General features: G+C 37.9%; 2 protein-coding genes across 5 annotated transcripts; one reads left to right on the top strand and one right to left on the bottom strand.

Moving 5' to 3' along the window:
• Positions 1-32695: 32695 nt before the first annotated feature.
• LOC135639649 (dihydrolipoyllysine-residue succinyltransferase component of 2-oxoglutarate dehydrogenase complex 2, mitochondrial-like) lies at positions 32696-36727 on the top strand. 2 transcript variants are annotated; one of them, XM_065153500.1, is made up of 13 exons: positions 32696-32893; positions 33375-33435; positions 33510-33537; positions 33629-33699; positions 33813-33887; positions 34171-34226; positions 34298-34342; positions 34445-34741; positions 34872-34966; positions 35687-35777; positions 35858-35968; positions 36045-36239; positions 36321-36727. In XM_065153500.1, exons 1-13 carry the CDS (start codon positions 32852-32854, stop codon positions 36510-36512), a joined length of 1359 nt encoding a protein of 452 aa, XP_065009572.1. In that variant the 5' UTR covers positions 32696-32851; the 3' UTR covers positions 36513-36727. The 2 variants fall into 2 exon arrangements, with proteins under 2 accessions (XP_065009572.1, XP_065009573.1); XM_065153501.1 differs by lacking the exon at positions 32696-32893 and adding an exon at positions 33089-33162.
• Positions 36728-38289: 1562 nt separating this feature from the next.
• LOC135586970 (uncharacterized) lies at positions 38290-48506 on the bottom strand. Of its 3 annotated transcripts, none has more exons than XR_010497343.1 (5): positions 48163-48506; positions 47895-47957; positions 39182-39415; positions 38856-39031; positions 38290-38780 (listed from the first exon to the last, which is right to left on the bottom strand). XR_010497343.1 is itself a non-coding variant. In XM_065154932.1 (4 exons), the coding sequence occupies exons 1-3, from the start codon at positions 47982-47984 to the stop codon at positions 38944-38946; spliced, it is 459 nt and encodes a 152-aa protein (XP_065011004.1). In that variant the 5' UTR covers positions 47985-48156; the 3' UTR covers positions 38290-38780; positions 38856-38943. The 3 variants fall into 3 exon arrangements, 1 of the variants encoding a protein (XP_065011004.1); XR_010497342.1 differs by having other exon boundaries at positions 39182-39462; XM_065154932.1 differs by lacking the exon at positions 48163-48506 and having other exon boundaries at positions 39182-39462; positions 47895-48156.
• Positions 48507-72089: the final 23583 nt, after the last annotated feature.

Here is a 72089-nt window from a genome sequence, read left to right on the forward strand (position 1 = left end):
ATTGCCGAGAGATCGTCGAAAGTTCGTCGGAAGCTTACCAGAAGAACAATTGACACACTGGACCAAGATTGGTTAATTAATATCTTAAATTATCATAGTTAGATCTTAAGTTGAGTTAGGATTGAAAGATAATCTTACTAACTCAGTTAGGGGCCAACTAGGCCCTTAATATGGCTAAATTGGGTTAGTTGAACAACCCATTCAGCACCTGAAGTCATGGCCAGCGGTGGCACCGCTAGGGCCAGTGGTGGCACCGCTTGGGACTCAGTCTCCCAGGTGGTCTAGGCGGTGGTATCGCCCAGACTGAGCGATGGTACCACCAGCAGTTATTACCTGCCAACGGTGGTACTGCTTGTTAGGCAGTGGTACCGTCTAGTGTCAAAAAGTACGGCAATGGTACCACCCAATAATGGTGGTGGTACCACCAATACCCCGAAATCCGAAGATGTGATACTTTTTTACTCCAATTCTGAAGCCATTGGGGCCTATAAATACCCCACCCTTTTATGCATGAAAGGGCATGAAAAGTGTGAACAAAATATTGAAGTCTTGGGGTGTGAAAGTGTTGTAAAAGTGAAAAGAGTCCCCCTCCTCCCTTTCTAAGTATTGTGATCATTCAAGAGAGGTGTAAGACTTGTAAGAGTTATCTCCTAAACCCGTGAAAAGGAGAAAGCGCCGTAAAGAGGTAGTTGGTCTTCACCTATTGAAGGAAGACTATTAGTGGACACTAATGACCTCAACGAAGGAGAAATCAGAAGTGGATGTAGGTCACAACGACCAAACCACTATAAATTCTAGTGTGCTCATTTCCATTCTATTTTTCATTGCCGCCATTATTTTCTAAGTTAATTGCTAGTTCATTTACTCTAAAGTCAAGCACTTTCTGAGATTGGTTTTCAATGAATGAAAAATTTACAAAACCAATGATTTTTCGATTTCCCTAGGTATCACACATCCCTTAACATGCATGACTTTTTGATTTCATAGGTTTTTGCACACCAATCTTCGCACGACGATGAAACCTTCTTTTCTGTGAAAAATTATGGGATTTTTGTTTTATGTTCTTTTGCTATACATGTGATGTCACCCTAGATTTCCCAACAGTGGTATCAGAGCCAAGTTGTTCGTGCAAAAGATTGGCTTATAAATTACGTCTATTGTGTTCAATCGTGTAGAATTATTTTTCCGTGATTGCTCAATTTTTGTCATAGTTTGCAGATCTATACTACACTCTTTTTCTCTGTTAAAAGGTGTTTTAGAGAGGGCTTTTGATATCAAAATTGTTGATGCAAAAGTGATAGAAAGGGCAATAACTATTGATGCCCTAAAGGATGGCCAAAGGCTACTTGCAGCCTTGGCCGAGATCTCTCAATAGAGCTCTTGGCTTGGCCACCTGCAGTAGACTGAGAGCAGCCATGCTGCTCTTAGCCTGAGTAGATCAAAACCCCTGCAGCCAGGTTTCCTGACTGTAAGGGGCACCCCTAGCGACTAGGGTTTTCTAGTTGCCAAGGAGACCTTAGCGGCCAGGATTCCTTACCGTATAGGGCAAGCAAGCAGCTAGGTTTCTTGGTTGCAGAGGACTCCTTGGTGGCTAGGGTTTCCTAGCCACACAAGGTAACCCTATGGCCTAGGATTCCTAGTCACAAGAGAGTCCCTAGTGGTTAAGATTTCCTTGCCATATAAGGGATGACCTACCATGTGGGGGCACCCCATGGTAGGGTTCCCAAAATACTACAGAATAATTAATTAAATAGTTTAATTAATTATTATTATCTAGTAGTCCTACATGATGATGTGTACATATGATGTATGATGTGGATGAATGATCATAGACCGTGTGATGCTATGTATATGTTTATTGTGGTTATTATTATTATTATTGGGGCCTGCGAACTTCTATTTTTTTTTCTCATTTATTGTTGGGCATGTGTGCCTATGATTGATTATGTATAATTATATGAGGAGGCATAGCGGGAACATAAAGGTGATAGCAGGACCCCACAAGATTGAGACGGACGATCGCAATACATAGAGATACGTCGAGATGCCGATGGAACCAATGAGGACAAGATGGATAATTACAGGGCATGGAGATGTGTCGTTGCATACATAGATCGTGATGTGAGTCATTGGGCCCATTGGCTCGAGCTTGATCATATTAGGTTGTGGTCTATGATTATCTGGTATGATTGCTCATGTGATGTGTAATTACTTATACACCTACTATATAAATATACATATACATATATATATACATATACATATATATATACATATACATATATATATACATATACATATATATATACATATACATATATATATATATATATACATATATATACATGTATATATATATACATATATATATATATACATATATATATATATACATATATATATATACATATATATATATATATGTATATATATATATATATATATATGTATATATATATATATATGTATATATATATACATATATATATGTGTATATATATATATATATATATATTTATTTATTTATTTACATGCGATGTAGATATATATTAAATATGTATATATGTGATATGTCATAGGAAACTGAATCAAAATTCCCTCTCGATAATATTAAGTAGATAAACGTGAAGCAATTAGATTGACCCACGTGGCCTTCCATCGTTATAAGGAGAAATCGATTTCCGACGTAGGTTGAGTTGGTCGAGTCCCTCGAAGCTCATCTATATCATGATTCGATATCTTGCCTATGACATAGACATGTCACCAATGACCTGAGGACGTGGTATGATTGGTCGAGTCCTTCGAGAGCATTTCATCGAATCAAACTCATCTTATAACAATGGTGATGACTTAACCAAACATCATGGTTGGTCGAATCCCTCGTAACCATGGTGGTTCGGAGGTCGAATAGGACAGAAATCATAATGAGTTATGATCGATAAGAGTTGCCTACCTTTTTGGGCTTAGCGTGATTGGTCGAGTCCCTCGAGATTACGTTAAGATGTCGATTGGATCCTGATCCCCACTAGAGATCCACCGGGGGTCTTCGATTCACATACCAGAGGGAGTTGTGTGTTTCATAGAAAATAGTGGGAGTAGATTAAGATAGAAGAGCATATCTTAATTGTTTATTTTTATAAAATCTGCATGCTATTTATTTCTACTACATATTTATTTTCAGAAAAATATCGCTTTCAAATCCCTTACGTGGTATACTTGATGTCAACTACCTCACTAGTCCAAATTACATGGATTGGCTCCGCAACTTGAGAATCGTTCTCATAACGAAGAAGATCGCATACGTCTTTGATATAGTGATGTCTACGCCCAAGGAAGGGGAAGTGAGGATGAGATCACTCGCTATTTGAAGTACATAGATGACTCCACTCTTGCTCAATGTTACATGTTAGGCTCCAAGACTCCCGAGTTACAAAGACAGTTGAAAAGATGGATGTTAAATCCATTCTCCTATATCTTCATAAATTGTTTGAGGAATAGAGAAGAACTCAGCGATATTAGATATCCAAGAGTCTCTTCTGTGCTAAGATGATTGAGGGAACATCGGTTCAGGACTATATCCTTAAGATGATTGAGTAAGAAAAACTCATAGGTCTATGAATGGTTCTAGAGGATAACTTGTGTATAGATCTTGTGCTTCAATCCCTACCAGATTTATTTTCATAGTTTATCATGAACTTTAATATGAATAAGCTTGAGGTTATTGAATCTCAGATTTTAATGACGAAATCAATTGATAATGTTATGATCTAATCTGTGTTTTGAGTAACGCAGGACTAACTTCGATCAAGAAAGATAATTAAAGCAGGAAGAATCAATGTTGGGCCATAGTAGAACATGTCAAAAGATTGGACATCGAGCCAGAAGATCGATCGACGTGTCGGCAGAAGGTTTCGTGCTATGAGTTCGGGCATCAGGCCTAGAAGAGCAGACATTACGGCAAGGAGATTGGAGTTGCGAAGGTTAACCCCGAATCGGAGTTACGGAGATTAGGGAATGCATTATTGAAAATTTCTTTATCACTATCTTATCGATTTTTCAAAAGGAGATTAATGAATTTATTTATATATTTTTTATGAATCTCTTAAAAATAATTTTGATGATTTGATAAATTGAATGAGTTGAAAATAATGATAAATGCTTTGAAAATAAATGTTCATATCATGCTTGATGGTTTTACATTTTAGAATTATGCATGATGAGTTGAAATAATGATAGTTTAAAAAATTATATTTATTCAAATGCATGAATCGATAATCTTTTTGACACATGAATTATGATTTTTTCACTTGATGACTCGTTATTTCTTATGCATGAACCAAGTTCTCCTCTCTTCTTATCGTTTACTAAAGAGGAGAATTTTTCAAATAAATCATGATTTTTCAAAATTATATTTTTTTATGATTCTTAATGAATTGAGATATATTATACATGAATCGAGATCCTTTATATTTTCTCTTGTGACTCTTTTTGTTATAAGAATGTCTTTATCTATATCATTATCTTGAATTTTCGATATTCAATGCTTGAGATTTTTTATGAATCAAGATCTTTGATCTCCTAAGGTTTCTTTTTGTTATTTACTAGAAGAGAGATTTGTCAAAATAAATCATGTATTTTTGTATTCATGACTTAATCCTTCATGATCTTTGATATTATATTTTTCATGACATGATTTCTTTGTATTTATGGCTTGTATACCTTGTAATGATTGAAATATTTTATACTATTATATCATTCCCTTCCTTTTGATAATAACAAAAGGGGAGAGAAAATTGCTATCTTGCTATCTCAAGAAAAGCAAATTACTAACTTATAAAGAAAGGAAAACTTGCAAGCTTGCACATCTCAAAGGAGAAAGTCTTACAAGCTTGCACATCATAAAAATTATCAAAAAAGATACTAGCTTGCACATTGTAAAGAGAAGCAAGAAGTGCTATCTTGCAAATCACAAGAGAAGCAATGTTTGCTAACTTACACATTTCAAGAAGATGCAAAACTTACAAACTTTCACATTGCAAAAGGAAATAAAAATTGCTAGCTTGCATGTTCTAAAATATTATAAAATTTACTAGCTTGCATAGTGCAAAAGAAAGTAAAACTTGCTAGCTTGTACATCGCAAAGAAAAGCAAACTTGCTAGCTTGCTCATCTCAAAAGAGAAGCAAAGTTTGCTAGCTTGCATATTTCAAGAAAATACAAAAATATGCTATCTTGCACCTCTCAAAAGAGAAGAAAGAAGTCACTAGCTTGTATATTCTAAAGTGATGAAAATTTTACTAAATAGCTAACCTTTCATATCTCTAAAATTTAATAGTTGCACTTCTCCTTTTTGTTAATGACAAAAGGGTGGAGATATGATGATATGTTGATCATACATGGTATGATGTAATATACTTTGATATTTTGATACCATAATGATTTGAAATATTTATGATGATGTATGCAAAACTTATGATAATTATGCATGCAATGCAATGATATGCATATAATGTGTTGCATATGATCATGATTATAATTGCTTTGATTTGAATTCAAGGTTCTATCAATATGATGTATTGATAGGGGGAGTTTAGTTTAAACTCTGTCATCAATTGGATGTCATCATCAAAAAGGGAGAGATTGTTGAATCTCGGATTTTGATGATGAAACCAATTGATAATGTTATTATCTAATCTGCATTTTGAGTTACGTAGGACTAGCTTTGATCAGGAAAGACAATTAAAACAGGAAAAATCAATGTTGGGTCAGAGTGAAATATGTCAGAAGATTGGACGTCGAGCCGAGGATCGATTGACGTATCGATAGAAGGCTTCATGGTCTAAGTTCAGGCATCAGGCCTGAAGAGTGGACATTGCACCAAGGAGATTGGAGTTGTGGAGGTCAACATGCCGATTGAGCAAAAGGCCGCAAAAGAGGATGATGTGCCGAAGGATTGGACGAAGCGCCGATGAACTAATGATATGCCAGATAACATGTGGTTAATACTTTATAATAATTATTTAGATCAAAGTAGTTTTAGCTCTAATTGAGTTGGTTTAGAATGTAATAAGGCCAACTCAATTAGGGGCCAATTGGGCCCGAATTGGGGCTATTTTGGGTCAAGAGAAATGCCCATTCAGTGACCCAAAAGTTGGGTCAAGCAGTAGTACCGTCGGTCTAGGTGGTGGCACCGCTAGTGGCTTAGTCTACGAGACACAGCCTCCAAGATTGTGTCAGGTAATAGTATCGCCAGATTGGATGGTAGTACTACCTAATGTTAGGCGGTGGTACTGCTAGTCTGGGCGGTGGTACTACTAGTACCCCGAAAATCGGGGATGAGACTTTTTTGGCTCCAAGTTTGAATCCACTTGGGGCCTCTAAATACCCCTCTCATCCCTACTCAAATTACACAACGACTAAGAGCAAAAAGAAAAGAAAATGCTATTGTAATCTTGTGAGAACTCCTCTCAAACTCTAAGTATTAGTAAAGTTTAAGAGAGGAGGTAGTGGGGGTGTAAGGTTTTCTCCTAAGCTTGTCAAAAGAAGAATAGAGTTGTAAGAAGGTGGTTGGTCCTTCCCTATTGAAGGAAGACCATTTAGTGAATGCCGATAGCCTCGACAAAAGAGGAATCGGGAGTGGATGTAGGTCACGATGACCGAATCACTATAAAACTCGATTTGTATTTCTATTTTGCCTTTCATTCCCTTACTGCAAACTGCTTTACTTCCTTATTACTTTAGCTACAAACTATCATGAATATATTTTTAAAATTAAGCAATTATGATATCGGTTTTTATCGAAATAAAGATTTTTTGAATCGACGTCATTTTTATTTTTGTACTAACTCACTCAACCCCCCCCCCCCCCCCCCCGGTCCCTCTCAATGCCGACTCAATCCTAACATAGGTGACTCTCCCTGAGCTCATCAATATATTGAGGGAGGTTGAGAGCATCATCAAGAAAGAGAAGCCAGGTCTCTATACTAATGAAACCAGAAAGAAAAGGAAGACAAAGAAGTCCCTTGAGAAGGGCAAGGGCAAACCGGGTAAAACAAAGGTTATCAAGAAAGACCCGACAAAGGACAAAGGCCAGTGCTTCCAATATGGCAAAGACGAGCACTAGAAGAGGAACTGCAAATAGTACATTACAAAGAAGGTGAAATAGAATCTTGGAGAAGCTTCAGATATATTCATGATCAGTCTTCGTTTGTCATATTCTTATAATAACACATTAGATACTAGTAGTACTTATCACATCTGTAATCTATTGCAGGTTCTAGCAAGACCTAGGAGATTAGCAAGAGACGAAAAAAACCTTAAGATGGGCAATGGAGCAAAAGTTGTTGTAGTGGCCATTGGCGAGGTCACCCTACATCTGCCTAGTAGAGCTACTATTGCATTGGATACATGTTATTTTATTCCTTCTATTATCAAAAATATTATTTCTATTTCATATTTGATCGTTAGTAGATATAAATTAGTTTTTGAGAATAATAGTTATTCAACATTATTAGATGATAAGATTATAACTAGAGGACCATTGTGTAATGGTTTATTTATGCTAGATACTACTCCACATATCATAAATATAAGTGTGTTCAAGAAGAAATGAGATGAAGTAAACAATGCATACATATGGCATTGTAGGATATATCATATCCATGAAGGAAGGATTTAAAACTTGCTGAAGGATGGATACTTAGATCCATTCGATTATAAGACATATGCAACTTACAAACCTTACCTTTGTAGAAAGCTAACCAACTCTCCATTTAGTAGAACTGGAGAGAGAGCTACTAAGTTACTAGAGCTCATATATAATGATTTATGTGGTCCCATGTCAACCAAAGCTATAGGTGATTGTTGAATCTCATATTTTTTATGAAACCAATTGATATGTATTTATGTTTTAATCTGCATTTTGAGTGACGCAAGATGCTTCGATCAGGATGAGACAATTAAAGCAGGAAAAATCATGTTGGGCCGGAGGAACATGTTAGAAGATTAGACATCGGGCCGATGGATTGATCGACATATCGATAGAAGGCTTCGGGTCATGGATTCGGGCATCAGGCTAAGAAGAGAAAATATTGCACCAAGGATATCAGAGTTATAGAGTCAATTGGCCGATTGGGCAATAGGCCACAAGAGAGAACGATACACTGAAGAATCGGACGAAGCGTCGAGGGACCAATGACATGTCGGACAACTTGATTAATGCTTAGTATTAATTGTCTAGATCGAAGTGTATTTTTACATGTGCAGGATTAACTACGATAGCAAGGCATGACGCAAAATGAAGTCCCGGAGTCAAGGACACGATCACGTTGGGAGTTTAAGAGTTCGTTGGAAGTCCGAACGTTCGTCGGAAGTTCTGGAGGAACCAGCCGAGAAGTCTCAGAGCTTGCTAGAGAAGCTTATCAAAACTCGCTAAGAAGATCATCGTGAAGTCCAGGAGCTTGCTGGGAGTCCGCCGGAACATTGCCAAGAGATCGTCGGAAGTTCGTCGGAAGCTCGCCGGAAGAATAGACTTACTGACTTTGTTTAGCTTAGAATATGTCTTAGGAATCGTAATTAGCATGTAATTGGAATTAGATTTGGGTCAACCTAATTATGGGTCAGCTAGGCCCATGTAAGAACTATGTTGGGCCTAATAAGAAGCCCAAATAGTGCCCCAAGAAGTCTCACCGTCGTGGCATACTCTTCGAGACTGTGTCAGGCGGTGGTACCACCAGTCTGGGTGGTTGTACCGCCCCTGGCAGGGTGCTAGGCATGATACCGCCAGTCTGAGTGGTAGTACCGCCAGACCTGGGTGGTGGTACCGCCCAAGGCAATGTCAGCCAGACTGACACTGGGCGGTGGTACCGCTCGTGCCCAGGGAACCCGGGATGAGATGTTTTTCGACTCCAAGTTTGAATCAACTTGAAGCCTATAAATACCCCTCTCATCCCTGGTTAAAGCACACAAGCATAGAGAGCAAAAAAGGAAAGAAATGCTATAGAAATCACTTTAGAAATTTTCTCCTTTGCTCTAAGTTTAGAATTCTATAAGAGGAGTGTGAGTGCTTGTAAGGGTTGTCTCCTAAACCCATGAAAAGGATAAGAGGGGTGTAAGAAGGAGTTGGTCTTCACCTATTGAAGGAAGACCTCTAGTGGACATCGGTGACCTCGTTGGAGGATGAAGCCAAAAGTGGATATAGGTCAAGATTGACCGAACTACTCTAAATCTCGATTTGCATTTACTTTCTGCTATTTATCTTAACTACAAACTGCCTCCATTGCTTTACATCAACTATACTTCTGTATGCTTTCAATTTAAGTTAAGTTTCTGAAAACGGTTTTAACGTAAGAAACGGTTTTATCGTATGAAAGTTTTTAAACCGTCGTGATTTTACCGCTGCACTAATTCACCCCCCCCCCCCCCCCTCGCGCCTCTTAGTGCCCACCCTGATCCTAACAATTAGTATTAGAGCTATGATTTTCTAATTTGGTTTAACATCCAAATAGAAATGGCTAATTTCGGCTTTCAAGAGGGTCAATCTCTCATTCGTCCTCCCTTCTTTAATGGGACGGACTACACTTATTGGAAAACTCAAATGAGAGTTTTGTTGCTTACATTGAATCTTGATTTATGGCATATAGTCAAAAATAGTTTTGAGATGTCTTCTCTTCCAATGAACCATAGGAATGATTTGGAGAAGATGGCGTTTTTTCTAAATGCAAAGGCTATGAATGCCTTGTTTTGCGCCTTAGATAAAAATGAATGCAATCGGGTTTCTTTATGCGAAACGGCTTTTGACATATGGCATACTCTTAAAATCACACACGAAGGCACTTCTAGAGTTAAAGATTCGAAAATCAACTTTTTAATGCATGATTTTGAGCTTTTTTGAATGAAGCCAAGTGAAACCATTGTTGACATGTACACCCATTTTATGGATGTCGTCAATGGTTTAAGAGCTCTTGGCAAATGTTTTTCGAATTTTGAACTCATTAATAAGATTTTACGATCACTTTCAAAAAATTAGGATTCAAAAATAATGACAATACAAGAATCAAAGAACTTGAACCATTTTTCGATTGAACAACTAATTGGTTCATTGATCACATATAAAATGACATGCAATGCATGTGAAGAACTTGAGAACCACCTTCCAAAGAACAGGAAGGATTTGGGACATAGAATATTTAAAGACCACTCGAGCATAAACTCAAGTGATGGTGAACTTCAACTCACTAATAAATTTAAAAAGTTCATGAAACAAGAATTAAAGAACAAAAATAAACTTCAAAAGAATGAACCTATTTGCTTTGAACGCAAGAAGAATACAAAGTGGGATGAATCGAGCTCCTCCGAAGATGAGGAGAAAATTAACAACGACAAGGTGGCAAACTACACCTTAACAGCCGACGTTGAGGTAATCAAAAAGCCTTTAGTTTATTTTGAAATTACATAATGCTTCTCATGACTTATTTTTAATTTAGATTTAATTTAGTTTAGGAAAATTAAATATTTTTTTATTACATGTTTAATGAAAATACAAAAATAAAATTGGATCATACTTATCTTTTCAATTATTTGAAAAATAATCATGAAAAATACATATTTTATGATAAACAAATAAAATGATTTTGATTGAAAATATAAGATCATGTTTAATGATTTAATGATGCATAATGATGTTTTGAAACCATGTTTTGATGTCATGTATAATGATCATGCTTAATAAATTTATATTCAAAATTATGCATGATGATTTTTGAGATTATCGAACTTTACGATCTTTTGAAAGATCTTTTTCGGTGTTAATGAATGATGCATGGATTTAGCATAAAAGAAAAGAACAAGCATGTATGAAATCAATCAATGAGTTAAAACAAAATGAGGAAAGTATTTTTCTTGAAAATTTTTTTTTTCTCTATCTTATCGATTTTTCACTAAGAGACCAATAAAATTATTTATTTTTTTAAATCTCTTGAAAGTAAGGTTGAGATTTTGATTATTTGAATTTGAAATAAGTTTTATCAAAATCATGATATTGATTTCTTGGAATAACATGAGATTACCTTTGATGATCATTTTGATTATTTTGATTCATGGAATTTTGGATTCATGACTTGATCTTTCATTTGTTTATTAGATGGTTGAAATCTTTGTACCTTTGAATTATTCCCTTCTCCTTTCAATTTTTGAATTTATGCATGTTATATGTTAAACATTTGAAACCATATTTTGGTATCATGCATATATCTAAGAAATGTTGATTTGACAAATTGAATGAGTTGAAAATGAATGATGATTTTTCTCTTGAATATAACTTGTGATATTTTTTTATAAATCATCATCTTGATTTCTCGATATTCGATATATGAAATTTTTCTATGAATCAAGATTCTTTCATGATATGATTCTTCTTTGTATTCAGTAAAAATGATATATTCAAATTAACCATGATATGCTACTCGACATCTTGATAAATGACTTGAATTTTATTATGTAAAATTCCTTGCATTCATGAAATGTGTATCTCATCACCAAAATTCTCTTGATATTTTGAATGTGATGAAATGAAATTATGCATGATATATAAATGAGAAGTTAATGATCATGCATGATAGGATGTAATGAATTTTGACAAAATTGGCATCATCATGATATGGAATATTTATGATTTGAAATGATGCATGCAATACTTATGCTTTTTTATTATAATGACGTATTGCATATAATGTGTATCATGAATGCTCTACATGATGAATGCTTGGTATCATGATCAAAATGTTGATAAATGCTATGATTTGTTACCAAAATGATGTATCATGTATGATTGAATATCATGTATGATATTCCCTTAGTGATTAATTTATTTGTATAATGCATGAAGAAAAGATATAAATGTAAAGTTTTGAAATTATGCATGTTTTAATTTAAAATTAGGATGATGCACAAATATATTAAAAAAGGATTAATACTTTACCTTTGTCATAATCTGAAAATTGATATAAAGGGTCTTCCCTTCTTTTTGACAATGACAAAGGGGGAGATAAAAGATGCTAGCTCGCTCAATTCAAGAAGAAAGCAAAAATTGCACTTCTCAAAAGAGAAGAAATAACTTGCTTCTTGAACATCTCAAATTGTTAGCTTCCATGTGGTAAAATAATGTAACATTTTGTTAGCTTACATTTTTGCAAAGGAAGCAAAAATAATCGCACTTCTCAAAAGAGAAGAAATTGCTATCTTGAACATCACCAAGAATTGCTAGCTTGAAATCTCAAGAAGATGCAAAAATATGCCAATTTGCACATCTTTAAATTTGCTGGCTTGTATGTTGTAAAACTTGCATATCTAAAACTTAATAGCTTGAATGTTCTAAGTATGATATAACACTTACTAAATTTTTGAGCTTCAAATTGCATGATAATAAAACTTGATATTATGTTTTTCATACAATGAGTTGAACTTATATTCCAAACACTTAAATAGTTGGACTTCTCCTTTTTGTTGATGACAAAGGGGGAGAAGTATGTTAATGATATGCATGATTTGATCATGACATGTTGCTTGGATTTTTGAATCTAAGAGTTTTTATCAATAAGGCATATTGATAGGGGGAGTTTATTTAAACTCTGGGAGTTAAGGTTAACTCCATCGTCGATTGGTTGTCATCATCAAAAAGGAGGAGATCGTTAAATCTCATATTTTGATGATGAAACCAATTGATATATGTTTATGTTTTAATCCGTATTTTTGAGTGACGTAGGATGCTTCGATCAGGATGAGATAATTAAAGCAGAAAAAATCATGTTGGGCCGAAGGAACATGTTAGAAGATTGGACGTCAGGCCGGTGGATCGGTCGACATATCGACAGAAGGCTTCGAGCCGTGGATTCGGGCATCGAGCCAAGAAGAGCAGATATTGCACCAAGGATATTAGAGTTGTGGAGTCAACTGGCCAATTGGGCAATAGGCCGCAAGAGAGAACGATGCACCGAAGAATCAGACGAAGCGTCGATTGCCGAGAGATCGTCGGAAGTTCGTCGGAAGCTCGCTGGAAGAAGACTTACGGACTTTGTTTAGCTTAGAATATGTCTTAGGAATCGGAGTTAGCACGTAATTGGGATTGGATTTGGGCCAACCCAATTAGGGGCTAACTAGGCCCATGTAAGAACTATGTTGGGCCAAATAAGAAGACCAAACAGTGCCCCAAGAAGTCTCACAATCATGGCACAATCTTCGAGATTATGTCAGGTGATGGTACCGCTAGTCTAGGTAGTTGTACCACCCCTGGCAGGGTGTCAGGCGATGGTACCGCTAGTCTGGGCGGTGGTACCACCCAGCACTACCCCCCAGGCGGTGGTACCGCCTAGGGCAATGGTACCACCCAGGGTAGTGTTAGCTAGACTGACATTGGGCGGTGGTACCGCCCGTGCCCGGGGAACCCAGTTTGAATCAACTTGAAGCCTATAAATACCCCTCTCATCCCTGGTTAAAACGCACAAGCATAAAGAGCATAAAAGGAAAGAAACACTGTAGAAATCACTTTAGAAATTCGCTCCTCTACTCTAAGTTTAGAATTCTATAAGAGGAGTGTGAGTGCTTATAAGGGTTGTCTCCTAAACCCATGAAAAGGAGAAGAGGGGTGTAAGAAGGAGTTGGTCTTCATCTATTGAAGGAAGACCTCTAATGGACATCAGTGACCTTATCGGAGGAGGAAGCCAAAAGTAGATTGACCGAACCACTTTAAATCTCGATTTGCGTTTACTTTCTGCTATTTATCTTAACTGCAAACTATCTCCATTGCTTTACATCAACTACACTTCTGTATGCTTTCAATTTAAGTTAAGTTTCCGAAAACAGTTTTACGTCGAAAATGATTTTATCATACGAAAGTTTTTAAACCGTCATGATACCGCTACACTAATTCACCCCCCCCCCCCCCTCTTAGTGCCGACCCTGATCCTAACAGTGATCACTCCTACTTCATTACTTTCATTGATGATTTCTCTAGGTATGGACACATGTACTTAATGAAGTACAAGTTTGAAACCTTCGAGATATTTAGGGAGTATAAGAATGAAGTAGAGAACTAGATTAGAAAGAGTATTAAGACTTTTCGATCAAATCGAGGAGGTAAGTACTTGAGTACAGAATTCACCTAATTCCTCAAGGACCATGGGATTCTATCCCAATGGACACCTCCTTATACACCTCAACTCAATGGTGTATCAGAAAGGAGGAATTGTACACTATTAGACTTGGTGCGGTCAATGATGAGTTTCGTCGACCTACCCATCTTATTCTAGGAATATACCCTAGAGTCTATAGTTTACCTTCTGAATAAAGTTCCAACTAAGTCGGTAATGTCTACACTCATATGGAAAGGATAGAAGCCCACTCTTAAGATTATAAAGATTTGAGGCTGCTCTACTCACGTTAAGAGACACAACCCCGATAAGTTAGAATCTAAGATAGAGCGGTGTAAGATAGTGGGATACCCTAAGGAAATTATGGGTATTACTTGTATCACCCTGAGAACCAAAAAGTTTTTGCAGCCAAGAGGACAGTGTTCCTTGAGAAGGAACACATTTTTGATAGAGATAGTGGGAGCATGATAGAGTTGAGTGAGGTTGAAGAACCTAACTTAAGTACCATTCCACAACTCGAGTTTGTTTAGGTATCTAGCATATAAATTATAACATTATGTAGATCCAAAAGAGTATCCAATTCTCTTAAGAGATTTGTGGGACATATCAAAGGAGAGGATGTCGAGGATATTGATCATCAGTCCTACGAGGAGACTATTATGAGTATAGACTCCAGGAAGTGGCAAGAATCCATGAATTATGAGATGGATTATATATACTCCAATAAGATTTGAAATCTAATTAATGCACCCAAGGGTATCGTACCTAATGATTGCAAGTGGATCTTCAAGAAGAAGATTGGAGTAGATGAAAAAGTAGATACCTATAAAGCGAGGCTAGTGGTTAAGAGGTATCGTCAAAGGCCAACTATGACGAAACCTTCTCACCCGTAGTCATGCTAAAATCCATATAAATTCTATTGGCTATTGCAGCATACTATGATTATGAGATCGGATAGATGGACATGAAAATCGTATTCATTAATGGCAACTTTGAGGAGAAGGTATATATGATGTAACCTGAGAGATTCATCCCTATAGAAAATCCAGATAATGTGGGTAGATTGTTTAGGTCCATTTATGGACCGAAGCAAGCTACCCGAAGTTGGAACATAAGATTTGATGAGGCGATCAGATCTTATGACTTTGTTAAGAATGAATATGAGTCTTGTGTGTACAAAAAGGTAAGTGGGAGCGCTATCATCTTTTTAGTGTCGTATATAGATAACATTCTGATCATTGGGAATAATATAGGAATTCTCTCTATAGTAAAGACTTGGCTATCTATATATTTTTCCATGAAGGACTTAGGGGAAGCATCCTATATCTTGGGGATTCGGATCTATAGAGATAAATCAAGAGAATGCTTAGCTTGTCTTAGTCCAGATACATAGACACCAATGCCAAAAGGTTTGATATGAAAAATTTTAATAGAGGTCTCAAACCGATGAGACATGAGATATCGCTTTCTAGGAGTATGTTCCCAAATACTCCTAAAAAAAGAACATAGATAGATATGATATCCTATGCCTCGCCGATAGGGTCTATCATGTATGTTATGCTATGTACCAAGCCTGATATAACACATACTTTGAGTGTTAGGAGTAAGTATTAGACGGATCTAGACTTGGAGCACTAGAAAGCAGTAAAATGTATCCTTAAGTACTTGAGAAGAACTAAAGACCTTTTACTAGTATATGGAGGAAGTGGCCTCAAGGTTGAGGACTACAGGAACTCGAATTTCCAATCTGATATCGATGATAACAAGTCTAATTCAGGATATGTGTTTACCCTGAATGAAGGAATTGTATGATGGAAGAGTTTCAAGCAAAATACTACTGTTGACTCGACCACAGAGGCAAAGTACATTGCTACGGTAGAGGTAGCAAAGATGAGAGTCTAGATAAAGAAGTTCATCATAGATTTAGGAGTCATGCTGAGTAGCGAGGAGTTGATTCCCTTATATTACAACAACAACGGGGCGAATACTCAAGCGAAGGAGTCCAAGTCTCATTAGAAGTATAAGCACATTCTGAGGAGGTTCCACCTGATCAGAGAGATCATGGCTTGAAGAGATGTAGTAGTAAAAAGAGTTCCATCCGAAGATAATATCGTAGATCCACTAACAAAGCCATTGTCTCATATTATCTTTGAGCGTTATAAGGGTCTAATGGGGATCAAACACGTAGGTGTAATCAGCTTTAGATCAAGTGAGAGATTGCTAGTCATATATGCCCTACAAGCCAATCACATGAGTGATGGCATGTGTGACATGATACACACTCTTTTTTTTATTATTTATTTGATATTTTTTTACTTTTTATTACTTATTGCATATATTGTGATGTCTATGGATCTGTGCAATGGGAATCGAATTGTGATGAGATCACGATAATAAAATCGATTTACCGTTAAACATAGACCATAAATACTCTTAGTTATAGGTCACTCGAGAGGGACATCGAGATGACCAGATAGACTGATGTGCTATATACATGTCTATATGATAGAGGCGACTGGTCTTATAGTTGTTCATGTGGGGACATTAGGGATACCGCATAGGTGCTCATTATAGAATGAGTTCATTGATTGATCGACTCATGGAATGCTGGATGGTTGATGATACATCATTATTAGACAACGATTCTATTATCCTAATGGTGTATCTAATCCTTAGACTTAAGATACCAAGGATGTCTTGTACGAGTACTCCACTCTTTGATATTAGACTTATAGATGTGGAAGTTCCAGATCTAGCACAACCGACCTTACGAGAGCTATTAAGTATCGATATAGGATCATCTACTCTCAGTGTTATGAGAGAAATATTTCATATATTCTTGCTCAAGCAAATCCCTAGCCAAGGTCATTCAGATTAAGAAAGAAAGAATTCTTTAGGAGAATCCGATTAGAGTGAGACATAAGTAGAAACCTTATGGGCTTGACAACACCATGCTAGAAATACAGTCTTTAGGATATTAGATAGATGAGGGACTATAGATATATGATAACTAAGAACAGACAGGTCCAATGGATTGGATTCTCCTATATCGTTTGGGGACTACGGCGTAATGACCTAATACATCCACAGTTGATGTGTCGAGTGAATTATTATGGAGATAATAATTCACTGAGCCAAAAAGAGTTCTGACAGGTATGACTCACGGCCAGCTCAATATTGGGCCTAGAGGATTATACACATATGGTAGGTATTATGACAAGTATAGGTTCAAATATGATATATCCACTGAAGCCTCTATCTTATTGGATATCCAATAAGTCCCTAAATTATTGGATCTTATGGATAAAATCCAATAAGAGCCAATGAGAGATTATTAGGTAGAGATCCACTAATCTAAGAGGCTTTGGTAGTTGGATGGAGATCCAGTACCCAATAGGGCATGATCCATTAGGGTTAAGTTGATATGGGGCCTATATAAATAGGAATGAACCAAAGGACCATATGGTAGATCCCTTTTGGCTGCCATATCGTATTCTCCTATACCCCTCTCCTCCTCAGCCAACAGCCCATATTTAGGGTGTGTGGAAATCAAGAAGGGTCGACTGGTCTCATAGTTACAGTGAAGAGATTTGAGTAGCGATTTGAGGAGTATATTCGCAACCCCTACTGTGTGGATCACCACTAGAGTGGAGGACAATTGACTATTTTTATCCTCTCTCATAGATCTATAGGTTTTCAGGGATATACGATCTCCCTTGGTAACACATATTCCTTAACACGTGTGATTTTTTGGTTTCATAGGTTTTTCACACCAATCTTCGCACGATGATGAAACCTTCTTTTCTACAAGAAATTATGAGATTTTTGTTTTTTGTTTTTTGTTCTTCCGCTATGCATGTGATGTCACCTCAAATTTCTCAACAATTTTGTCTCAACTTGAATTCAAGAGTACCATCGAAAAAGTATTAATTTGAATTCAAGTTTATCATATTTTTAAGATAGCATATAGATATGAGGAGTCTTGTTAAGATTACATCATTAATTGATTTTTTGGTATCAATAACTTAAATATATCTTTGATGACATCAAAGTAATTTTTATTTTTATATAATTAGAACATTAATATAAAAGAGAGAAGTAATACCATGATACCATAATACCATGATAAAGGAGGAGAAATAGTAACTCATATTTTTTTTAACAAAGAAGCGATGATTTATTATTATTTTATAATAATTTTATAATTTATTATTATTATTATTATTTGATTTATATAAATGATTTATTTATAGTTATATTTTAATAGATATTACACATTGATAATTATTGAAACTTGAAATGATTATGATTACAATTCAAAATTTAAAACTTGATTGAATATTAATTTTTATATTGAATCATAATATTGATAATATCAAATTTCTTTCAATTTGAAAGAAATATAAGAAATATAAAAATTAGAAAGCATAGACAATTGTACTCAAACTAGGGGAAATTATCCATTGTACAGAAGTGACGTCTTATGATGTGCATGAGACCACTATAGAGGATGACATACATAATAGCTGCCGAACATTAAAGCCACAAGTAAGGAGGCAACGAATTCATTGCGAGTAAGAAACGTCATAGCCAGAGAAAACCAATAAAACTCCTTCCAAAATATAATAAAAATCAGCCATAGGTTATGAAAGACAAGCATATAAGGTTATTTATGAATTTAACAAATAGAAGCTAAGTTTTCTATTAGAGTGTGATTTTCACATTACCCATATTATTACAGTATCCAATTTGAATCAAGAGGGATTTGGCCTCTCATTACCTCTACCCCTGTTGCTAATACTGTCGCAACGCTTATTGAGCAGCTGAACCCCACTCAACTACTGGATAAATCATCGATGCTGGCTTGTAGAGGTTGAGTTACTAATCTCTTTAATGCAATATTCAGGGGGAGATTATTCATCTCTTGAAGTAATTTAGGAGGAGATTCAGCTAATCTCGGATAGAGAGGAGGAGATCGAAAGACAAGATCATAAATTTCTTGCTCATTTGAGAAAAAGGAGTGAGATCTATGTTTACTAGCATCATGACTGGATTAAATCTTATCTTTACCCTGTCTTTCTCAAGTATCATAAAAATGGAAAGAAAGTTAGAAAACAAGCCTTACCTTGACTTTTGAACAAAACACCTTACGATCAACTTCTTGAACAGCCCACAGCCCACCTCCTCTCTTAATCTAACCCTAATTTATATTAAGGGGGTGTGGTGGCTACGAAAATAGGCATAAATAGGGCAGCAAGGAAGTAGTTTTTTGTAACCATAGGATTCTAAAGAAAATGAGGAGAACAAGGCAGAAAAGGAAGAGAAAGAAATGAAAGAAAACAAGGACAACACAGAGAGACTGTTCTCAATCATCTAACAGTGTTCTCATCTCAGGTTAGATCAAATCTACAGTAGACTCTTGCTGTGATTACTTGGGGAGGTTTTAGATATTGTGGACAGTGACATGATCCTTATATCTCAGTTATTCTCTTATGATTATTGATAGGGTTTAGGGCAAGAGATTGAGATTTGTATATTCATTATTCTCATAGTGGATTATCTCTAGTTTGCCCCGTGGTTTTTACCTTTCATATTAGAAGGGTTTTCCACGTATATCTTTATGTTCTATTTGATTGTGATTTCATTTAATTCCGCTGCATATCATGGCCTACTAGTATTTGTTCATATACAAAGGTTATTCCTCTTTATATTCCCATCAACTAGTATCAGAGCAAGGGTTTGGTGATTTAATTTTTGTATTTGAACATGGAGGCTAGTAATGTTTCTCGCATGATTAATTTAAATGGAAAAAAATTGGATGATATGGAAACCGAGAATGGAAGATCTCTTGTATTGCAAAGATTTGTATGGATCTTTGTAGGGGGATAGTGCAAAACCCATAACTATGACAGATAATGAGTGGAAGTGGTTAGATCAAAAAATAATTAGGATTATTCGATAGTGGCTTAATGATAGTGTCTTTCACTATGTTTCTACTGAAATTTCTGCATATTCTCTTTGAAAAAAGTTGAAAAGTCTCTATGAAAGAAAAATAGCTGGCAACAAAGCTTTTTTGATCAGAAAACTTGTGAACCTAAAATATAGAGAGGATGCTTCTATTACTGAGCATTTAAATAAAATGCAGAGTATTACTAACCAGTTATTCTCTATGAAAATGTCTCTTGATAATGAGTTGCAGGCATTGTTACTTCTCAGTTCATTACTAGAAAGTTGGGAGACACTGGTGGTTTCCCTCAGTAATTCTGCGCCAGATGGTGTTGTCACTATGAGTCAAATAACAAGCAGTTTGTTGAATGAGGAGTTGAGAAGACAGAGTTCAGCAACATCTCAGAATGATTCACAGGCACTTATCTCAAAGAACAGAGGAAGGTCAAAATCTAGAAGTAGTTCATGCATGAGTAGAAACAAGTCAAGATCAAGAAAAGATATTGTTTGCTATAACTGTGGTGAGAAAGGACATTACAAGAACCAATGTAAGCAACCTAAGAAGAGCAAGAAAAAGGGAAAAGAAGTGGAGTCTATAGAGTCAAAAGATAATATCACAGCTACAGTGTAGGATGGTGATTATTTAATTTTGTCTCCTTCTGATGATATTTTTTCTTGTGTGTGTCAGGATCTTGAGTGGGTGATTGACATAGGTGCTTCTAATCGTGTTGTCAAGATGGGCAACTATGGCATAACAGACATTATAGGCATGGGTGATATCCATTTAAAGATCAACCTTGGCTGCAAGTTGGTGCTTAAGGATGTGAGGCATGTGGTTGACTTGAGGCTGAATTTAATTTCAGTTGGAAGGCTAGATGATGAAGACTATGATAGCATATTTTAATAGAGGGCAATGGAAGCTCAATAAGAGTTCTCTTGTTATAGCTAATGAAAAGAAATATCATACTTTGTACAGGTTGCAGGCTAAAGCTTATGGTGAGTAGTTAAATGCTACAGAAAAAGACTTCAGCATGGAGTTATGGCATAGGCGACTGGGACACATGAGCGAGAAGGGGCTGCAAGCTCAGCTCTTTCCAAGAGAGAGATATTGTCAGACCTCAAATGTATACATCTGAACCATTGTATTGATTGTTTAGCAGGTAAATAGCATAGAGTTTCATTTGCTAGTCCTGTTTTATCTAGAAAAATGCATGTCTTAGACCGTGTTTATACATATGTATGTGGTCCTTTGAGGACAAAAACTCCTGGTGTATCTGTTGATGCTCTTGGTATAAGTGGTGCACTTTATTTTATCATTTTTATAGATGATTTTTTCAGGAAAGTTTGGGCCTATGCTTTGAAGACCAAAGATCATATTATTAATGTCTTCAAAGAGTTTCATGTTAGGGTTAAAAGGGAGACAGAAAGACAATTGAAATGCATAAGATCAGATAATGGTGGTAAGTATACAGGATTATTTAATGATTATTGTAGGTCACATAGGATCCAATATGAGATGACAGTACCTAGTACACCTCAGCATAATGCAATTGCAGAGAGGATGAACTGCACCATCATGGAAAAGATCATATGTATGCTTTCACAGGCCAAGCTACCCAAAAGGTTTTAGGATTAGGCTTTGAGGACTGCAGTTGATGTGATCAACTTATCACCATGTACAACCCTAGATGATGATATTGCAGAGCATGTATGGTCAGGGAAAGATGTTTCCTATAGGCATTTGAGAGTGTTTGGTTGTCATGCATTTACATATATTCCAGACAATGAGAGGTCCAAGTTGGATGGTAAGTCTAAAGAATGTATTTTTCTTGGCTACTCACATGATCATTTTTAATACAGGCTTTGGGATCCAGAAAAGTAGAAGGTGTTTAGAAGTAGAGACGTAGTCTTCTTTGAGGATCAAACTTTTAAAGATTTGTAGAAGAAGGCACTAGCCAATACTTTTGCAGAAGGATTAGCAGATTGTGACCCAATTACTCCTCCAGTATATCAGGGTGATGGGGGAGATGTGCAGGAAGATAGTGTAGAGCCTGATGTTGATCTACCTACAGGACATGTTGAGCAAGAAGAAGTTGGAGAGCAACTTCCCGTAGAACCTCAGTTGAGAAGATCTTCAAGACAACATCAACCTTCCAGAAGGTACTCTACAGATGAGTATGTTATGCTTACTGATGTAGGTGAACCAGAGAGTTACCAGGAAGCAGTTAAAAGTGAGCAGAAAGTAAAGTAGTTGTAGCTTCAGAAAATTCACACAGATGATAACGATGCAGACATGTTGACAAAGACCTTACAAAAAGAAAGACAGGAGATATGCCGACAGTTGGTCGGTATGGCTTCACATTGTGGAGAAATGAGACAGCCTCCCTTATGGGCTGAAGGGGGAGGTTATTGGGCTGGCAACCCATAGATTCAGTCCATAGTGGGCTTGAACAGCCCACAGCCCATTTCCTCTCTTAACCTAACCCTATTTTATATTAGGGGGGTGTTGTGGTTGCAAAAATAGGCATAAATAGGGCAGCAAGGAAGCAGTTTTTTGTAGCCATGGGATTCCAAAGAAAAGGAGGAGAACAAGGTAAAAAAAGAAGAGAAAGAAAAGGAAGAAAACAAGGACAACGCAAAGAGACTATTCTCAATCATCTAGTAGTGTTCTTATCTCAAGTTAGATCAAATCTACAGTAGACTCTTGCTGTGATTACTTGGAGAGGTTTTAGATATTGTGGACAGTGACGTGATCCTTGTATCTGATGGGGATATAAACAGGAATAACATTTATATAGGAACAAATACTAGAAGACCAAAATATGCAGCGGAATAAAATGGAAACACAATCAAACATAACACCAAGATATACGTGGAAAACCCCTTCAATGTGAAGGGTAAAAACCACGGGGCAAACTAGAGATAATCCGCTATGAGAATAATGAATGTACAAATCTCAATCTCTTGCCCAAAACCCTAGCAACAACCACAAGAGAATAACTGGGATACAAGGATCACGTCACTGCCCACAATATCTAAAACTCCCAAGTAATCACAGCAAGAGCCTACTGTAGATTTGATCTAACCTGAGATGAGAACACTGCTAGATGATTGAGAACAGTCTCTCTACGTTGTCCTTGTCTTCTTCCCTTTCTTTCTCTTCATTTTCTGCCTTGTTCTCCTTCTTCTCTTTGGAATCTCGTGGCTGCCAAAGATCTGCCTCGTTGCTGCCTTTTTATAGCCTTAATCTGCCTCTAAAACGCAGCCATCATACCCCCCTAATCTTAATTAGGGTTAGGTTAAGAGGGGGTGTGGGCTATGGGCTGATAAAGCCCACATGGGCTGAATATGGGCCATTAGCCCAACAACCTCCCCCTTCAGCCCATAAGGGAGGCTGTCCCATAACTCTTCAATGTGAAGTCATGCCGACCAACTGTCGGCATATCTCCTATCTTTCTTTTGGTAAGGTCTTTGTCAACATATCTGCTCCGTTGTCATCTGTATGAATTTTCTGAAGCTGCAACTGCTTCTCTTCAAATACATTTCGAATCCAGTGGTATCTGACATCTATATGCTTTGACTTGGAATGAAACATTGGGTTCTTACACAAATGGATGGCACTTTGGCTGTCACAATGCACCACATAATTTTTCTGTTTCAGCCTCAATTCTTGTAAGAATTCTTTCATCCATAACATTTCTTTGCATACCTCTGTAGCAGCAATATATTCTGCTTCTGTGGTAGAGAGAGCAATACACCTTTGTAACCTGGATTGCCATGACACAGCTCCCCCTGCAAAAGTAAGTACATAACCTGAAGTAGACTTCCTCGTATCTATATCTCTTGCCATATCTGCATCTGTGTAACATGTTAACATAGGTGGTCCACCTCCAAAGCTTAAACAAACCTTAGAGCTCCCTTTGAGATATCTAAAAATCCACTTCACTGCTGCCCAGTGCTCTTTGCCTGGATTTGCAAGAAATCTACTAGTAACACCCACTGCATATGCGATGTCTGGCCTCGTACATACCATTGCATACATTAAACTTCCAACTGCTGAAGCATAAGGAACCTTTTGCATTTTCTCCTTCTCCTCATCACTTGACGGACTCTGTTCTGAGCACAACTTGAAGTGACCTGCAAGAGGAGAACCAACTGGCTTAGCATTGCTCATACTAAATCTTTCCAATACCTTCTCGATGTATTTCTCCTGTGACAACCAAATCTTCTTGGTTTTCCTATCACGGGAAATCTGCATGCCTAGTATTTGCTTTGCTGGCCCCATGTCCTTCATTGCAAAAGACTCACTTAGTTCCTTCTTCAACCTGTCAATTTTAGACATATCTTTCCCAAGAATAAGCATGTCATCAACATAAAGTAAGAGAATAATAAAATCATCACCAAACCATTTGATGTACACACAATGATCTGAAGCCGTTCTTTTGTATCCATTTTCTGTCATAAATGAATCAAACTTTCTGTACCACTGTCTTGGAGCTTGCTTTAGCCCATACAAGCTCTTCTTCAACTTGCAGACAAAATTATCTTTACCTTTGACTTTGAAGCCTTCTGGTTGCTCCATATAAATTTCCTCCTCCAAATCACCATGAAGGAAAGCTGTCTTCAAATCTAACTGCTCAACCTCCAAGTCCTGGCTAGCAGCAATACCAAGAGCAACACGAATAGAAGACATTTTAACAACAGGAGAAAATATCTCTTCAAAGTCAATACCTTTCTTTTGACCAAAGCCTTTCACAACCAATCTAGCTTTGTACTTTGGTTGAGAACAATATTCTTGAGTCTTCAACCTAAAAACCCACTTGTTCTTCAAGGCCTTCATTCCATTTGGTAGCAGCACCAAATCATAAGTGTGGTTCTTCTGAAGAGCATCCATCTCTTCCTGCATAGCAACTAACCACTTCTCTTTCTGCTCACTCTCAACTGCTTCCTGGTAACTCTCTGGTTCACCTGCATCAGTAAGCATCACATACTCATCTGTAGAGTATCTTCTGGAAGGTTGACGTTGTCTAGAAGATCTTCTCAACTGAGGTTCTGCGGGAACTTGCTCTCCTACTTCTTCTTGCTCAACATGTCCTGCAGGTAAATCAACATCAGGCTCTACACTATTTTCCTGCACATCTCCCCCATCACCCTAATATATTGGAGGAATAACTGGGTCACAATCTGCTAATCCTTCTGCAGAAGTCTTGGCCGGTGCCTTCTTCTTCAAATCCTCAAAGGTTTGATCCTCGAAGAAGACCACATCTCTGCTCCTGAACACCTTCTGCTTTTCTGGATCCCAAAGCCTGTAACCAAACTGATCATGTGAGTAACCAAGAAAAATACATTCTTTAGACTTACCATCCAGCTTGGACCTCTCATTGTCTGGAATATGTGCAAATGCGCGACAACCAAACACTCTCAAATGCATGTAGGAAACATCTTTCCCTAACCATACATGCTCTGCAACATCACCATCTAGGGTTGTACATGGTGATAAGTTGATCACATCAATTGTAGTCCTCAAAGCCTCATCCCAAAACCTTTTGGGTAGCTTGGCCTGTGAAAGCATACATCTGATCTTTTCCATGATGGTGCGGTTCATCCTCTCTGCAATTGCATTATGTTGAGGTGTACCAGGAACTGTCATCTCATGTTGGATCCCATGTGACCTGCAATAGTCATTAAACAATCTCGTATACTCACCACCATTATCTGATCTTATGCATTTCAATTTCCTTTCTGTCTCCCTTTCAACCCTGGCATGAAACTCTTTGAAGACATTAATAACCTGATCTTTGGTCTTCAAAGCATAAGCCCAAACTTTCCTGGAAAAATCATATATAAAAGTGACAAAATGCACCACTTATACCAAGAACATCAACAGATCCACCATGAGTTTTTGTCCTCAAAGGACCATATACATCTGTATAAACATGGTCTAAGGCATGCATTTTTCTAGACAAAGCAACACTAGCAAATGAAACTCTATGTTGTTTACCAGCCAAACAATCAATACAAGGGTTCAGATGTATACCTCTGAGATCTGGTAATACCTCTCTCTTGGAAAGAGCTTGCAGCCCCTTCTCGCTCATGTGTCCCAATCGCCTATGCCACAACTCCATACTGAAGTCTTTCTCTGTAGCATTTAACTGCTCACCATAAGCTTTAGCCTGCAACCTGTACAAAGTATGACATTTCTTTCCACTAGCTATAACAAGAGAACCCTTACTAAGCTTCCATTGCCCTTTGTGAAATCTGCTTTCATACTCTTCATCATCTAGTCTTCCAACTGAAATTAAATTCAGCCTCAAGTCAACCACATGCCTCACATCCTTAAGTACCAACTTGTAGCCAAGGTTAGTCTTTAAATGGATATCACCCATGCCAATGATGTCTGCTGTGCCATAGTTGCCCATCTTGACAACACCAAAGTTTCCAGACCTGTATGTAGCAAAAAACTCTCTCCGAGGTGTAGCATGATAAGAAGCACCTGTGTCAATCACCCACTCAAGATCCTGACACACACAAGAAAAAATATCATCAGAAGGAGATAAAATCAAATAATCACCACCCTGCACTATAGCTGTAGTATTATCCTTTGACTCTGTAGACTCCACTTCTTTTCCCTTTTTCTTGTTCTTCTTAGGTTGCTTACATTGGTTCTTGTAATGTCCTTTCTCACCACAGTTATAGCAAACAATATCTTTTCTTGATCTTGACTTGCTCCTACCCATACGTGAACTACTTCTAGACTTTGACCTTCCTCTATTCTCTGAGATAAGTGCCTGTGAATCATTCTGAGATGTTGCTGAACTCTTTCTTCTCAACTCCTCATTCAACAAACTGCTTGTTACTTGACTCACAGTGACAATACCATCTGGTGCAGAATTACTAAGGGAAACCACCAGTGTCTCCTAACTTTCTGGTAATGAACTGAGAAGTAACAATGCCTGCAACTCATTATCAAGAGACATTTTCATAGAGGATAACTGGTTAGTAATACTCTGTATTTCATTCAAATGCTCAGCAATAGAAGCACCCTCTCTATATTTTAGGTTCACAAGTTTTCTGATCAAAAAAGCTTTGTTGCCAGTTGTTTTTCTTTCATAGAGACTTTCTAATTTTTTCCAAAGAGAATATGCAGAAATTTCAGTAGAAACATGGTGAAAGACACTATCATCAAGCCACTGTCTAATAAACCCAATTGTTTTTCGATCTAACCTCTTCCACTCATCATCTATCATAGTTGTAGGTTTTGCACTATCCCCCTGCAAAGGTCCATACAAATCTTTGCAATACAAGAGATCTTCCATTCTTGGTTTCCATATCATCCAATTATTTCCATTCAAACTAATAATGCGAGAAATATTACTGGCCTCCATGTTCAAATACAAAAATTAAATCACCAAAACCCCGCTCTGATACCAGTTGATGGGGATATAAACAGGAATAACCTTTATATAGGAACAAATACTAGAAGACCAAAATATGCAGCGGAATAAAATGAAAACACAATCAAACAGAACACCAAGATATACGTGGAAAACCCCTTCAATGTGAAGGGTAAAAACCACGGGGCAAACTAGAGATAATCCACTATGAGAATAATGAATGTACAAATCTCAATCTCTTGCCCAAAACCCTAGCAACAACCACAAGAGAATAACTGGGATACAAGGATCACGTCACTACCCACAATATCTAAAACTCCCAAGTAATCACAGCAAGAGCCTACTGTAGATTTGATCTAACCTGAGATGAGAACACTGCTAGATGATTGAGAACAGTCTCTCTGCGTTGTCCTTGTCTTCTTCCCTTTCTTTCTCTTCCTTTTCTGTCTTGTTCTCCTTCTTCTCTTTGGAATCTCGTGGCTGCCAAAGATCTGTCTCGTTGCTGCCTTTTTATAGCCTTAATCTGCCTCTAAAACGCAGCCACCACACCCCCCTAATCTTAATTAGGGTTAGGTTAAGAGGGGGTGTGGGCTGTGGGCTGATAAAGCCCACATGGGCTGAATATGGGCCATCAGCCCAACAGTATCCTAGTTATTATCTTGTGATTGTTGCTATTGTTTAGGGCAAGAGATTGAGATTTGTATATTCATTATTCTAATAGTGGATTATCTCTAGTTTGCCCCGTGGTTTTCACCCTTTATATTAGAGGGGTTTTCCATGTATATCTTGGTGTTTTATTTGATCGTGATTTCATTTAATTTCACTGAATATAATGAACTACTTGTATTTGTTCATATACAAATGTTTTTTGTCCTGAGAATCTTTCCCCCCAGAGTCTCTCCGGGTGAGCTCAGGCTAAATCAGGAGAAGAGAGTGAGCCCGAAAAGGAGTGGATAAACATTAGATCAGAGCAAGGCGCAATGGCACAGATACCTACTAGGATGAGGCATAGCAGGAATTTAACCCACATCTCGTTGAGCTGCTCCAGCAAAGCCCAATTTGTAGGACTGGGGATAAGACTCGCAGACCTTTTGAGAGAACGCAATAGACTAACTTGAGTAAGTACCAGCCAGGCAAAAGGCTTAATCTGAAAGTGCAAGGGTTGGATTCATCACGCTCTAATCATCAAAATAGTTGTTCCAATCCGAAGGAGCTTATCAACTACATCCACATAAACAAGAGTCTACTAATCCAATATTTCTTGTCATAGAGTCTAGTTCAATATTTCTTCTTGTCCTTCAGCGACAATTGTGCCAGATCCCGTAACTTCAAATAGAAAGCAACATTCATTCTGAAAGGCATATGGAGCGCTCCCATCCCACTCCGAACAAAGTTCAGTACTCTTCGGTCCCACTCTGTAAAGAGTTCAGTACTGTTCGGCCTCTATTTAGTTTGGTCGGTCTTCAAAACCAAGGGCTCAACAAATTTGTGACCCTACGTATAGGAAACTCATCCAGAAGAACTGGAAATATTGAAGCTGTTCTATCAGTTGAATCTTTGGATGCTTCATCAAGAGAAGACAACTTTTCTAGGAGAGATTGAAGTTGATCTCTTGTTACAATATTCATCAGAATAATGATCCCAGTTCCAGGAGAGAGGTGAAATTTGTGTGGAAGAGGATGATGAGTCGACGAAGATAGATTCGGTAATTATCATTATTATAAAAGTATATATTAGTTTCAAAGAAAAAAATTTGTACAGCTTTATAAAAAGATTTCTTTTTGTTGATGCATGGACTAATCTTCTCCGGAACTGAGTTAGTTTAATACGGGAAGTGACAAGGTGGTTCGATGTCATCGGACTCGTCTCATTTGGACTCGTGTCCTTGGGGTTCGATCAAGATGATCCGATAAAGTTTACTTGAGACAACTTGGTTCGCGCTTTTGCTAATACTAATGTGTTAAGTCATATTTTGGTTGTCGGAAGTAAAAGCTGATTCAAACCCAACTTGGTTGCCAGACTTTACTAAGTTAAGATGATCCTTATAAGATTGTATCACGGCACTCTTGATAATACACTAAGTTAATAAATTGGTTAGATATATCATATATATATATATATATATATATATATATATATATATATATATATATATATATATATATATATATATATATATATATATATTCTGAGTTTAAATTAGATGAACTTATGAAACTTCTTTTTATAGTGGGTTTCTTGAGCTATTATCTTTGAATGGTATGTTGCTTGTGGGAATATGGTATGTTGATCTTGGGCACAAGTATTGTTGATTTCTATTGAGTCTGAGATGGTGTAATGCTTTAACACATTACGTGTCTCAAATGGTGGGTATGGATGGTTAATGAGATGAGACGGAGCCATTGAGTACCAACGTGCCTACCACATAGTACCATGGTATTAATCGCTTGACACTAAGGTATCGATCATGTGGCATCGGGGTGTCAATCGCTAACACCGAGGAGTTGATCGTTTAGTGCCAAGGTATCAATTGTTTGATGTCGAGGAGTCGACCACCTAGTGTCAAGGTGCCGATTGCTTGGTGTCGATGTGTTGATCGCATGACATCGATGTGTCAACCACGTACACCAAAGTGTTGGCCATGTGGTGTCGGAGAGTCGACCATGTAACGTCAAGACATCGTCCATATCATTTTTCCCATAACGGGTATTTATCAAGAAAAGTGTCATAATATACTCAATCAAACACACCTTGATTAATTGAATAAGTTCATCTCCACAAAATTAAATTAAATTAAATTTTTAAAAATTTATTACAGAATAAATAAATAAATATTTATGTCATATAATTTTATAAAAGAAGTGAAAATATTTTTAGTAAAATGGATTACAAAGACTAATGAAGTAACTATTTATGTTGTATTTTCATTTGGTATTTTCCACTTGAAATGAGTCGGACAAATTTTTAGTACGTGAAAAATTAAATGTACTGCACTATGTTATAGAACCAAATGGGTGTGCCTAAACAAAAACTCTATGTGGGTTTCCAAATTGTCCAAAAGATTAATTATGATAAATTATATTATGTGAAATTATAGCTTTCCATATCCACTTGCTATTCTTCGTTAGAAAGCGCTACTATTGTCTACTTGAGAAGATTCAGAGAAGTGAATTTGTCTATTTGGCGACATTACGAGTCGTTGATTGACAGTGTCATGTGCTTGGACAACCGTCCATCTTATCACATCCAAGAAACATAATGCTGCTGTACTGAACTGAGCTAGACGTATGCCAGAAAGACTGATGACATGATTAATAAACATATTCTATTGGTTCTAGCTGTTCCAAGGCAGAGAGAAAATTAAATCGATGAATCTTCTAGTTTGATTCTGGGAACGTAATTCCATAGGTCGATAAAGTCTATTTGTTCAGTTTCATGTGACGTTTCTTTGGTCATATTTGTCAAATGAACCGTCTTTACTACGTATGTATGAGTTTTCAATTTGTGTTCTGCATAATCGATAATGAGCTTCTTCTGTCTTTGTTACACACACTTGAGTTGTGTGTTGCATTTTTATATTTTGCAGAATCAGCTTCTGTCTTTGTTAAGATTCAACGAGGAAGGTGAGGAAACATCTCCTGCATCCCTTTCCATCTTAGAAATGGCGCCATATATATCCTCCATTTACTTTTACTAGTGCATGCTATCAGATGTGATCACACTCTCTCTAATCATGCAATGACATAAGTTAATAGTCCTCGGTTGGTGTCATACTAAACTAACAACTTCATGTTTCGTTATAAGAAAAGAACATAGCTATTACATGTTGTATTATGGGAAATTATTTATTTATGCAATGTTTTCGATCATTTGAATGGTCTTTTTTGGAGTAAAATGTTCAAAAATTTCAACAACATCTTCTTGTAAATTCAATTGTCTTTGCTTCTTATGTTACATCAGTTCTTGTAAGATTCCTGATTAGTTCTACATAAGAAGTGAACAAGATTAAGATTGACTTATAAGAATATGATGAGTATATTATTATTAATTTTAGCTTAAATATTTTGATCAATGATTTAATTTAAACGAAGTTGATAGACCAGTTAACCTATGGATCGCGACATTTGGGCATGATAAAAAGGAACCAATTGCTCCATAATTTTACCAAATATCGTATTCTCAGTCTCCATGATTCCTCCACTCTGAGAGAGTACATCACGTCTAGAGAGCACACTTGTAGGTGTCTATGCAATGAAGAAAAATCTAAGAAATCCTGCCTTTCGATGTGAGATACCAAATGGAAAACAGGGTCTATTTTGCACAGGGAACTCTTCTCTCCCCTTATAGAAATAGGGTTATTTCTATAGAAAATACCAATAGATACTCTCCATTTTATTCTTGCTATTTAATAATACTTCTAATTTTAAAAATACTTAAATTATTCATTAATTTTTTTTTGTCTATTATAATCTTTTGGGGTTTTCGGCTAGTTATATTATTTTGATTATCATAATAAAAATTTTATAAGATCTACATGAAAACATGATAAATGATCTATTCCGACCTCAATCAAAATTAGTTATAAGTCTATAAATATAATATTGTAATTGTTTATGAGTAATGACAACTAAAGACACACAATATCACTTATAATATTTTTAGCATCTTAATAACATATTATTAAAAAATAATCATAAACAAGAGTATTGTTTGAGGAAAAAATAGAAGAAGGGTATCTTTGAAAAATATTTAAAATAAGAATATTTTTCTAGAAAAAATCGCCTAAGAAAGTACGAGTGACATTGACGACATAGACACCTAAAAATGTTTTCGCTCCCACGTTCTTCGGATGCTAGCCAGACAGACACCTCATCGGTACGCGTAGTGACTGGTGATTTCACACTATTCGTGCGAACTGCCTCGTCACATGAATCATGCAGCTGCGTAAAATTGACGTCACACAGCATGTCAACGGGTTGGGATTTTGCAAGTCAATAAAATTATTTCCATTCAATCTTGCGCGGATCTCAATTGATTACTCCAGAAAAGGAGAATTTAACTCGAATCTTTACCTGATTTGTTATTTGAGTAGAGGAAGGGGACCATGAGTGTCTTTAATCACGAAGGCAAGTGTTCCACTGTGGGCGAAGCTCCAATTCCAGTAGGGCCACGTGACGAGCACATGCACAGCGGGGAGACAGGGGAGGGGAGGGGGTTTTGCCGTCATACTGGAATACGGGTGAGTGGTAAGGGAAACCACCGGAAGGAAAAGTGGCATTTTTCTTCCTTTTTCTCCTCCGTCTCTTCTTAGAATCCGTCCATTTATTTCCCTCTTTCAGCCGACCTATTCGCTTGCCTGATCTCCGGAATGGCTTCCGCTGTGATCCGCCTTGTACGCCGGCCCGCCGCCGTAAGCTCCCTAACCCGATGAGATCCTCGATTCTTGCATTCCCCCTCTTTCATCTCTGCTCTCTATCTCTTTCGGTCTTTTTGCTGCAAGCGAATGATGGGTTTCTTTTTGTGTTTTCTTGACACAAAACCCCCCTCGAGATGTGCAATTCGACGTTTGCCTTGCGTTCTTCTTCGGCAGAGATGAAATCTTTTTCTTCTTTCGTTGTATAAACGGCTGAATTGTATGGTGAAAATCCTGATGGGAAGACAATGGGTGGGGAGGAGATGGTGAGATGTAGATGGGTGGCATCCCCTTATCTGGTGTTATGATGCAGCTTAAATATCTTTTAGGGTTTTTCTTGAGTCAAATGTTTTTATACCTATAAAGTTTCTGAGTTCCGATTGCGAGTTATATGCTTCTATCATTTTTGTGCATAGTATCCCTGTCTACTAATCATCATTAGATGCACTTAATTTTCTTAGTTTGTATGTCCTGACAGGCTCTACTCATTGCAAGAAGTTGTAGACATGTCCGGCAAGTAAGCCATCATATGCTTCCAGGTGATTTTTCTGTATATCACAATTGCACTTCATCGTAACGGTCACCTCAATCTCACATCATATATTTTTTTCAGGTGGCTTGGTGTGCTCGAAGCCTGCGAGGTTAGGTCTTGGGAGGGACCTTTTTGGTTTTGTTGCTTGTGAATGTTGCGTGTTTGTGTTCTTTAATATCATACATAAGTGAAAATTGCAGGGAACTTACAATGCTGCTCCCAAGGGCCTCTCCTTATCAAATGTGGAGTAGGTCATTTGCTTCTGAGAATGGTATGCACTTGCAGATGCTTATTTTGCCTGCTTTTGCCGCATTAGAAATTATCTCCATTGTCCTGTGATTTGTTTGGAAATGAAGTTTGTTAATTGAAAAAAAGTCTCTTCAGGTGACTTGGTCGATGCTGTTGTTCCCTTCATGGGTGAATCTATTACTGATGGAACTTTAGCTACCTTCTTGAAAAGTATGTACTTTGCCCTTTTCTCCATGCGTATAAACATAGTTGTTGATGCTTATGCGGGCGTTCTGTTACATATATACATAAGTTGTAACCTCAAAGATCCCTGAAATAACCGAAAGTTTGATAAACAAGGTCGAAAAATCTGTTTTTGGGGGGGTGGGTTTGTGATATCAAATTGCTCCTATCTGAAACACTTAGGGGAAAGTTCTCATAAATGCATGTAATGCGCTTGTCCTTTTACATTCCGAATATGCTAATTGTCTTATGGCCATGAAATCTGGCACAGAACCTGGTGATAGGGTTGAAGTTGATGAACCGATTGCCCAGATTGAGACTGATAAGGTACTAATGTTTGATTTTTATAGTGTAACTGGTTGCTCAGAACTGTTCTCATCATCGAATCTTTGTTTCAGGTGACTATTGATGTAAATAGTCCTGAAGCTGGAATTATCCAAAAGGTCAGAGGTCATCTTAATTTGGCTTCTGATAATTTTCTTCTATATAGTTGATTCTTCCTTCTCGCAGTTCATACAAAATTCAGTGGTTTTTGCTGTTGACAGTTTGTAGCCAAGGAAGGTGATACTGTGACACCTGGAACTAAGGTTGCTGTGATATCCAAGTCTTATCCTAGCGACACACATGTTGCCCCATCAGATGATAAAGTGGTCAAAGATGCTCAACCACCATCACCTCCTACTGGTGCTCCCCAGCCAACTCCTCCAACAGAGAAGATTGACAAACAAGTGCTTAAGGAAGAAGGTTCTACCAAAGAAAAGCCTAAAGTACCCTCAGCTGCAACCCTCCCCAAAACCTCACCTTCAGAACCTCAGTTACCTCCCAAGGAAAGGGAAAGACGAGTAAGTCGCTTGGGTTTGCCTATCAGAATTATGTTGACTGCAGATTTCGTGTCCAATTAAGACAATGATAAATTATTCAATTGTTCTTGAAATACAGCTTCAGTCTTTTGAACTTCAATTCCTTTTACAGGTTCCAATGCCTAGGCTTAGAAAAAGGGTGGCTACACGTTTGAAGGATTCTCAGAACACATTTGCAATGTTAACTACCTTCAATGAAGTTGACATGTAGGTGTTCCTGACACTAATTAGTTGTAGTCCTTAAGCATATGTTTATTTTGTGACTGCCAGACTTAGTGTCGCAATGAAGATGCTTTATTGTCCTGAGCACCATGAGTTTAAACTGTAGAAACAGCTTGTTTGCTTTGTTAGGGTAAGGCTATGGCAAATTGACTTGCTGTGTCCATGTTCTGGTTTAAGAATTTCATATTGTGTTTTGTACAGTTACAGCCTCTCAGTACATTTACATTTATAAGGATAAGAATTTTATTTATGTGCCTTTATATTAACATGCTGGAATAATGTGGCAATGCAACGCATATGACCTGTATTTGTTTACGTGTAACCCTTCATTATATAATATCCAGTTTGGTTTGATGGATGTTTTTTAACTCCTAGCTGAACTGTTGAAAAGTTGTTCACTTTTATAATTTTCAAACCAAAGTAACTAGTTAAGATAATTCAGACTATTAGCTGAATCCCCAGTTTGGTTCAGTTTTCTTGTTTAGTTACTTGGTTGACCTTTCCCAGACCCTACAGAAGCAAGGGTCTCATGTGCCCTTTAGCCTAAGTTTGTCTAACATTTTCCATCTATTAGTTCCACTTTGCAACTGTCAAATCAACAACTTGATGATTCTGTTTATTATACACATCCAATTGTATTCATGGTTGCTTTTCTGGTAAATATGCATAATCTAGTACCTTTAAGTCATGAACTCCATATTGTAGGACAAATCTGATGAAGCTTCGGTCTGAATATAAAGATGCCTTTGTAGAAAAGCATGGTGTGAAGTTGGGTCTCATGTCAGGTTTTGTTAAGGTATGTAATGGTGATAAGCAATAAAGAGATATTTTTGTTGATGACTTGCTTCTTTATATTTTGTGATTTTCATGTCTCAGGCTGCTGTTTCTGGACTCCAAAACCAGCCAATCATAAATGCAGTCATCGACGGGGATGATATTATATATAGAGACTATGTTGATATCAGTATAGCTGTTGGCACACCAAAGGTATGTTGATATCATGGAGTGTTCCATCAAGATTCAATAGTATGGTTGGGTTAATCAATTGTTAAATTTTTTTCAGGGCCTTGTGGTTCCAGTTATCAGGAATGCTGGTAGGTTGAATTTTGCGGGGATAGAGAAAGAGATCAATAACCTCGCAAAGAAGGCAAACAATGGGACAATATCAATTGATGAGATGGCTGGAGGCACATTTACGATTTCCAATGGAGGAGTCTATGGGAGTCTTTTGAGCACACCTATAATCAACCCCCCACAAGTAATTCACCTAATTTGCAAACAGAGTTGTCTGTTCCATGTCTTGTGGCTTAACCCTGATGTGTCTGCATCTTTTCTGCAGTCTGCCATCTTAGGCATGCACTCCATAGTGTCCCGTCCGATGGTGGTCGATGGTAACATTATTCCGAGGCCGATGATGTATGTTGCTCTGACTTATGATCATCGGCTGATCGACGGTAGAGAGGCTGTATTCTTCCTGCGACGCATCAAGGATGTGGTTGAAGATCCTCGCCGGCTGCTTCTCGACTTATAGGCACATTCAATACGGACAGCAGTATATCTTCTTTTTCTGTCACTGAATAATTTCCGCTTGAAACCAAAATTTTGATAGGCACAGCGTGTTTTGTCTTTTAATGCAAGTTCGGTGGCAGGTCTGTTCCTGACCAACGAAGTGCATGATGGCTTTCATAACTGTTGAAATTAAGTTGTATTATTTGAACTTGTCAATGAATTTGGATTCAGCAATCATGTCAAATAGTAAAGCAACTATTTTGAGCTGCATAACCGGAACTACAAGTTTTTGTCTGATAAAATATACGGTGTGGAATTGAAATATCACTTCGTTCAGCACCGGAATACCCTAGGCCTTTCCAGTTAGTTCAATGATGTTATGATTTCGAGTATGTCTAAATTTGTGTTCTTCCTCTTGTTTGATTTCACTCTTTTCGTAATAGATCTACATATGTTTGAGCCTTGACCAGAGATTTGACATCGCATTTTGGTAACAGCTTGAGATTAGTTCAATTGATGTTACGCTTTCAAGTACGTCTAAATTGTGTTCTTCCACTTGTTTGATTTCACTCTTTCCGTGATAGATCTATATATGTTTGAGCCTCGATCAAGAGATTTGGCATCGCATTTTGGTAACAGAGCTTGAGATTAGTTCAATGATGTTGTGTATGTTTGAGCCTTCATCAAGAGATTTGACATCGCATTTCGGTAACAGCTTTAGATTTTTCTCTGGCCTCGGAGTGATGGGATGTCTGATATTTGTTTCTTTTCTTTCTCTCATATTAGATTTTTCGGTAACAGCTTTCGGTAACAGCTTTAGCTTTAGATTTTGCTTTTCTTTCTCGCATTTCGGTAACATCGCATTTCTTTTCTTTCTCTCATGTTATCCGGTTATTTAATCCGGCCATCACCGGATAACAGCTTTAATCCGGTGACGTGTATCCCACTAATTCACCAGGTCCGGGTGCGTTGCTGGCCGTCGGGAACATACAACGATTGGACTTCACTGATGGTGGTGGCATCTGCACCCTCCTGCTGTAGAGTACCACTGCGATTCGTAGTGCGCCATCCACGATGGTATCAGTTCAACGTGCCATGTATTGTATCGAAGCGGTGGTTCGATGATCACCCCAACATTCATTTAATGAACGAGTGCAAGAAAGCAGGATGGCAGGATGTAGTACCGGACCGATCAGCAGCTGTCAGGCACACATCCACTTGGTTCGTGGCCGACAACGAATCAACGGTACCGCCACGACATGAAAACGTCCAACGATCCATTTAAAGGAGCATAGTACAAACCACACCATTCGAGGAATCAAATGTAACCACAGTTGACATTTGGTTTTTAGATATATGGATCTGGAACCAATCCTCTTATTTCATGTCAGAGAGAGGCGTTCGATCCTAACATCAATTAGAGGCTCCAGCAAGCAAACAAGGAAGTGGATTTAAGTCATCAGGAGGGAGGGAAGACATGGTATGTTTCAACTCACCATCAGGCTGATCACAACTAATGATAGAGAGAGATCACAGTTGAAATAGCAAGCACGACTAACTGATACACGAACGAAGATCCCAGAAATAAATTGGATCAACCATCAAACACAAGGACATGGCCATTCGAATAACAAAGAAAGTATGCTTTCCTTTCCCACCCTTGTCGTCCATATAAGCTGTTTTCCAAACAATTCTGTGCTGATCTTTTCTACGTTAACCATTTTTCACTCCAATTTTTTATGGTCAAACAAAGAGTAGGACATCCAAAGCGTATCATGGGTCTCGTGAACCACAGGGGGTATTGATTATTGATTTCTCATTATTCACTGATGCACCACATGAGAAGGTCTGATGTAACTTGGATGATCCATCAAATGCGTGAAATCATTACTTTTTTTTTTAATTCTACAAGAACGTTTGAGTAAGTTATATCTCACCTTTATACATCAATCCTGTGTTCTTCAGCTTTTAGGATCTCTTTTCTGTCCTTTTGTCTTTTTCCTAGTTTCTCTTCCTTCGATCTCCTTTTCTTGGAATGACACTTTCTTGAACTCCTTGTCCGGCACAACCTAGTTTCTGCATCAGAATCATTACAAGTAGGTTGGTTTCTCACCATCTTGGGAAGAGAAACCATGTTATTGACTCACTATCAGAATTCATCAGAATCTCAGGGCCAATAACATGGTTTTCCCATTCTTCCTTCACCCGCACATCATGACTTGGCGAGTCACCATCTTTGATCAGAACATGTCTGTGAAAGATATGGACCAGCTTCATCCCATTCTTGAACCTACAGAGCAAAAACCATGATTATGTATACTTGCAAAGGTAGATGCATCAGGTAACAAGTAGGTTGGTTTCTCACCATCTTGGGAAGAGAAACCATGTTATTGACTCACTATCAGAATTCATCAGAATCTCAGGGCCAATAACATGGTTTTCCCATTCTTCCTTCACCCGCACATCATGACTTGGCGAGTCACCATCTTGATCAGAACATGTCTGTGAAAGATATGGACCAGCTTCATCCCATTCTTGAACCTACAGAGCAAAAACCATGATTATGTATACTTGCAAAGGTAGATGCATCAGGTAACAACTATGCGCCTAGGTGCTACCATAAATATCTAGAATGCTCTTAACCATCTCGAGGATAACAACTATGAGGCATACGGTAAAATAATTTATAACCTCGAGTGAAGAAACTCTTCGACTTGTGTGTCTCTAAGACCATCATCTTCATGCGTGCAGCAGTCTTCCGGATCTTGTTTGCTTGATGGCCATGGGATGGCAGTTTTCTTGTTCTCCTGCTTGTGCCTTGAGCTAGAAACCCATATGTGGTGAATTTGTGTGATGCTTCCCGCCCCTACTTTTGCGTCTGTGTTTCTTGGATCTATCCTCAAGCTTAGCTTCCAACTCCAATTCCTGCTTCCGAGCTCACCACATTTCAGTAACGTCAACAGTTCGATTTGCTGATGAAGAACAGAGGGCATCAATAAAATTAACAAAGATAAATGAAATAAATACATATTACATCAAAAAAAACCTTCAGGTATTTCTTTAAGAAATAGATTATATTAGATTGGAATATAAAAAATAGCACTTGCAGCTCCACTACATGATTTGCTAAGTGGTTGGTCATGGTTTCTCAGAATCATGATTAAATTAGACACTAATTAACAATTTAACTAAATGGACTTTATCAGTATGCTCATGGAAGAAGACATTTACTTTTCAAAAATTTACAATCTTCATGCTTGTTATCCTTGTGCTTTGGTCTAGCAAGTAACACCAGGAGAACAAGAGGGCAGATGAGACTGGCTGTGATCTGACTCATAAACCTGGCTGATCTACCATCTCCCAATTTCAGTGGACATAATATCACAGAAAAAGCATTCAGCTCCCAACATCAAACACGCTAAAGCCCTTTTATTTATATACGTATATCATTTGAGTCAGCTGCATATGTGTATATTGTTGGAAAAGATAGAAGATAAGAATAATTATCGAAGAAGCTTGATTGCATTCATATGTCCCTCTCCTATTTATACAGGTTAGGAGGGAGGATTTCCCTCAACAGAGTAGAGAGATTTCCTCATATAGTTAGGGAAATCTTATCTGCTATCATGCCCCCGTAAGATGGTGCTCCTATCAAGGACATCAATCTTGGATCGATGTAATGTAAAAAGGTGACGAGCGAGAGGCTTCGTGAGTGAGTCGGCTAACTGATCAGCCGAATGGACATGAGATACTCGTAGTTGAAGGCGGACAACTTGATCTCGCACAAAATGGAAGTCGATAGCAATATGTTTCATGCGGGAGTGGAACACCGGATTAGCATACAGATAGGTAGCTCCGACATTGTCACAATATATTATAGGAGTGGAGTTGATGTTGAGTTCTTTGAGCAGATTTGTGACCCAATTGAGTTTTGCAGTGGCAGTGACGATGGCATGGTATTCAGCTTCAGTTGTAGACCGTGTGACTATCTTTTGCTTTTTAGAACTCCAACTGATTGGATTAGCGCCAAGGAAGATAATATACCCCGATGTGGATGTTCGATCATCAAAGTTTCCTGCCCAATCAACATCGGTAAAGGCATGAAGCTGAAGTGGAGAGTGTTAACAAAGAAAGACACCATGATTGAGGGTCCCCTTAAGATATCGTAGGATTCGTTTGACCGCAGACCAGTGCATAGTAGACGGCCTCTGCATAAACTATGATAATTTGTTGACTGCAAATGAGATGTCGGGACGGGTGAGAGCTAAGTACTATAGGGAACCAACGACTTGTCGGTATTGAGTGGGTTCCGTAGCAGGACTTCTATCAGATAATTTGAGAGAGCCACTAGCAGATAGAGGAGTTGTAACCACATTTGTGTCCTGCATGTTTGTTTTGAATAATAAATCTTGAATGTACTTTCTTTGTGACAGAAAGAGACCAGAAGATGTGAATGTAGCCTTGACACCTAGAAAGTAGTTCAGGGGTCCTAGATTTTTAAGCGAGAATCGATCTGCCAACTGTTTGATGAACGATTGGATTTCTACGGGGTTGTTGCATGTGACAATGATGTCATCCACATATATCAGAATATATATTGTGTCGCTATGGAGTTATCTCAAAAATAACGAGGAATCAGATTTAGAGTTGAGAAAGCCAACTGAAGTCAGAAAAGAGCCAAGTTCTGTGTACCAAGCTCTTGGAGCCTAACGAAGTCCATAAATAACTTTTCGAAGTTTGCAGACATGCCTTGGATACTAAGGATGAGTGAAACCAAGAGGTTGTGGCATAAAAACATCTTCAGTTAGAATCTCTTGTAAACAAGCATTATTAACATCCAATTGGCATAATTGCCAGCCCTTAGTGGTGGCCAAACTCAGGATAAGTCTGATTGTAGTGGGTTTAACAACGGGACTAAATGTCTCAGTGAAATCAACTATAGGTCTTTGATGAAACCCTTTGGCGACGAGGCGTGCCTTATATCGGGCAATAGAGCCATCGGGGTTCCACTTAACTTGAAAAACCCACTTACACCCAATGATGTTTTGTGTATAATGAAAGGGTACTAGATCCCATGATAAGTTATGGAGGAGGGCATTATATTCCTCACACATGGCGGTACGCCAATGCGAAAATTTTTGAGCTTAAGTGAAGGTGGTGGGTTCAACGGTGGTGGATGATGAATCCATGATAGTATGAAGATCAAGGACTTGATGCGGTTTGAAAATACCACTCTTAGAGCGTGTGGTCATAGGATGGTTGGAGACTACGGGACCGTGAGGTTGTGTTGTTGGAGGAAGCGGTTGAGAGTCATTGACACAGGCCAGGTCAGGTGGAGGTACATCAGGGTCACTTGGCCGAGAAGGAGTTAAAGATAAAAATTGTGATCCTGAACCAAGTACCCCAATAGTTGGAAAAGAAAGAAGTGGAGTAAGAATGGAGGGAATGGGCAATTGCTAAACCAGAGGAGTGGAATAGTGTGGATCAGAACTGGACGATGTCATGGGAGGCTCGTCTGGTTGGATCGGAGGTATACTCCAATGAGGAATGGCTAATGAGGTGGTCTGCATGGTAAGAGAGGTATGGTTTTGAAAAGCGAAGACAGATTCAACAAAAATAGCATGACGTGATATAAAAATTTTGTGAGTGTAGAGATTATGTTAGAACCCATGCAGATTCTAAACTTAGGGTTGATCTCTTTAGGGGATCGGCCTCCTTGAAACTCTATAGGAGTTCCTCCCTCCAAGTTGCTGCTCAAAGGTTGTAGAAAAGATTCATCTATTGCTTATCAAAAGAGGATGAATACATGGCTATTTATAGGGTTTCTAAACCCTAACTCATAATATGACTCCTACTCAATTAAGACTCCTACTCAAGACTCATATTCCTTTACAACTCTTAATTCTTCTTTAAGAAATAACCTCCAAACCCTAGCTGGCCTCTTCACATCTTTAATAGGGGTCAGTTTAGGTAGATTTTACATGAATGCCTCTCTTAATTGGGACTCTCCTAGCTAGAGTCCTGACATATTATAGTAGTGGAAAGCATTATGTTCAAGAGAGTAACCTATAAAAACGTAAGGATTATATTGTGATGTTAACTTATGAAAGGCATAGGGACAACCATGGATAACATAGACAACCAAATACTAAGTTTATGAAGGTTTGAGGGTTTGTGAAATAGTGTGTCAAAAGGGGATTGGTATTGTAGGACTGGTGTAGGCATTCTATTAATAAGGTAGACGACAGTTTAAAAGGCTGTCGTCCAAAAGTTTAAAGGTATGGAGGCTTGATGGAGAAGTGTGAGCCCAGTTTCTACTATATGCCGATGTTTGCGTTCGGCGGAGCCAACAAGTTGAGGAGTATACCAAGGAGACTTGAGGTGTTGGATACCACAAGCTGAGAGATATGATGCTAGGGCTTGATATTCACTGCCACCATCAGAGTAAACCGTTTTGATAGTAGACTGAAAGTGGTTTTCGACCAACTTTCAAAAAGTGGGTAAGATGGTCGAAACATCAGATTTATGGTGAAGAGGATATAACCATGTATACTTAGTGAAGTGATCTACAAAAATGACATAAAATCTGAATTTATCAAAAGACAGGATTGGAGTAGGGCCCCAAACATCTGTATAAATAATTTTAAATGGTTTAGAGGTGGAAATGGAAGATGAGCCAAATGGCTGTCGATGACTTTTATTACTAAGACATGCATCACAATGCAGTATAGAACTATATGATTTAAAAATAGGAAGAGAGAAACGAGAAAGTAATTTTTGCTGAATAAGGGACGAGGGATGACCAAGACGACGATGCCACACATCAACTGGAGTCGCAACGAAAGAATGAACAGTGGGCTGGATTATTTATGGAGCTAACGACCATACATAAATGTTGCCTCTATTCGGGCCCTCGACCAAGGATGCCCCCGTGCTCAAGTCCTTAACAAGAAAGGAATCAGGAAAGAATTCAATTGAAGTATTGTTATTTTTGCAAAATTGAGAAACAGAAATGAGGTTGCGTTTAATATTAGGGGCACATAAAATATCATCGAGTGTAAATGTGGTAGTATAAGAAGTAAGCGTTGTGGAACTAGTATGAGTTATAGGAAGGCCTTTACCGTCACCGATGATGATATCTTCATCGCCACCATAGGGATTGTGGAGAGACAAATTATGAAGATCAGAAGTGATGTGATGGGATGCTCCAGAGTCCACAATCCAATTGGGCTGGCTAGTTGTCGGAGTAGTGAGGAGATTTACGTGAGGCCAGTGTGACTGAGTATGAAGGTGGGGTTAAGACCGACAAACTTTAGCGGAGTATTCGATTTTATCACACAGTTGGCAAACGACCCGTCGTTGTTGACTTGAAGGGGCAGGATGCCAAGGCGGACGAGTATTGGAGTTGCCACTTTGCGAGAAGTTATGATTAGGAGGATAAGGGGGGTGTTGCGTGGGACCCATAGGATCAAGAATACCTTTGATGATGTTCGGAGGGTACCGAGTGTTCTTCCTCTTAGACTTATAACTGACTTGAGCTGTGATAGATGGTCCAGGCAGTTTGTCCGCATGCTTCAAATACATCTCATAGTCAGTCAACTTGTCATAGAGTTCTTCAAAGGAGACTGGCGAGTCGTGTGCCCGAATTGTAGCTGTCAATTCCTTGTAGTCGTCTCCAATACCATTTAGGGTATGGATGATGATCTCCTCATCACATAGGGAATGACCTATCAAAGCCAAGTCAACGATGATAACTTTGATATTTTGTAAATAATCAATGATAGTACTTTCCTCTTATTTGGTCACCATCAACTTGGTTAGAAGACTGAGCTTGCGACTACGCAAATGATTCGCCAAGGTTGGTTGCAGTTTAGACCACGCATCGGTAGCAGTCACACATGCAAAAATCAATGGAGCGACGGATCCAGCCTAGCAAGTCGTATCCAAATAAGAGATTAGAAAATTGAGCCCGCCAGGACGCATAGTTGCCACCCTTTGATAATTTGAAAGGGATTAGCATGGCAGCATTGATGGAGATAAGCCCTGTAGGAGAAGAATTGTGAGTCCCTACAGAAATAGGAACTGGAATATCAGAAGAAGATAATGAAGACATCGTAGCCCCCTTTTTTACTTTATTTTATTTTTTCTTTTACAGTAGGACTTCACGAAAGGTGGAGGAAATGGGGGAGGAAATGAGTGAGAAGAGTAGCTGCTGCTGCAGATCTCTGCAGCTACGGTTACGGCTGTGGCTGTGGCTACGGCAGCGACTGCGGCGGAAGCTGCAGCGATGAGGAAGCTGCAGCGATGCTCAAGGAAACTGCAGCGGGAGAAATCTGCGAGAAATCTACAGCGATGCAGCGGCTGCGGCTGCGGCTGCGGCAGAAGCTGCAGCAGATGAGGAAGCTGCAGCGATGCTCAAGGAAACTGCAGCGGGAAAAATCTGCGAGAAATCTGCAGCGATGCAGCGGTTGCGGCTGCGGCGGAAGCTGCAGCAGATGAGGAAGCTATAGCGATGCTCAAGGAAACAGCAGCGGGAGAAATCTGCGAGAAATCTGCAGCGATCTAGTTGAGGAAGAAGACACCGCCGTTAAGGAGGCAGTGGGAGAAGGACAGGTCGTGATCTAGTTGTTGAAGGAGGGTGCATCCACCGTTCACTTATGGAGAGGAAGCCGCAGCATCCACTGTTCTCCATGGAAAAACGCCGCAGCAATGAAGATGCCGCCAACGCCGGGTGCGGTCACGGTGGGAGCAGTGACAGAGGGAGGGAGCGGCTGGAGTCGCGACCGAGGAAGCTGGTCCACTTCTAAGAGAGCCTTCACGGCGAGAGCTCTGATACCATGTTGGAAAAGATAGAAGACAAGAATAATTATCGAAGAAGCTTGACTGCATTCATATGTCCCTCTCCTATTTATACAGGTTAGGAGGGAGGAGTTCCCTCAACAGATTAGAGGATTTCTCTCAACAGAGAAGAGAGATTTCCTCATATAGTTAGGAAAATCTTATCTGCTATCATATATCACGTACGTGCAGACACAACAATCATGCATGCATGCTAGCACATACATGAACTTTCATGTGTAAAATAATATCACAATCAATGAGGCTCGCGCCAGCAAGGTCTGAGGGTCAATGTAACTTTGCTCTTGCAAACAAAGAGACTATTTCCATTGTTGAACTTTGGTTGTCTAGGTCGTAAAGAATCATGTATATACACATAATACATACTAGCTGCCAATTTATGCCTCATGAAAGATACATGCCTAAGTAAACTGCAAGAATAATTGCCCAAATTTAATTTCTGAGACTTCCATCATAAAATAACAATATCAAAAAATGAAACAACATCAAAACACGTAAAAACCCAACCAACATGCATTCTCTATTAAAAAAAAAGATAAGACATCAAGAACTATATGACTCCCAAATCTTATCAATTTCGTTATTTTTATCGTAGGTAAATTACTTAAAACAAAAATATAGCACTTCCATATGCGGCATATTCTCTATAATCATGTTAGGGCTTTGAATACGATGAGAGAATTCACAAGCAACAATGAATTGGTAAGATATAGTGTCACTCGATTTGCTACTTCTTGACGTTATAGAGCGTGCATCATCAAAAACATAAGATGAGAAACATGTTTACCTCGAAGAAATTGATGACAAACAAATGAGCAAAAGAAGCGAAAGACAAGAAGGCCAGTGTTATCATTTTAATATCATCCTTTTGGAATCTTATAGTTTATATATTAAAGGTAATGGGCTCTCTTGTTCGAGTCATTTGGTTGACAGATAATGAAAAGAAGTCTACAATGAGATATATTTATGAGGCTATGGATAAAACAAATGAGACGATTCAAAAGTTTTTGATTGAACTAAAGAAAAGTACAAGAAAATATTTACAATCATTAATGTAAGATGAAATTATAAACTTCATCGTCCGTTACATACAACACGATATTATTTAAACATAGAATTCTTTTATGAGAACATTTACATTGAGTTTGATACAGAAGTTATAAATGGGTTATATCAGTGCATTGCAAGTTTGATTCTAAACCTTGAGGTGCAAGTTAAGAAAATATGTGAATTATTTTTATATAATAATACTAATGATTTTTTTAAAATTATATTGACAGTTTAATCTAGGACAACTACATTCCCAAGTATTAATAAATTGATATAATTAATTATATATATTATTATTAATAATAAAGTAAATGTTGCAAATGAATGATGAAATCTATTTGGAAATTCAACCCCAAACTTACAGCAATTAGTGAGTGAAACTAAATTGTCTTTGAGAATATAAGGATAACATAATATTTTTATTTCAATTAATCTATTCTTTTTTAGATAAATGTATTAATATATTTTCAAATTATATGACATGACAGATTCAGACAAAGAGAAGAAATCGATCAGAGCATCAATGATTACATGATTTTGTTCATATAAAGGATACTCAAGCATTGAAGGTTCGTCAAGATTTACGAAATAATATTGATCCAATCTCATTACAAGATATTAATGATTCAAATGAGTGGTCGGTAAAGAGAGAAATGGGTGCGAACTTGTAAGATACCGAAGATGAGCTTATATTTGAAGATGACAACTTGACATAGAGAGATGTGACAAGAGCCTCAAGTGTTAGAGAATTACAGATATATACAAGGTAGATGATGAAAAAAAGTGAGTGCAAAAGCTTCAAGCTTATCTCCCACCATTGTCGAAGAGGAGGATAATTTGTTTGATAAAGATGAACGAGAGAAATTTGATCCAAAACTTTATAGTTTTAAGTCTTTTAACATTTTTGTTCTTGGAAGATAGATAATGTGACTTGGTACTTTATATCTTTTAAATTTAATATTAGATTTTAATTTATATAATTATATTATATATTTTTTATATTATAATATTTTAGAACGTTTCGTTTTGCTCGTGTGAGACCTTGGTGCCTTTGAAGCCTAGTAATTTTTAAATCTATGAAAAGAAACAATCATGTTTTAGCTTTATGGAACATTTTTGCCTATCAAGACAACCATCATTTCCCACAAAATAATAAATGTACATTCTCTTTGACATACAATAATACCACTAGCATTGTCATGTAATTGTGGTTAAATTTACAAGTTCTTCCCCTGCCTGTTATCGCAGAACATCTCTCGTACATAAGGTAGGGGAAGACACAAAGAAGATTATAAATTAGAATTATAAAAAATAAAAAAGCAAGTACTCTGTAGGACAAAAGCATCAACCTAAGAGCAAAATCTAGAAACAACGACAATCCAGCAATGTAACTTTAGCTGTCGAACTCTTTTTTAGCAGCCAAACAGTCATCAACATACTAGTCATGTATACACATTTAAGGAGTCGAAATAATAAACATGTAAATCGATTTTACCTTGACGCAGATCTTGCGGTCGCTTTGGGGCGTCTTCAACTTCTTGACAGGCTTCTCGAAGATCTTCTTCGTGAGCAATGGAACCGCCATTTTGTCGTTCGCAATATCAGAAAAAAAATAGACGCTTTAGCACACTTGGACGAAAATCCAACAAATCACCATTACTAAAGCCCCCCAAAAAAATCGATTTTTCCACCATTCAAAGCACCAAAAGAAGTAGAAAGGAAATTTAATACTACATCTAGAGTCAAAGATCAGACGGAATTACCTCGGACGGGCTCGAAGACGACCAGATAATTCGATGAAATACGCAGCAAGATCAATCAGATGAGATGTAGTATCAATACGACGAAAACACGCAATATTCTGAGGGTCCAAACTCCGTAGACGAAAGGAAGAGAACGATTGAGGGTTACCGCTGAGTTGTGCGTGGCGGCCGCCGTCGTCCCAGAATTCCGAACCCTAGCCGTGGAGTGCGCTTCAAAGATGGTTGGATGTCCGTAGCGTCCATCAGAGCTTGATCATCATCAGCATCATTTATCCCGCCATGTTGGTAAAGAATGCCTTGTTTTGCTCTCTCCTGGATACTCGCAAACAGCAATAACCTACCTATTTAAGGTGGTCATATCTCCAAGACCATTTAGGTCAAGCAAGATTCTTCTTGTGACGAAACATTTAGTTCCTTTATTTTTTTTTTTTTTGTTACGTCACAGATCATGTGTTTTCTCTTCAAACCAAGTGTTTCTTTGATCTTCGTTAATCACTTAATATATCACCAAGAAATGCTTGTTGGAAGCACCTTATTTTGCATTGCATGGTATCTATCTCATGTGGTCAATTCATAGGATGTGAAAATGCTTTTCTCAGTGGACATCATCTTATGATCCTTGCTGTGTTATTCATCATGCCTTTTAGACATCATCCTTATTCTATCAGTAGACATTATGTGCTGATTATAAGTATACTGTGCCCATATCTTTTCTTCAATATATTATAAATATATTATCTTCCAATTGCAAAAATTATTTATATCAATTCTAAACAAAATCTTATTGATTTTTACCATAAAAACCTTTCTCCCTAGAAGGGTTAAAGACACACACCAGACCCTTCCTAGGTCTTTGCACTGGCAGCAATCTCGTGCAATTTTGTGTAAAGTATTTGCCAGGTGAATATCAAATACTATATTAAGACAATCTATCAAGGAATTGAAGTTAGTTTCTTGTGGAAACTTGGATCGTCTATCATGAAGAAACTCAAGTAGCATTTGCACAAGATTTCTAATGGTTCTCAAGCAATTTCTTGGAACAAACACTTTATTCTAGGTTGTCGGACGACCACCCATTTCTCTTCCTCTCCATCTTTGATCTGACTTTTGACTATTGTCATTTGTGAATGATGTTCGACAATTAACTAGGTTGAAGAGTAATGGTCTCTAAGAAGAGCTAATGTTTTGTGTTCCTTCGTTTGAAAGAGTTGAGATGGCAGTGTAACAGAGGCAGAAAGATGAAAATGCTGCTGTCTTTCCAAGATTCCAACGAGCAAAACCTTATTTCACCAGATGTCACAAATGTGGGGCATGAGTTTAAGAATATGAGTTTCATGGTCAAGATTCAAGGATGAACTAGAAATAATGATGGCTACATAGGGGCTCAATGAGCTTAAGGTGGTTGATCTACTACTTGTAGCTGACATGTCCATTTCTGCGACTGATTATATATCAATGATCTGTTTACTTTATCTTAGTAGAAATGAGTGGAATATTATTCTTTCTTGATGATATGATCAAAGTGCTAGGCCTCAAATTTATTACATAGTTAAAGGCCCAATAATATGGATAGTTGAAGTCGTGTCACCTGAGTTCCCTCATTGTTGGTTGAAAATATATGTTGCCGGAACTATTATGTTACTTTTTGTTATACCTTTCACATCATTGTTCCATGTTCTTTGTTTTCTTTTTCTTTGAAGTACTAGGTAGGTTTTATAGTCGTGTCACCTGAGTTCCCTATTCCATGGTTCTCAAGCAATTTCTCTGTTCTCTACTGTAAATTGTCATTTTTATCAACTGGTATAGGACAGTAAATATCTTTGCTAAGTTTATGCATTTCGTAATACCAGACAAGAGCGCACTAAGAGGGAGGGGTGAATTAGTGCAGTGGAAAACTTTTACAATTTAAAAGACTTATTACGATTAAGGCCGATTTAACAAAAGTGGTTTCAACTCAATCCTTTTGGATGAACGTTGAACTTGAAACCTTTCGGGAAATACCAAGAGAAGACTAAGGTGATTTACAGCAATACAAATCACACAACTGAAAAACATCGGTTTCGTAAAGCTTTCGTACAAGTAAAACAGATTTCGAAAAATGTTTACGTCAAAGCGTAAGTAGGCGTAGTTAAGCATAGTAAGAAGGAGAGGCAATTTGCTTATAAAAGAAAGATGCTTCAAGTAAATGCAAATCGAGATTTTAGAGTGGTTCGGTCAACATGACCTATATCCACTATTGTTTTTCTCCTCCGACGAGGTCACCGGTGTCCACTAGAGGCCTTCCTTTAATAGGTGAAGGCCAACCACCCTTTTACAGTTTTTCTCCTTTTGACGAGCTTAGGAGACAACTCTTACAAGTTTTCACTCTTCTCTTGAATGATCTCAACACTTAGAAGAAAGGAGGAGAACTCTAGCTTTTTTAACACTTTAAGGCCTCAAAGACTCAAGATTAAAGCAAGTTTTTCATTGCCCTTTCATGCAGGAAAATGTGGGGTTTATATAAACCCCAATGAGTTTGAAAATGGAGTCTAAAAGTGTCCATTCCTAGATTTCCAAGGTTCTGGCGGTACTACCACCTGTCATCGGACACTGAGCAGTACTACCGCTCAGTCTGGGTAGTACTACCGTCAGATAGCACTCGAAGACCGAGCTCAGGTGGTACCACCACCTGACAAGGGCGGTACCACCGTAAGCAGCAATAACTGCCGGCGGTACCACTACTTGACAAGGGCTGTACTATCGCCCAGAATCCCTGGGAGACCGAGTCTCATGGGCGGTGCCACCATCGGCCTTGGTGGTGCCACCGTCGGCCAGGAATTCTAGGTCCGAATGGGTTGTTCCATTCGGCTCAATTTGGGTCTGTTAAGGGCCCAATTGGACCCTAATTAAGTTAATGAGATTACCTCCCAACCCTAACTTAATCTATACTCTAACTATGACAATTACGACATGATTACTGTAATTCTATGTTTCAGTGCGTCAATCGCTTCTTCCAACAAACTTCCGGCGAACATCCGACGAACCCTCGGTGATGCTCCGATGGACTCCTGGCAAGCTCCTGGACTTCACGACGATCTTCTTGGCGAGTTCCGACGAGCTTTTATGGCAAGCTCCTGGACTTCTCGACTGGTTCCCGTAGAACTTCCGACGAATGTTCGGACTTCCAACGAACTCTCGGACTCCCAATGTGATCTTGATCTTGACTCCGACATAACATCTGTTGTATGTCTTACTGCCATCGTAGTTAATCATGCATATTTTTCTCAACATATAGATTATATAAACAAATGACAATTGACTTCATCATCAAAATTTGAGATTCAACAATCTCTCCCCTTTTTTATGATGACAATCAATTGATGACGGAGTTAACCTTAACTCCCCCTATCTATATGCCATATTTGAGAAAAGTCATTTGTGAATTCAAAGCCTTTAAATTCAAGAGACATATTGATAAGTTAATTTCATTTAAACTTATCAATACCCTCATCATGATTCCTATCATGATATAGCAATGATGTCAAGCCATGACATTTATTTTCAAGTCTTATATTTCAAATGTGAAGGATAGCAATCATAGCAAATCATCATATGGTAATATATCAATTTGTAAAATTATAAATTGAGCTCTAGATATCTTATCATTAATGCAAACATTTCAGGTGTATAGCAATTCATTCTATCATTAATTTACCACATATTTTTCCCTCTTTGTCATTAACAAAAAGGAGAATGAATCAATAATAAATGCAAGTGTGGTAAAAATTCATGTCATAAAAAATCATACCAATCATATTTCAAGCATTCATGATATGGTATCATTCAAAAGTTCATTAAAGAGATAGCTTTCATTACTTCTTCCCTTTTCTTTATCATCAAAACTTTGCATGAAGGAGGAAAGTAAGGAGGAAAAGCCATGAAGTTAAAAACGATAAGAGAGTTTCATTTCATTTTTCATTAGAAATGATAAAATCTTGCTTTATTTTTCACAAGGATCAAGATATGTATGTGAAATTAAATCCTTGCAAGTGTTTATCTCAAAAAATCTTCCTTCATCAAGAAGGAATTCATGTGAAAGAAAGATTACATCAAATCCATTTCTCAATAAACATTCACAAAAGATAAGTCCATGAGAGATGCATTTGTCAATTAATTTCATGTATCAAAATTCATTAAGTGATGGAGCATAGATATGAAATAAATTCGATATGGCATAGGCTCATGAAAGCTCTATTCAAGAAATACATTAAGTCCAGAAGAAAAAATACAACAAAATCATGCATTCGGACAATGTTTTGTCATAGCTTTTCAATCCCACTCATGAAGGTAAAATCATTAGTGCTTTGTAGTATTCAAAGATTAAGAATCCAATGTATGATTAAAACTTCTTAAATCAATCAAGAAAGTATAACATGCTCATCATTATGGAAACTTTTAGCATTAAGACATAAAATTTCCAACATCAAAGTAAACATGTTATTGAAGCACACAATCTTATCATCATGTAAAATTCGTATCATAAAATTTTCAGCATCGAATTTAAGTGATCAAAGAATCAAGAAAGTCCGAAAACAAAATTTATGAAATTCATACATTCGGACAAATCAACATTCCTAATTCTCGTCTAATAAAATCAAATTGTTCTTCACTTAAAGGCTTTGTAAAAATATCGACCAATTGATGTTTTGTATCAATAAACTCTAAGATTACATCATGATTAGTGACATGATCTTGTATAAAGTGATGCCTAATGTCAATATGTTTTGTTCTAGAGTGTTGAATGAGATTCTTTGTTAGACATATTGCACTTGTGTTATCACATTTAATGGGGATATTTTGAAGATGAATCTTATAATCCTCTAAAGTGTTTTTCATCCATACAACTTGTGCACAGCATGCACTAGCTGCAATGTATTCAGCTTCGGTTGTAGATAGTGCAACCGAGTTTTGTTTCTTGGATGACCAAGAAACAAGTGCATGTCCCAAAAATTGACATGTTTCTTATGTGATTTTTCTATCTAGTCTACATTCAGCAAAATCCACATCAGCATAAGCAATTAGCTCAAAATTCTCAGATTTTGGATACCATAATCCTATATTTGTGGTACCTCTAAGATATCTAAGTATTATCTTAACTGCTTTAAGATGAGATATCTTAGGATTAGATTGAAACCTAGCACAAAGATCTACACTAAACATGATACCCGGTCTTATTGCGGTGAGGTATAGTAGACTTCCTATCATACCCCTATAAGCTTTTTGATCAAAGCATAAGCAAATCTAAAGCGTATTTTGTTCGACTAATAAAGATGTCATTACTTAGTTGTTTAATTTGTAAGTCCAAAAAGAAGGTTAATTCTCCCATCAAACTCATTTCAAATTCAAGACTCATACTCTTAGCAAATGATTCACAAAGAGATTCATTCGTGGAACTGAAGATAATATCATCAACATAAATTTGAATAATAAGAAAATTATTTTCAAAATTTCTGATAAATAATATAGTATCAACCTTGTCTTTAGAGAAATTATTTTTAATAAGAAATGAACTAAGTCCCTCATACCAAGCTCTTGGGACTTGTTTTAAACTATAGAGAGCTTTAGTCAATTTAAATATATGATTAGGGAGACTATTATTCTCAAATCCAGGAGGTTGTTCAACATAAACTTCTTCGGAAATAAAGCCATTAAGAAAAGCACTTTTAACATCCATTTGAAACAACTTAAAATTATTACTACTAGCATAGATAAGGAGTATCCTTATGGCTTCTAATCGAGCCACAGGAGCAAAGGTTTCTTCATAATCAATACCTTCTTCTTGGTTGAAATCTTTGGCCACTAATCTAGCCTTATTTCTAACCATGATACCAGATTCATCTTGCTTGTTTTTAAAGACTCATTTAGTACCAATAACTAAATGGTCATTTGGCCTAAGAACAAGCTTCCACACCTCATTTCTCTCAAATTGATTTAACTCATCTTGCATTGCGATAATCCATTAATAATCTTTCATGGCTTCGTCAATACATTTAGGTTCAAGTTGGGAGAGAAAAGCAGCATTGGCATAAAAATTTTTAAGAGTGGATGCATCCAAGTTGCTAGTTGGAGAAGGGGTTTCATTTAAATTCAAAGTATCAAAGTTAACATCATCATCAAAATCATTTTTCTTAATTTTGATAATCTCACTAAAAACAACATGAATGGATTCTTCTATAATCAAGGTTCTTTTATTAAAGATACAAAATGCTTTAGAAATCGAAGAATAACCAAGAAAAATTCCTTCATCGGACTTAGCATCAAATTTTCCTAAGGCATCTTTTTCATTCAAGATAAAACACTTACACCCAAAAACTTTAAAATATGAAGTATTGGGCTTTTTTGTTTTTCACAACTCATAAGGAGTTTTGGTGAGTAAGGGTCTTATTAGAACTCTATTCATGATATAGCATACCGTGTTTACAGCTTCGGCCTAAAAATATTTGGGTAGGCTATGTTCATTCAACATGGTTCTTGCCATTTCTTGTAAATTTCTATTCTTTCTTTCTACTACTCCATTTTGTTAAGGATTTCTTGGAGTAGAGAAGTTGTGGTTGTATCCATTAGATTCACAAAATTCTTGAAAATCACAGTTTTGAAATTCACCACTGTGATCACTTCGAATTGATGAAATCATAAAACCTTTTTCATTTTAAATAAGTTTATAAAACTTGGTGAAATATCTAAAGCATTCACTTTTGTGTTTCAAGAAATAAGTCCATGTGTATCTACTATAATCATCTACAATGACAAAAGCATATTTGCTACCTCCTAGGCTTGTTGTAGAGATTGGTCAGAATAAGTCCATATGGATCAATTACAAAGGTCTAGAGGTGCTTATTTGATTCTTAGGTTTAAAGCTACCTTTTATTTGTTTTCCTAATTGACAAGCATCACACACATGATCTTTGACGAACTTGATATAAGGAATTCCTCTTACAAGTCCTTTGGATGAAATTTGGGTAATTAGTTTCATACTAGCATGACCTAATCTCCTATGCCAAAGCCAAGCATCATCATTCAAAACCGAAAAACACATTTCATTACAAAGGTCATTAATGTCAATGGTGTATACGTTATTTTATTTTAATACAATCATAAATGTGTTTTTGTATGTTTTTCAATAATACAAACATTAGATTCAAATTTAATAATATATCCTTTATCACATAATTGACTAATGCTCAAGAGGTTATGTTTTAAACCATCAACTAACAAAATATCTTCAATAAAGAAGTTGGATTTGTTGCCTATGGTTCCTTTACCAATGATTTTACCCTTGTTGTTATCTCCGAAGGTGACATATCATTCGTCTATGCTAGTGAGCTTAGAGAATTGAAATGGATCTCCGGTCATATGCCTTGAGCATCCATTATCAAGATACCATCTCTTGCTCCTAGCTTGTGATGATATACATTTTTACAAAAGAGGATGATTTTTAGGTACTCATTTGATCTTGGGTGCCTCAAAAACTGATCTAAATTGCTTATCATGTTGCATGGAGTTTTTTACGGTTCCTTTAGGAACCCAAATCAATTTGTTTGGACTAACTTTCTTGAATGGACAATGATACGCTCTATGTCCATGTTTGTAACAAAAGTTGTATTTGTTTTGGTGCATAATATGCAAGATAGAGCTTTTAATGAAAGTGGTTGGATTTTGGTGAGAGCTTCTCATAAATCCGATTCCACTTCTTTTATGAATGTGACCCTTATTGGTAAGGATAATGTTCAAGGACTTGCTACCAATCTCAAATTTCTTCAAGGTATCCTTGAGTAGCAAGTTCTCCTTTTGGAGTATTTCTAAATCATGGCATTTCGTACATGGAGCTAAACTATCATTATGCTTAATTTTTAATTTATCAAAATTACTAACAAGAGTATCATGCTCCTTTTTTAATAATTTATATTTTCTACTAATTGTTTTGCATTCATCAAATAAATCATAGAAAGTATTTAATAATTCATCAAATGATAAATCTGCATCAATTAAATTTGTTACCTCCTCTCCAATGGCCATTAGTGCATAATGAGCAACTTGCTCGGTGTTAGGCTCCTCTTCTTCGAATGTGCTTGAGTCATCCCATGTTGCTTTGAGCGCCTTCTTCTTTGGTGTTATCTTCTTGGCTTGGGGACATTCACTTTTATAGTGTCCTGGCTTATTGCATTCGTAGCAAATTACTTGGTCTTTCTTGGGTTCAAATTTATTTTTAGTGTTATTTTTAAATTTATTTCTTTTAATAAATTTTTTAAATTTCCTTATTAAAAGTACCAAGTCATCGTCAAAGTCCTCATCACTTGAGTTTTCTCTCAAGTGGTCTTCTTGAGTTTTAAGTGTCATATCCTCCTGTTCTTTGGAAGGGTGTCCTCATGCTCTTCATGAGCTTTGCATATTATTTCGTAGGTCATTAGTGACCAAATTAATTCTTCAAGAGGAAAGTTGTTTAAATCTTTGGCCTCTTGGATGGCCGTGACTTTAGGATCCCAACTCTTTAGAAGGGATCTTAAAATTTTATTAACAAGTTTGAAATCCGAAAAACTTTTACCGAGTCCTTTCAGACCATTGACGATATCCGTAAAATGGGTGTACATGTCTCCTATGGTCTCACTCGGTTTCATTTGAAATAGTTCATAAGAATGTACCAAAAGGTTGATTTTTGACTCTTTCACTCTACTCGTACCTTCGTGAGTCATTTCGAGTGTGTGCCAAATATCAAAAGTAGTTTTACAAATCAAAACACGATTGAACTCGTTCTTATCTAGTGTACAAAATAAGGCATTCATAGCCTTTGCATTTAGAGCGAAAGTCTTCTTTTTCAATTCATTCCAATCGATCATTGGAAGAGAAGACTTTTGAAATCCATTTTCTATAATATTCCAAAGCTCAAAATCCATGAAAATAAGGAAGATCCTCATTCGAGTCTTCCAATAGGTGTAATCCGTCCTATTGAACATGGGCGGACATGTAATAGAGTGACCCTCTTGGTTTCCGGCAAATGTCATCTCTCTTGGGTTTTAATCTAACTAAGAGTGAACCTCACTTTAATACCAATTGTTAGGATCAAGAGCACACTAAGAGGGGGGGGTGAATTAGTGTAGCGAAAAAAATTTATGATTTAAAAGACTTATTTCGATTAAGGCCGATTTAACAAAAGTGGTTTTAACTCAATCCTTTTGGATGAACAATGAACTTGAAACCTTTCGGGAAATACCAAGAGAAGACTAAGGTGATTTGCAACAATGCAAATCACACAACTGAAAAACGTCAGTTTCGTAAAGCTTTCGTACAAGTAAAATAGATTTCGAAAAATGTTTACGTCAAAGCGTAAGTAGATGTAGTTAAGCACAATAAGGAGGAGAGACAGTTTGCTTATGAAGGAAATATGCTCAAAGTAAATGCAAACCGAGATTTTAGAGTGGTTCGATCAACGTGACCTACATCCACTATTGGCTTCCTCCTTCGACGAGGTTACCGGCGTCCACTAGAGGCATTCCTTCAATAGGCGAAGGTCAACCACCCTTTTATAGCTTTTCTCCTTTTGATGGGCTTAGGAGACAACCCTTACAAGTTTTCACTCCTCTCTTGAATGATCTCAACACTTAGAAGAAAAAAAGGAGGAGAACTCTAGTTTTTTCAACACTTTAAGGCCTCAGAGACTCAAGATTAAAGCAAGTTTTTCATTGCCTTTTTATTCAGGAAAGGGTGGAGTTTATATAGACCCTAATGAGTTTGAAAATGGAGTCTAAAAGTGTCCATTCCCAGATTTTTGGGGTCTTAGCGGTACCATCCCATAACTGGGCGGTACTACCGCTTGTCATCGGACACTAAGCGGTACTACCGCTCAATCTGGGCGGTACTACCGCCTGATAGCGCTCGAAGACCGAGCTCAGGCGGTACCACCGCTTGATAGGGCCGGTACCACTACTGGCAGCAATAACTATCAGTAGTACCATCGCCTGACCGGGGTGGTACTATCGCCCAAAATCCCTAGGAGACCGAGTCTCCTAGGCGGTGCCACCGTCGGCTAGGAATTCTGGGTCCGAATGGGCTATTCCATTCGGCCCAATTTGGGTATGTTAAGGGCCCAATTATCCCCTAATTAAGTCAGTGGGATTACCTCCCAACCCTAACTTAATCTATACTCTAACTATGATAATTACAACATGATTACTACAATTCTGTGTTCCAGTGCGTCAATCGCTTCTTCCGGTGAACTTCCGACGAACATCCGACGAACCCTTGGCGATGCTCCGGCGGACTCCCGGCAAGCTCCTGGACCTCGCGACGATATTCTTGGCAAGTTCCGATGAGCTTCTATGGCAAGCTCTTGGACTTCTTGGCTGGTTCCCGCAGACCTTCTGACGAACGTCCGAACTTCCGATGAACTCTCGGACTCCCAATGTGATCTTGATCTTAACTTTGGCATAACACCTGCTACATGTCTTACTGTTAGGATTCTAGCTAGGAGAGTCCTAATTGAGAGGGACATTCATGTAAAACCTACTTAAGCCGACCCCTATTAAAGAGGTGAAGAGGTCGGCTAGGGTTAGGAGGTTGTTTCTTAGAGAAGAATTAGGAGTTGTAAAGGAATAGAAGTCTTGAGTAGGAGTCCTATTAGGAGTTGGTTAGAAGTAGGAGTCTTGAGTAAGAGTCCTATTAGGAGTTAGAGTTTAGAAGACCTATAAATAGCCATGTATTCCTCCTCTTTTCATAAGCAATAGATGAATATTTTCTGTAGCCTTTGAGCAGCAACTTGGAGGGAGGAACCCCTATAGAGTTTCAAGGAGGCCGATCCCCTAAAGAGATCAACCCCAAGTTTAGAATCTATAAGGGTTCTATCACATGGTATCAGAGTAGCGTTCTTGGCATCTCTCTGCCCTTCCACATCCATCCATCAGCCCTCCACAACCGCCCAAAGCAATTCCCACAATTGCTTAAAAGATCGTCGCCAAATTTCGCCATCATCTCCACCACCACGAATCATCCTTTGATCTCCCCGTGAATTACAACAAGTTCTGGTTTTCTACCTTACTACTGTTGCAATTTAGTTATTCTTATTCAAAAATCCAAAAAAAATTATTCCTATATTGCTGCATAAAATTTTTGTCACAGTTTTCATCTCTACGACAAAATATATATTGTAGAATTCCAACCGCATAACACAATCTGTTTGATCTTTCTACTATATTTTTTCTATCCAAATTTCTATAAAATTTTTATGACAGCTTTGACACTTCCTAATAGCAGATTTTCCTTTAGTTTTGTCAAAAAATTTTTAATATAAACTATTGATCTTTTACCTCTAATATGCTATACTTGAAAATCTACACTGAAAAATTTCATCCATATAGCACTGCTTATTTGATCTTGATACAATATTTTTTCTATCCAAATCTCTATGAAATTTTTATGATAGCTTTGACACTTCCTAACAGTAGATTTTCCTTTGGTTTCATCGAAAAATTCTCAATATAAACCATTGATATTTTACGTCCAATCTGCTACACTTGAAAATCTGTGCTGCAGAAAATTACAATCGTATATTATTGCCTTAACCCATCTATTGCAATCTCTTTTGAATGAAATTTCTTATATACTTTATAAATTATCTTGGCTTCCATCTAAAGTTGATATATTGAGGAATTCATCTCTAAAAACGATTTTGTGTTGTTACAAATTTTCATTGTAAACTACTGAAATTATTCGATGAGAATTCTGCTAACGTAACTTACACTAATTTTCTTGCTGTTACTACCAAAATTTTCTTGATTAAATTGGACATCCTTACCGTCATATAAACTAAGATATTGCTGTCAATTCCCTCCTCAAATCTCTCAAATTTTTGGTGGAAATTTCGTCGAGAAACTGTTGTTTCTTCGACGATAATTCTGCTCTTACAAGACAACACAATTCTGCAACAAACTTCCACTTATTTCTATCAAACCTTTGCTGCCATCTACCACATATCTAAAACTTTCATCCACAGCCCTAAAATTCTACTAAATCACACCCTCAAACTGCACCCAAAACAGCAACAAAACAAGCATAAACAGCAACCTACATCCACTAATCCACCAACCCTTTCGACCATCACTTCTCTCAACCTATACATGTCTTTAACCCAACAACAAAAGAGGGATCTTAATATCACAGATTTAGAGACATATCCTATGGCATCTAAGGAGGCAATTAATGCTAAATTTGAAGCCTTGGAGGCGCAAATGGAGGATAAGATTCGGACTCTCTTAACCAAACTCAGTTTGGGCTAACCACTAAGCCCGAAAAAATCACATCAAGGAGAGAGCTCTAACCAATCGCACCAAGCCCAAAGAGATGACTTCCAAGGAAGGAAATGCTTTATGACCGAACCCAACTATCCATGCATGAGGGTGGACTTCCCTAGATGGGAAGAAGGAGACCCGACTGGTTGGATCTCGTGTGCGGAGCGATATTTTCGGTACCACAAAACCGTGGATGCATCTATTATGAAAATTGCAGCTATACATCTTGAAGGGGATGCAATACAGTGGTGGTTTGACTAGTTTGAATATACTCATGGAGTTTTCTCATGGTGATAATTCAAAGAAGGACTGCTGATCCGCTTCAGACCAATCGATTATGAGAACATTAATGGACAACTAGCAAAGATCCGACAAACCTCCACCATTCAAGAGTACCAAACCAGGTTTGAAAGGTTATTTAATCAAACTCATGATTGGTCTCAAAAATAGCTATTGGGGACCTTCATTGAGAGCTTGAAGCAGGAGATCTGGGGAGAAGTTAAAGCGCGACAGCCGTACACGCTTATGGCAGCCATCTCTTTCGCACGACATCAAGAGGAGCGATTGAATCATGAAGCTTGGAGGACTAGGGTCGCTCCTCAACCAGCAATACTAAGCCTTCAGCCCCCCTACCGTTGACCGATCCCTGCACCAAAGAGGTTGACAAGAGAAGAGCGTCGGGAGCGATTTGCGAAGGGGTTATGTTGGCATTGCGACGAGCCGTGGAGCTGTGAGCATCGCTGTAGTAAAGGGAGACTTCTTATGATTGAACTAGTAGAAGAAGAGGTCATTGAATATCTAGAAAAAAGCCTTGAACATGAAGAAGATGCAGAAGAAGAGCCATAACCGATCGAAGTTACGGTATATGCACTAGCCGGCTACTCAAACCCGCAAACGATGAAAGTTGGAGGCCTTCTCAAATAACAACCGATCACTATTCTCATCGACATAAGCAATACTAATAACTTCCTAAACAGTATGGTTGCTATTCGGATGGCCTTACCTATCGAGAATTACAGCAAGTTTGACATTAAGGTCACCAACGGATAGATTTTGAAGTATGATCATAGGCGCCTGCGAGTGAAACTATTGCTACAGGACCAAGAGATAATTGCATATTTCTTCCTCCTCCCTCTTGATGCTCATGAGGCCATACTCAGAATTAAATGGTTGACGACATTAGGTGATATTTCTTGGAATTTTATAAAACTAATTATAAAATTTTACAGTAAGGAGAAATAGGTGATACTGCACGGGAAACGTGGGGGTGACGTAACGATGATTTGCACACAACAAATGGAGAAGGTTTTGCATAAAGCATGCAGTGGCTTTTTAGTACAACTTGAGCAGCAAACTAAGGGAGAGCCAATATAATTTGAAGATTCAAACCTACTTCCTTTGCTTGTTGAATTTTCAGATATATTTGACGAACCACACAACCTACCTCTTACCCGTCGGCATGATCATTATATAACGATTCTTCCAGGCAAACCTTCAGCAAATACTCGACTGTATCAGTATCTATATCTCCAGAAGGATGAAATACAAAGGATTATAAAATACATGCTCGAAATAGGAGTTATTCGACCAAGTTGTAGCCTCTACTCTTCACCGGTGCTACTTGTACGCAAGAAGGACGAAACATGGCAAATATACATTGATTACCAAGCTCTCAATGGCATAACCATCAAGGATAAATACCCTATTCCAGTAGTAGATGAATTGCTAGATGAAAGGGAGCATAAATCTTTACAAAGCTAGACCTTCGATTCGGGTATCATCAAATACGAGTGTGCGAAAAAGACATATCAAAAACTGCCTTTCGAACACACAATGGCCACTATGAATTTTTCCTTTCTTCAACAAAAGGTGGAATATCTTGGGCATATCATATCAGAGAAAGGTGTGATGGTGGACCCCTCCAAAATAGAAGCAATGCAGAACTGACCGACCCCAAGGAATATAAAATTGCTACGTGGCTTTCTGGGTTTAATAGGCTACTACCGCAAGTTCGTGAAAAATTATAGAAAGATCAGTGCACCTCTTACTTCCTTACTAAAAGAAGATATCTTCCAATGGTCAGACAAAGCCTTCGTTACCTTCGACAAACTTAAGGCAGCCACGACGACGACGTCGGTGCTAGTACTACCAGTTTTCAGCCAACCTTTCATTATTGAGGCTGATGCATCTGGAGTCAGAATTAGAGCCATTCTCATGCAAGATGGTCGACCACTCGCATATACTAACAAGGCATTTTCTCCCTCCCATCAAAATATATCAATATATGATAAGGAGATGCTCGCCATTATGCACGCAGCAACGAGGTGGAGACCCTACTTGATCGATCGACGGTTTCAAATTAAAACTGACCATAAAAGCCTCAAGTACTTTTTAGGGCAAAAGATATCATCCCCTAAGCAGCAAAAATGGGTAACAAAACTTCTTGGATTTGATTATGAAATAACTTACAAAAAGGGGAAAGAGAATGTTATTGTAGATGTCCTTTCGCAACTACCCGAGCAAGCTAACTTTTCAGCCGTTTTAATTCCGACCAGCGACTTCCTTGAGGATATTAAGATGGAATGGCAGGGAGATTCGAAGACCAGTAAGATCATAAAAAAAAAAAAATGGAGGAAGCACCAAGCTCCGTGACTCGTTACAACTGGGACTCAAAAGAATTACACTATAAGGGACGCATTGTGCTTGTGATAAATTCTACTTGCATTTTCACGAGCAGGTTTTGGATAAAGTTATTTCATATGCAGGGTACTAAATTGAAAAGGAGTACGACATATCACCCACAAACCGACGGCCAGACGGTTATAAATAGCTGCTTGGAGATAGCCCAAAGCCACCCACCAAATATGACTACCCAAGAAGATCTCCAGACCCAGCCAAGTGCCATTATTGATAAACGGATCGTGACTCGACAACGATGACCCACTACTGAAGTGCTAATACAGTGGGCGAACCTACCAACGGAAGATGCCACTTGGGAGAACTATGACGGCTTGAAGATCAAATTCTCAGAATTCATGAATCGTCAGCCTCGAGGACAAGGATGATTTAAAGAGGGGCGGGTCTGTTAGGACTCTAGCTAGGAGAGTCCAAATTGAGAGGGATATTCATGTAAAACCTACCTAAGCCGACCCCTATTAAAGAGGTGAAGAGGCCGACTAGGGTTAGGAAGTTGTTTCTTAGAGAAGAATTAGGAGTTGTAAAGGAATAGGAGTCTTGAGTATGAGTCCTATTAGGAGTTGGTTAGAAGTAGGAGTCTTATTAGAAGTTAGGGTTTAGAAGCCCTATAAATAGTCATGTATTTATCCTCTTTTCATAAGCAATAGATAAATCTTTTCTACAGCCTTTGAGCAGCAACTTGGAGGGAGGAACCCCTATAGAGTTCCAAAGAGGCCGATCCCCTAAAGAGATCAACACTAAGTTTAGAATATGCAAGGGTTCTATCACTTAGGTTCTATCACTTACTGCCATCGTAGTTAATCCTGCACACTTTTCTCAACATATAGATTAGATAAATAAATGACAATTAACTTCATCATCAAAATCCAAAATTCAACAAACTCTTTCCCGTCGGACTCCTTCCTGTTACGACCAAGAGTACTAAGAGGGGGGGGGGGGGGGGGGGGGGGGGTGAATTAGTGCAGCGGAAAACCTTCTGCGATTAAAATCGAAAACTGCATTTGTTCGATAGAAGTGATTTTGGTAAGAAAGCCGATTCATAAATCACTTCAACTTTTGACTAGGAGAGATGCAACAAAGATATGAACGCAGTTTGTAGTTATGATGGAAATCAGAATATAAGCGCAAACTGAAGTACGACGTTCATACGATAAAAGCGATTTCGGTATAAAAGTTGATTCGTAAACCACTTTAACTTGAGATAAGGCGAGATGCAGTTAAAGCAAAGATATAAAGGCAGTTTGCAGTTATAATGGAAATCAGAACATAAGCGCAAACTAAAATACGACGTTCATACGATAAAACTGATTTGCGTCTTAAACCCCGATTCAGAAAGCACTTAACTTTGAAACACGTTCGTAAAAACACAGAAGGCAGTAAGCTATTGAGGAGGTTTGCAGTAAAGATAAGATGCTCAAAGTAAATGCAAACCGAGATTTAGAGTGGTTCGGTCGATCTTGACCTACTCCACTTTTGGCTTCCTCCACCGACGAGGTCACCGACATCAACTAGAGGCCTTCCTTCAATAGGCGAAGGCCAACCACCCTTTTACAGTTTCACTCCTTTTGACGGGCTTAGGAGACAACCCTTACAGAATTTTCTCTCCTCTCTTTACAACTCAGAACTTGGAAGAAAAGAGGGAGAATAACTTTTGGCCTTTACAACAATTTTGAGCTCTAATAATCACAGAAAAAGATCAAGATTTCGGTGTAAGTTCATGCCCTTTCAGTGCTGAATGGGTAGGGTATTTATAGGCCCTAACCCAGTTCAAATTTGGAGCTCAAAACTGTCAATTCCCGGAATTCCCGGATCAGGCGGTTGCACCTCCTGACTAAGGCGGTTGCACCGCCTGGCAGAGCTCGAAGACTGAGCCTCTGGGCGTTGCTACCTCCTGTCAGGGGCGGTTGCACCTCCTGCCAGAGCTCGAAGACCGAGCTCAGGCGGTTGCACCTCCTGACTGAGGCGGTTGCACCGCTTGGCAGAGCTCGAAGACCGAGCTCAAGCGGTGCCACCTCCTGTCAGGGGAGGTTGCACCGCCCAGTCTCGCTCGGAGACTGAGCCCAGGCGGTGCCACCGCCTGGCTGGAGCGGTTGCATCTCCCAGTCTCGCTCGGAGACTGAGCCCAAGCGGTGCAACCTCCTGCCTTGGGCGATTCAACCGCTTGGCAGAAATCAGGGTCCGAATGGGTTGATCCATTCAGCCCAATTTGGGTTTTTCAGGGGCCCAATTGCCCCAAGATTAAGTTAATGGGATCACCTCCCATTTCCAACTTAATCGTTGTGCTAACTACGATATTCCTTAAGACATTTACTGCAACTTGCTCCGGTGCGTCAATCGCTTTTTCCGGCGAGCTTCCGACGAACTTCCGTTGATCATCCGATAAACCCTCGGTGATGCTCCTGCGGACTTCCGGCAAACTCCTGGACTTGCGACGATTCACTTGGCAAGTTTCGACGAGCTTCTTTGGCAAGCTTATGGACTTCTTGGATTTGTTCCCGCAGAACCTCCGACGATTGTCCGAACTTCCGTCGAACTCTCGAACTCCCAACGTGATCATTGTCTTGACTCCGGCGCAACTCCTGCTGCATGTCTTACTTTCATCATAGTTAATCCTGCACACTTATCTCAACATATAGATTAGATAACAAATGACAATTGACTTCATCATCAAAATCCGAGATTCAACAATCTCCCCCTTTTTGATGATGACAATCAATTGATAATGGAGTTAACCTTAACTCCCCCTGTCTATATGCCATACTTGAGATAAGTCATTCTTGAATTCAAAACCTAAGAATTCAAGAGACATATTGATAAGTTAAAATCATTTGAACTTATTAATACTCCCATCATGATTCCCATCGTGATGTATCTCTCTGAAGATGATGTCAAGGCTTGACATTCATTTTCAAATTTTACATAACAAGTTTGAATGATGGTAATAGTAGCAATTCATCATATTGTAAGATATTAACAAGTAAAGCTGCGAAGTAAGATTTTGATATCATTACATGATGTACATATTTCAAATATTTTAGCAAGTATTGCATTTCATCACATGGTAAGATATCAACTCGTAGAATTATGATGCAAGTTTTTGTTTGATATCTTGACACGATACAACAAGGCATAATGCAAATTAATCATAGCATTTGTTCATATATCTCTTGGTGATGCAAGCATGGCATAATCACAGCATCAGTGTTTATAGCATCAATTCATATATTTCTCCCCTTTTGTCATCAACAAAAAGCATGGTAGTTGTGATACCAGGAGAACAATATAAGTAAATTTTGAGCATAAGTGCGATAATTGTTCATGCCTTTACTGGGTTCATGTTATCTTCCAATAGTAAGTGATAGGAAATCAAGCATATAAAGGAAGGCATGATACGTAGATTGCTTTGAATACTTCTTCCTTTTTATTTGTTATAATCTTTTTGCATGAAGGAGGAAAACCATTTGTGATACCAGCTATTTGTGAGTTTACTTTGAGTCAATATATGTGTGTGAAATAGCTTTTTGTAAGTAAAAATACTATCATCCATATTTCAAGATGGAATTCATAAGCAGGAATCATTTCATCAAATCATTTCAGAAAAATATTTTTCATAAGAGTGTACGAGAAAATCTGATTTTTAGCATTCCAATTGTTAAGCGAATCCGAAAATGAAATGAACACTTTCATGCATTCGGACAAGACTATGCTACAGATTTTCAAATACAATCATGAAGACAAAACATTTTTGTATTCAACACATAATTTACAACATGTTATTTAGGCATGTAATGGTAATCAAGTGATTTGATCATTCAATAAAGTTCGAAAAACAATTTTAACTAGTTTATGTATTCGGACACATCAACATTCCTAATTCTTTTCTTATGAAATCAAATTGCTCTTCACTTAGAGGTTTTGTAAAAATATCAGCTAGTTGATGTTTAGTGTTAGTATCATGGCAATGTCATAACTTATCAACTGCATTGGTATATCATTTTCTCAAATTATATTTATCATGGAAATCAAGGCACAAGGTTTTCAAAACATTTAGTTTCAATGTAAAATTCGAGATAAACAATGAGAGATGTTTGTAACTTTGCATATGCAGAAAAAAAATATATCAGGTAACCATATCAAGGATCAAGGCAAAGCCCATCATGGTGAGTAACATAAGGAGTTTACAATAACAACAGGTGATTGTGTTCATACAAGCTCATTCATGAGGTGAAAAATTAAAGTGCCTAAATAAAGAGTCAAATTGTTGATGAATTTGCTGCAGCTCAGATAGGATTTGATCTTGTCGATGTTCAAGCCGTTCTTGTCTTTGTTCGAATCGGTCCATCCGAATCCCAATATCTTCGACAGGTGATGTATGAGTTTGCTCAAATGGATGTGTTTCCTCAAAGGGACAGATCGGAGGAGATTGGGTACCCTTAAAGACTGGTGTTTCCGGTTCTGGTTCAGGTTGAGGGGGATCGGTTCTTCTAGGCATTCTAACCCAGTTACCATTTCTATAAAAACATCTTAATCGGTGAAGTAGATTTTTATTTATTATGCTAAACCTATCTACTTTTATTACTTCTTCTTTCGGTGGTATTAGAATATCGTAGGCTTTCATTATTCTAGTGATTATACCACCATATGGGAGCATCATGTCTTTCTTAGATAGTTCTAACATGTTTTGTTGGATAAGATAACCAAGACAAATGTCATGTCCTTTCATGATCAAATACATAGTTCCTAATTCTAATTGGCTTACTTCATCATGATGATATTGTTTAGGGAAAATGATGCTAGTTAGGATATGATGAAGTACCTTAGTGTTTAGAGGCAGTAGATGTTCACAACTTTTAGGAACAAATGCTAAGTTGGGATTGGCGAAAATTGTTCCTAAGGCTTCAACATATGTTGTTCCAACAGTTTCATCATCCCATGATCCTCTAAAGTAAAGTCCTCTACTTTTTATGGGAATGCCTATCATTTCGCAAATGAATTTATCTGTAATGGAGATGTGTTGTCCTAAAAGATAGGTAGACATTCTTTCTTCTTCATCTATTTGTATGTTGTTGTAAAACAATCTAACAAGTCTTGGATAGATGAGTTCATTAATTTGCAAAATGGGGAGTATATCTAAGTTTGCAAACCATTGGATTGTTTCTAAGTCTCTTAGTTCATTTAAATCTACATGTTTTCCCTTATTGACACTCCTAAGTTCGAAAGAGGAAAACTTTTCAGCATGGTATTTTGAATCGAAAAGGGTGAGATCAAAATCTTCCACTAATCTCCTCTTCCCTTTGTCCCTTGAGGATCTTCTAGATCCCATAACTACTGCTATTTAGAAGAATAGTGATGAGCAAGAGTAAATGAATCAAAAACAGAATTTAAGGGCTTCTTAGATAATACCTTAGTGAGATCTTCAAGGGAGGGAAGGATTGTTGATGTTTTGCTCCGAAATGAGGAGTATTTGGGATGCTATGAGGGGAGAAATGGGGATGGAGGAGCTTTAGAAGAGTAAAGAGGGGAAGGGAGTGAGTTGGGGTCGGTTTCACCGCCGGCCCTAGCTTGGGTTAAAAAGGGGCTGAGTTGCGGGCGGTTGCACCTCTGGCTGGGGCGGTGCAACTGCTTGCAACACGTGACAGCCGGAGGTGCTACCTCCAGCTGGGGCGGTGTCACCGCCTGCAGGCGGTGAGCACTTGTTCTGACCGTAGTATGATCTAATTTGAGAGTTTTTGACTTGAGAAGAATTTTCATTCAGAGCAATCAACTTTACTTACGTAATTACGTAAGAGTTTTCATTTTAAGATAAGAACTTTTGCACGATCAAGATAGATCTTTTGACGTGCATACTCTCAATGTCGTACACATGTTTGTGACAGTTTGTTCAAGTTGGTAAGCCTTGCAAGTTCATGACAAACTTAGTCAGTTCATGATATAGAGTTGGATTCGAAAGTTATGAACGGATGAAATCGATGGGTTCGAAAATCCAGAGGATATGAGAATTGAGAATCATGGGTTTCCAATTATGAGAAATCAAATAGGATTGTATCTAAATCGCATTTATGATTTTAAATTTCTAATCTTCATCTGTTATTTAGACTAGAGAGCATCGCGAGTTCTTTTTGGATCTTGGGTCATGAAAATCGAGAATCCAAGGAGCAGGATGTTATTTCTTGCTCCAGCTTATAATTTTTTATGTCTTTATAGGACAGGATGATTTTTAGGTACCCATTTGCTTTTGGGTACCTCAAAATAGATCTACATTGTTTATCATGTTGCATAGAATTTATCATGGTTCCTTTAGGAACCCAAATTAATTTGTTCGGACTAATTTTCTTGAATGGACAATAATGCGTTTTGTGTCCATGTTTGCAACAAAAGTTGCATTTGCTTTGGTGTCGAACATGTAAGATGGGGCCTTTTATGAAGGTGGTTGGATTTTGGTAAGGACTTCTCACAAATCCGATTCCACTTCTTTTGGGAACATGACCCTTGTTTGCAAGGATCATGTTCAATGACTTGCTACCAACCTCGAATTTCTTCAAGGTGTCCTTAAGTAGCAAGTTTTCCTTTTGGAGAGTTTCTAAATCATGACATTTTATGCATGAGCCTAAACTATCATGATATTCAGCTTTTAACTTATCAAAATTACAAGTAAGATTGTCATGCTCCTTTTTTAGCAATTTGTATTTTCTACTAATAATCTTATATTCATCAAATAAGTCATGGAAGGCATTTAATAATTCATCAAATGATAAATCTGCATCTATTAAATTCGTTACCTCTTCTCCGATGGCCATTAAGGCGTAGTGAGCAACTTGCTCGGTGTTGGACTCCTCTTCTTCGGACGCGCTCGAGTCATCCCACGTTGCTTTGAGCGTCTTCTTCTTTGATGTTCTCTTTTTGGCTTGGGGACAATCACTCTTGTAGTGTCCCGGCTTTTTGCACTCATAGCAAATAACTTGGTCCTTCTTGGGTTCAAGTTTATTTTTTGCGCCATTCTTAAACTTGTTTCTTTTAATGAATTTTTTAAATTTTCTTATTAGAAGTGCCAAGTCATCGTCACAGTCCTCATCACTTGAGTTTTCTCTCAAGTGGTCTTCTGAAGTTCTAAGTGTCATATCCTTCCTGTTCTTTGGAAGGATGTCTTCTTGCTCTTCATTAGCTTTGCAAGTCATCTCGTAGGTCATTAATGACTCGATAAGTTCTTCAAGAGGGAAGTTGCTTAAATCTTTCGCCTCTTGAATAGCAGTGACTTTAGGATCCCAACTCTTAGGAAGGGATCTTAGAATCTTATTTACGAGCCCAAAATCCGAAAAACTTTTTTCGAGTCCTTTTAGACCGTTGACGACATCCGTGAAACGGGTAAACATGTCGCCAATGGTCTCACTCGATTTCATCCGGAAAAGTTCGAAAGAATGTAACAAAAGATTGATTTTTGACTCTTTCACTCTACTTGTGCCTTCGTGAGTCACTTCGAGTGTGTGCCAAATATCAAATGCGGTTTCACAAGTCGAAACACGGTTAAATTCGTTTTTATCAAGTGCACAAAATAAGGCATTCATAGCCTTTGCATTAAGAGCGAAAGCCTTCTTCTCCAATTCATTCCAATCGATCATTGGAAGAGAAGACTTCGAAAATCCATTTTCGATAAGATTCCAAAGTTCAAAATCCATAGAAATAAGAAAGATCCTCATTCGGGTCTTCCAATAGGTGCAGTCCGTCCCATTGAACATGGGTGGACGTGTAATAGAATGGCCCTCTTGGTTTCCAGCGTATGCCATCTCTCTTGGGTTTTAATCCGTTAGAGACTTAACCCCGCTCTGATACCAATTGTTAGGATCAAGAGCACTAAGAGGGGGAGGCGGGGGGGGTGAATTAGTGCAGCAGAAAACCTTCTGCGATTAAAATCGAAAACTGCGTTCGTTCGATAGAAGTGATTTTGGTAAGAAAGTTGATTCGTAAATCACTTCAACTTTTGACTAGGAGAGATGCAGCAAAGATATGAACGCAGTTTGCAGTTATGATGGAAATCAGAATATAAGCGTAAACTGAAGTACGACGTTCATACAATAATAGTGATTTCGGTATAAAAGCTGATTCGTAAACCACTTTAACTTGAGATAAGGCGAGATGTAGTTAAAGCAAAAATATAAAGGCAGTTTGCAGTTATAATGGAAATCATAACGTAAGAGCAAACTGAAGTATGACGTTCATACGATAAAACTGATTTGCGTCTTAAACCCCGATTCGGAAAGCACTAAAATTTGAAACACGTTCGTAAAAACACAGAAGGCAGTAAGCTATTGAGGAGGTTTGCAGTAAAGATAAGATGTTCAAAGTAAATACAAACCGAGATTTAGAGTGGTTCGGTCAATCTTGACCTACTCCACTTTTGGCCTCCTCCACCGACGAGGTCACCGACGTCAACTAGAGGCCTTCCTTCAATAGGCGATGGCCAACCACCCTTTTACAGTTTCACTCCTTTTGACGGGCTTAGGAGACAACCCTTACAGAATTTTCTCTCCTCTCTTTACAACTCAGAACTTGGAAGAAAAGAGGGAGAAGAACTTTTGGCCTTTACAACAATTTTGAGCTCTAAGAATCACAGAAAAAGATCAAGATTTCGATGTAAGTTCATGCCCTTTCAGTGCTGAATGGGTGGGGTATTTATAGGCCCCAACCTAGTTCAAATTTGGAGCTCAAAACCGTCAATTCCCGGAATTCCGGAATCAGGCGGTTGCACCTCCTGACTGAGGTGGTTGCACCACCTGGCAGAGCTCGAAGACTGAGCCTCTAGGTAGTGCTACCTCATGTTAGGGGCGGTTGCACCTCCTGCCAGAGCTCGAAGACCGAGCTCAGGCGGTTGCACCTCCTGACTGAGGCGGTTGCACCGCCTGGCAGAGCTCGAAGACC

Source organism: Musa acuminata, chromosome BXJ3-6 (genome assembly GCF_036884655.1).
Source record: "Musa acuminata AAA Group cultivar baxijiao chromosome BXJ3-6, Cavendish_Baxijiao_AAA, whole genome shotgun sequence".
Taxonomy (NCBI): Eukaryota; Viridiplantae; Streptophyta; class Magnoliopsida; order Zingiberales; family Musaceae; genus Musa; species Musa acuminata.

What these genes read in the sequence shown, in the direction of transcription:
- LOC135639649 (XM_065153500.1), top strand. Translation starts at nt 32,852, where the DNA reads ATGGCTTCCGCTGTGATCCGCCTTGTACGCCGGCCCGCCGCC. An exon ending in AAGCTGGAATTATCCAAAAG is followed by an intron (nt 34,343 to 34,444) that starts GTCAGAGGTCAT and finishes TGCTGTTGACAG; the next exon opens with TTTGTAGCCAAGGAAGGTGA. An exon ending in CTATAATCAACCCCCCACAA is followed by an intron (nt 36,240 to 36,320) that starts GTAATTCACCTA and finishes TCTTTTCTGCAG; the next exon opens with TCTGCCATCTTAGGCATGCA.
- LOC135586970 (XM_065154932.1), bottom strand. Translation starts at nt 47,984, where the DNA reads ATGGCGGTTCCATTGCTCACGAAGAAGATCTTCGAGAAGCCTGTCAAG. An exon ending in ACCGCAAGATCTGCGTCAAG is followed by an intron (nt 39,463 to 47,894) that starts GTAAAATCGATT and finishes GTTCTTCATCAG; the next exon opens with CAAATCGAACTGTTGACGTT. An exon ending in GAAGAGTTTCTTCACTCGAG is followed by an intron (nt 39,032 to 39,181) that starts GTTATAAATTAT and finishes TTTGCTCTGTAG; the next exon opens with GTTCAAGAATGGGATGAAGC.